The sequence below is a fragment of the Aptenodytes patagonicus genome, chromosome 3, assembly GCF_965638725.1.
Source record: "Aptenodytes patagonicus chromosome 3, bAptPat1.pri.cur, whole genome shotgun sequence".
Taxonomy (NCBI): Eukaryota; Metazoa; Chordata; class Aves; order Sphenisciformes; family Spheniscidae; genus Aptenodytes; species Aptenodytes patagonicus.
In genome coordinates this window covers 124976646-125048070 of record NC_134951.1, presented here as the reverse complement: position 1 = coordinate 125048070, position 71425 = coordinate 124976646, and the positions used below count along the sequence as shown (strand labels likewise).

The following is a 71425-nucleotide window of genomic DNA, read 5'->3' as shown; positions in this document are numbered from 1 at the left end:
ATCAGAAGACACTTCCTTGCAGCAAAGCGGAGAAACTGAAGTCTGCTGCTTAGCAGGCGATGTGCAATCCTCCGATGTCAGTCTGCCTTCCTACCAGCGGTGAGGTGCCCCAAGAGGTGCAATGCCCTTGCATATCTCGGTTTGCTCTACCTGCACCTGCTTCCAGGAGGGAAGGATCTGAGTCTGCTGCCGCTTCTGCAGCGAACAAATGGTGCTCTCCCTAGCTAATAATTTCCTTACTGCAGCTGATTATGTGTCTTGTGTCTTTGGTTTTTCATAAAATTAGGGTATCGGGCTTCTTCTGAATCATTTTTATGCTGTGTGTTTGCTGCCAACTCTTCTGGCTCATCAGGAAGCCAGCCCTCCTAACATTCATTAGTAACAGGGTAAAAATCTCTCTGTCCCCGCAGTCTTCTGTAGTTAACACAGTTGGACGAAAACACCACTTACTTGGTTTGGAGAAATCAGAAGTTCCTTTTGAGTAGCTGACAAGTTCCGTGGTTTATTGAGATGACAGAGTAAAGGTTGCTTTTGGGGTATAGGTAGCTTTGAAGCTGCAATGAGCCATGTCTGCAAACCTCAGTGTTTAAGAGACATCCTGTGCAGTCCTTTAATCCTCTCGGGTTTCAGATGTTGCCCATCCAAGAAGCATTAAAGGCTAGCGATGAGTTGTTGTGGTTCAATGCAGAAGAACCATGAGGTACTGGTTCTCCTGCTCTTGCCCATATGTTACTTGAGCATTTGTCATGTCAGAGGAAACCATGTAAAGCTGCAGCTCACCTCCCTGCTCAGTCTTAGAATAGCTGGAACCATGTTCAGTACTCCTCGAATCTGGACTCTTGCCATTTCCAGAGTAACTCAGGCTCATCTGGAACCTTTCTGACACGGAGCAGAGGTGCTCTCTTCTAGCTCCTGGGTACCAACAGTATAACTGTCCACATCGTTTGAAAGCATATGAAAACATATGGTTGCAAATATAGCTTGTCATGTCAGCTTTGAGGGACCTCCTCAAAGCCTCCTAGTTCTCAAAAGCTTTCTGGGTGAACTAAGTTGGTACTAGATGGGAAGGTGAGCATCTCCTAACAAATGTAGCTGGATGGCTGTGAATTTGCGTGCAAGTTCTCCATTAAAATAACTGTAGATAAGGTTGCATTGTCAATGGTACTCTTTCAATGTGGCTTGACAACTCAACTTTTCACTCCTATGGATTGGGATTCATAAATGGGACCTGTTTCTATAGGGGACCTGAGCGCAAAGTGGTGGAAGGAAAGTTAAACGGCATCGGTAAGTTAGGTCTCTGGATAAGTGGTTGGAACTGCTACTGCACCTATTCACGTTGACTCAAACATTAGAGGGGCTTCGTGGGGAGAGTGAGAAATGCAGGTGCACAGGCTGGACCTTATCTTTCAGTCATTCTCCTATAACTGCACATCTGAGGAGACTTTTTGGTCTCTCTTGTCCTACTCATGAGATGGAACATCCTCTTCCCAAATCCCAACATGTGTGCTATAAGCTGAAATGAGGAGGACAGACCTACTTGTGCTAATTTAGAGTTGTCTTATTTAGGGCTTCTGGACAGAAGAACAGTGGTTAACCTGTTTTCTGGGTGCAGGTATTGCAGGAACAAACCACACGCAGTAAGTGCAAGATGCCTGAGACTCAACCTGCACACAGAGCAACTGTGAAATGCCTCTGCAGCAAGTTTGACCGTTCTCAGAAGCAAAATACCTTGTTTGTTGGGGGCTACTGGTGAATCTTCACACAGATTTCTGTCAACAATGTATTCCAAAATGTTTTTCACTGGCTTGCGTATAATGTCTAGGTCCCCAGACCGGTATATATGGATTTGTAAGAATTTCTGGGTAAGGATTATCCTTATGAACCTGTGGGGTCCTTATATTTGAGCAACATTGCTTCCGTTGACTAAATGGTAATGCTTTGCGCTGTGGAGATGTGATTTGTGCAGAGGTGGGGATCTCATTTCTGAATCCATGTGGGCATAGAGGCTCTTGCTGGAGAGGACCTAATTGCTTAAAAGATCACCAGGGTTTACATTTGGAGCAGTGCCTCGGAAACTGATGGGGATCGGCAGAGCTTTACAGGAGAATCTGCCCAGTGCCCGTTCGCATTTGTCTGCCTTTAGCAAAAGCTATCAAGTTAATGCCAATTTCAATTCTCACTTAGGCATCTGTAGGTATCATTGCATAAAGCACTGTGCATTAAATGGGATCCAAATCCATGTTTGGATGTAGAGCCTTCAGAAAGGCTAACAGATGTAGTCTATTTCCAAAATACATTGGCCACTGAAGGTCCAATTACGGACCCCCTTTTTTGCTTGAAAACATCATGATCTAAATTTACCCCGGGTTAGTAATACCCTGGTACCAGTTCAGTTCCCACAGCTGTCCCATCAATGTCATTGGGAAGCAGAGCCCTTAATATTTTTATGAACCATTTTGCTGATGGTTCCCAAGCCCATGGATTACACAAGTTGATCATGCTGGATAAATAGGAGCTCAGAAATTCAAGAGAAGCTACTTAAGTCTCGGTTGTCACGTGCTGTAATTAATCACTACTGCTGTGTAACGCCTGGAACTGGGCAGGAGATGGAAGGCAAAGCAGGTCAGCCAAAGCCACCCTGAAACCTGTGCGGAAAGCAAAGCCGGAGCGCAGTTCTCACCTGCGTATACCTTGTTCTTATGGTGCCAGAGTTGGGGTTTTTTTTATTTTATTATGCAAAGTGCCATCTCAAAAGTGCAACTTCTAAGGAGAAACAATTCCTGTCACTTAGAGCTCCCAGGGAGGACCCAGTGTAAGCATGTCCCTTGATGGCACCGGCAGCTCTCCAGTCACCCTGCCAAGGGGGTGAGGAGCCCCGTCCTACAACACGGTTGCGTTGCAGGGGGACACAACCTGCGTCCGCTGGGCCAATTTGCAAGGGGGAGATTGTAGGTGTCATTGGAGACTTCACAACTTTGTCCTTGAAAAATTGTTAATACCCCGTTTTGTGTCTCACCACAACTTCAGTGGCATTCTGCAAATTTTGTTTTCCATTTAAAACCTTTTTTTTTTTTCCCCCCAAGGTTTTGTTGTTTTCCCCTCTCTAGCGATAGCCACGTCTGGGGTGCTGCTCTGCTGGAGAAAGCTGTCTCTAGCCAAGCAGCAACCAGAGAAGCTCAGCCTGCGCACTGCTGCTCTCAGTGCTGAGCTGTCTTAGCACTGTATTAATTTTATCTTCTTTGTGTGCGTGGGTATAATTTAAACTTCTCTTGGGGAGGAAGCTTATTACAAATAAGTTCCTGAATGATCCAACTGAAGAAAACCCTGAAATGTTCTTTCACTTGATTTAATAATCCCTACCAAATGCATATGTATGCCAGGTTTTTAACTCCGTATTGGAGCTGAGTCTTGAAGAAGGATCTGTCTATACACGCCTCCTGCTTCAGCTTTGGGGCCCAGTGCCGATTTCAACCAAGTCTAGCTAGAGAGCAGTAATCATAAATACACCGTGTTTCTGCGTGGGTCGTGGAAAATAAAGGGCAGGTTTGGCCCTGAGGAAGGTGCTGTGGTCCCAGTCAGATCCTGCCTGCTAGGCACAGGGGCATGTGCTTTTGGGCTCTCTGCGGACCCCCTCACCTGGGGCAGGAGAGGGTGTCGTCTTGTTTCCAAGTACCTGGGCCACTCCACAGCCCCCCAGGACACCTCTGTAGCTCAGTGGTGGACATATAGCGTGTCAGGGGTGCCCCTGGGCAGCTGAAGGAGACACAGGCAGACCCTGCAGAGGGTTTCTAAACACGACGTGCTTTCCTCTGGGTGACAGATGCACAGAGCTGTACCAAATGGGAGAGACTTCATGTCGCTGCTTGTCGCTTTTCCCTTCCCTTCGTCAGTGTCTCCTTTAGATTTATGTTGCTGCCCTTAAATCCCCAGCATCTCCTGCTGGGCTTCGCTCCCGGCTCCTCCATTGACTGATTTTGAGGCTTATCTGGCTTCACTGGTGAAAGAGCCTTCTTCTGAGACGCCTGATTCTTCTATTTCTTCCAGGTCCCACTGGGTTTCACAGCCTTATGTATTTTTAAATCCCTCCTTTGACTTTTGAAACTGTTCCCCCGCAAGGCCGCCTCCTAAATCGCAGCTCTTCAGAAAGCCCCGAGGGGACAGTTTTTGCAAAGGGTGAAGCTGTTCTGGGTTTGTGGGTGAGACCTCAGGTGTTGATGGCTTTTAGTGAACAGTGTGTTCAGAGACACGCTCTGCCTATCACTCTTGCAGGGGAGGAGTGAATCAGGATATGATAAATCACTAAATATCCACTTCCAGATGCTGCTTGGGATGCTAACGCTGTGCATAAATCCCTCCGAATGGAATTAGCTTTGTCCTTCTACGTCTTCCCTCCCACCGCACCACTGCTGCAGTATGATCTTTCTCTTAGTAGCTCAGTCTTGTTTTATTTGGCTATTTATGCTCACTTTTCCCATATCTTTGGGGGTTCTTTTTAACACTTTGATATTGAATTCTTTCTCCTGTGTTTAATTCTTGTTTAAAAAAAAAAAAAAGAGGCAGATGGCCACGTGTGGCTCAGCCCTGCGTGGTACAGAAGACCAATGGCTGGTGTCGGAGGAGGGCCTCTCCAAAGCTGAAAGGAGTATCCAGTCTCTGCAGACAGCTTTTTTTGATGGATTTTGGTACTGTGAGGATCTGGAAAGAGAGCCAGTCCCTTGTCCCAGGTTGGATCTCTTGTTCTTCTTAAAAATTGTTCTTTCAGCTCTTCAGGATATGGTTTTAGATTTATCCTCGTGTCCTCCAGTCTCAGTTCTTCCAGTGTTTCCTTATTAAACTCCCCTTTCTCCCCTCTTTTCCCCAGCCTTCCCCTGCTAACATTGCCCTGCTGGCGTGATGGCTGATAGCTGCAGGCAGTGCGATTCAGGTGCTCTTCACCGAGATACGACTCTGACATTACTGCATTAAAACCGGCCACGTCTTTTTCCCTTCTTTGATAATGATGATGCAGAGCAATGTGTGGGTGAAATGCACGGTGGGCAGAGGATTTTATCTGCTCGTCTAGTTTGATGTTTAATACATGAGGCAGAACCCCAAGCACTTGATCATGATGTCAGGGTAAGCCGCAACGGAGCATGTTGACGGCAGCACAGTAGCTACATGACAACCAGAATCAATCTGATATATGGAAGGGTTTAATACCTCTAGCAGCGACACTGCAACTGAGCTGAGCCCCAGCCTGGGCCTAACTTAATCCCTGATCTGTGTGAAACACTTGCGTATGCTTTCCAGAGGCTGGGGTGGTCAGCGAGGTTGCTCTCGGTGAGCACAGGATGGCAGCTGTGTGCTAAAACTTGCTGAGCTGCCTCCCTGGTAAGCGATGGGTTGATGAGGGATTTAAAAGAAAAACTATTACAATGTCTTTGTTAGCCTTAATTAAATAAATCAGAAGAGAGGCTCGCCTAAGCTGGCTGTTGGTGATTTGTTGTGGTTTTTTTAATAAAAGCAAAATGTTTTCACTTTATAAATATGCTATGAAGAGGGCTTCAAAGGAAAGACAAATGACTAGTTAATATTTGACTTTCTGTTGCTAAACTCATAGATGGAAGGGCCATATACTGCTTTGTTTAATGTCACTCATACTTGATATAGACCATTAACGAGTTATTTGGTAATCCTTTATCAGCCATCTGCATTAGGAGTGTATTTGATCAAATGACACCCCCAAAAGCAGGAATGAGAGAAAGGGGTTAAACTGTAGGCAGGAAAGGGAAGGCAGGAACCAAGCAGCAAACAATTGGCACCTGGGCTCCATTGAAGACTAAAAGAGGAAAAAAAAATGGCTTAATTGAAAAATCTGCCCATTGTGTGTGACTGCTAGCCTCCAAGGGAAACAAACAAACCCATTCAAAGGAGGGGGGGGGGGGCGAAGCAAAGAATTAGAAAATCCTGTGCTGCTGTGCAGACTTGGGGTGTTTAACTCTTCCCAGCCCAGGGCTACGGGTAGAAATATTTTTCATAATCAAAACACCATCTCCCTTGTTAAAACATTCAGTTGGATGAATAATTTCTTAACTCCTCCTGGCATCTTCCATCACCAGCTGGAGCTACCAGAGGCTCCCAGGGCGGCATCGGACCTATGGAAAACCCCGGTCATGGTGGGACGCGTAGGGAGGGACGGTCCCTGATTTCTTTTCCATCTCATGGGTGTCCTAAAGATACAGACTCGGTTATCCTGCTCAGTTCAGCGTGGTTTGAGAGGTCTCCACAAGTTGTCTAGAAGTGTTTTCAATACGTTTCTACTTCAGTAATAACTTTCTCTAGATTTTGCAGATTGCAGCAGGTTTCTGTTGCAGAGCAAGGCAATGGGGGCTTGGTTTGCTTCTCTGCTGTCAAGCCCAACCTTCCTCAGCAGTGAGTTGCTGAGACCCCCTTGAAGACAGTTTGGGAACCCTCATATATTATTCCTGAACCTGATCCATAGTGAGGATGGCTCACAGCGACAAGCCTGGTGCTCTCTGGTATGTGGCACACTTCACTTTTTTGGATTATCAGCTAGGAATAATGTTTTATTTACACACTGCTTGCCAGAATTGCTGCTCTGATAAATAATGGATAAGCTAGGCCAGTCCCAGCTTCTTTGGACAAGCAGCTTTTGTGCAAAAGCTCTTAACAGTGCTGGGTGGATGCAAGGTGTAATTTCATTGAATTAACATATCCAGTTGTATTTTGCAGAGCACATAGATGCTTCAACCCAGTTACCTGCTGTATAAAATGCCACGGCCCTAATGGCATTGGCTAGCGTTGCCTCCAGCTTGAAGTGCCCTGGGCTTCAGTAGGCAAAAAGCTATTTGCCACAAGATATAAGCCTTGAGTCCTCAAAGAGGTCCGTTCTTCCCATAACACTACGGATGTCCCTTGTGCTGCTTATTCTGCCTCTTAACTTTTCACTTATCCCATTGCTGAACTGTTCCTTGTGCATTTTTATAAAGTTATGTTTGAATATGACTGATTTGCAGGCTTTTTAAATGTGACTCTTTGGGGTGTCTCCCCCTGTTTAACCTTGCCGTTGAAAAAAGTCTAATGTGGATGGTGTCAAAGGCTAAGGATGGAGCTAATTTTAGACTACTCATAGCTGAAAACACAAGACTTTCCCTTCCAAATTTGGCAAAATGAACATGTGAGGCAATTGGGTTTGTGTGCTGTAAGATATCTCCAGCAATTACTTCATTAGGCAGTGAACTTCATTGTCCTTTATTTTCTGTAACTCTTTTGAGGGCACAGTATTTTTTAAAATGCTTTAATATGCACTTTGGTAGCATGACTTACTGTTTCAGAGACTTTTTATGATGCAAACTAAAAAAGACTATTTTATTTTGCTTTTTTCTCTTTAATTTGTCCTTGGCACTGCTAAAACAGTTGTGCTGATTCTGAGGTTTTCTATGCATGAAACCATGGTGGTGGCTGGGGGGGTGGGGGGTGGTGTCCTATTATACCAGATTTCTCTAGTTGTGTTTGGAGCTGCTGCAGCATCGTCGTGATGTTCAGGTACTTGTCTTAATTCTGTTCTATTAAGCTTGCAAGCAGTGGCGTAATTTCAGAGGATCAGAAATCTCTGTGCATATGCCCCGAAGGGCTGCTGCCCTCGAGGCACTAAAAAGGGTCCATCCCATGTCGAAGCCCCAACAATATCTCCACATTTCTGTGCCAGGGCGCTGCTGCTATGTCCTTTTTTAACTGGAGGTCTCCCGTGTTTTGAGCACACCCCAGAAACTCAGAAGCCCTGGGTCTCAGGCTTGCTCCATGGAAAGTACCTCCATTTTACATTGTATCATTGTATTTTAGACCTATCTCTGGTGCCCCAAAGCCACAACATCTTGTGCGTATTTTCCCTCTCTTTCTGGTCTAACAAACCCTTAATTATGCTATAAAGAGTGCCAAAGTTCTAACAGGAGAGTCTTCTCCTATCCCAAATGTTCTGCAACTTGGGGCGGTGGATGCGAGTCCCCTGAGGGGTTTCTGCTGGGGTCTCTCCCGCTCTGGTCAATGCCCTGATGGCTGGGCTGGGTTGCTGGAGCTTTCTGTCCTCTAAACAGGCTTCCAAAGGTGTCCTGCTTATTGAGGGAACCACCTTGGTGGTGCCTTTGCCTGGAGATCTCCATGCTGTTGAGATGCAGGTGTGGGAGCGGGGAACGAGCGCAAAGGAGGTCTGTAGAGAGAAAAAAGACTTTTCCATGGAGAGGAGCTTGGCTAACTAGATGACTGCCCATTCAGAGAGCTAGTTGCTGGCAGTTCTACTCTGAGGGCCCTTTTTCTCATCTATCTTTAATAGAAAGCACGTACGCCAGAAGTTCGACTCGCCACATTACAGAGATAAGTCACCTGCAAGTGTTTGTAGTGCTCTTTGCAGACTAGCCCCAGGCCCTGCTCTAACATTATCATCTTTCATATTGTTAACAAGAATAATAGTGCCAGCATGTCGGGAGCTCAACCGTCTGGCTAAAAGCAGCCCACAGAGCCATGTTATATGCCTGCCTTTTTACTCTAATCCAAGACTTTTAGCAGCGTTGAATTATGAAAGTCCTGCTGGCAGAGGCGGCAACGCAAGGCTGTCACGGAGCCCTGCTCTAGTTTCCTGAGCTGTGGATTTAGTGCCTGTTCATGTCCCATGTAAATCAGGTTCAAAATCAGGTCCGTAACTACGTATCTCCATCACAGAGTCGCTCTGTGTTGGGGAAAGCATGGAAGAAGCCCGGGCATGGGAGAGCAGGAGTGGCGCGGGCTGCGGTGCTTGGGCACAGCTGGGAAGGGGAGAGGGGTTTAGTCGTTTGCTGTAGCATCTGCCCACGCTATGCTTTCCTCTAGTTGGTACCATCAGTCCCTTATCAGCCAAGGTTTTACCTTGAACTTCCAGAAAGGCTGCGCTCCAGCACCCCATTGGGAGGATAATGTTATTAGAAAGGATTTTAAGTAATTATATTCGAGCTTTAAGATTCCACAAGAAAAAAAGGCCATAAATTCACATCTGCTTCGGCGTCAGACACGGCTCACCCCTGGTGCCACTTTTGGAAATTGCTCCGTCGGTGCTTGCAGGGCATCGCCACCTCCTCGAGGAGGAGGTCGAGGCAGGACTGAGCTCGGCGTGGAGGCAGTGATGGCACTGCCAGCACAGCAGCCGATTAATATTTCAGAGGGCATGAGTGAGCGGTGACTTTGTGGCAGATTAAACCAGCCAATGTCCCACGTGCTCCCGTAAATGCTCCTGCATTCCTTCGCATGCTGAAAAGGCAGCTCTAATCCATAATTCCTCTCAAAACCGAAACAAATGGGAAAATGTATCGGTTTGATATACTTATTTGCATTGAAAGTAAAGGATTCTCTGTTAGGACAGAGTGGTGGCGCGCAGCATGCAGCCCGAACATGTATTATTAACGCCATCTATTCGGCTACAGCCCTAGAAAACCACATGAAGAGGGAGTTAGGGTTGAGCTTACGGGTAAAGCACACCACGGGGATGCTCCAGCCCCAAGAAAACACACACTGAAATTTAAATTCAAACCTAAATTTAAGTTGCTAACATTTTAAAGAGAAGCACAAAGATGTTAAGACATAGAAATGCAAAAATAAGCACCCAAGCCACCTTAACTCTGCACTGAAGTAATGTTAGGAGTGGAAATGTTAATTTGGGATTATTCCCTTTCATTATTTAGTCTCCAACTAAACTGACTTAGTCATGGTTACTTGTCTAATTTGTGATGAAGGAAGAATTAAGGCTGTTGGCTTCAATCACAAAATTAAAACAAAAGTTGTTTCCAACCTCAAATACCTGAAAGCAAGTTCATTTTCCAGATCATGGGGCTTGCTTGCTATCGCTTATTCCTCTCCCCAACATTACGTTACCCCTCACGCTCTCTTTCTCTTTTACGATACACTCTGGTGTGCCAGTACTTATTAAAGAAAAAATGAAAAATTCGAACACAGAGGACTCCGAGACATAAAAATGTTATGGATAATGGTGCAATAGTTGTCTCTTCTTTTTTCTGCTTTTGGCATTTTTATAACATCGAAAGGTTTAGGGAGCTGTAGCGCATACAGTAGATGGTCAGAAGACTTATGTTGCCTGCGTTGCTTCGCAGAGCCTTTCAGTTTGCTCTTTTGTCCTCTCAGTGTGAAATGAAGGTCTGCTTGCTCTGCAAGGCCACTGTCTGAAGCGTGTCATGGCAAGGTGACCGGCCGTAACCCTTCCCAAGCAGTCTGCCAGGCGGCCGCTGCCGTGCTCTCTGCAGAGGAATCGGAGCTGAGGGCAAAAGATATTCATTTGGTGGGGCTTAGGAAGCAGACACGAGTCTGCTGTTGCTCCTCACCCGCTGGTGCAGTCCTGGAGCAAGACAATCAAACTTCAAGAGCCTTTTTCTTCCCATATTGGTATAAGCTGTTGCGTAAGAAGAAAAGCCCCTTGATAGGCACCTGATCAGGGAACGGATGCGACTGGCTTTCAGGCCAGGCAGTGTCAATAACACAAAGTGGGTATTCAAAATTTGCCTGGCACAAGGAGGTAGGAGTCTCCTCCCACCTTGCAGTTCATCCCTGCACTGGAGCCTGTGGGCAGGAACGGAGCTCTCTTCCCCTTGTCCTTAAGAGGTTTATAGCCTGAAGTGTTTTGCCTGTCCATTAACCTTCACGGGATTTCCAAGTGCTTGTGCGGTCCAAGTGCTGCTCCTGAATCTACGCAAGCACCTGCATCTCAGCATCCTTGGGCAGGATGGCCCCAGATCTTCTACCCACCGTGTGAAGAACCATCTCTTCTCGCCTCTCTTTGAATTTGGCTCTTACTGGCGTCATTCAAAGGCACCTCCTTGTGTTGGAAGAGAGATTGAACAACCGATGTCTCTTCACCTGCTCTGTGCCACTCGGGGTTGTGCTCTCGTACTGTAGTTGATGAGGGTTGGAGAAAGCCTTAGACCTTGGTGCAGGAAAACGGGCTGCCATCGCCTTTGACCTTTCATTGTTCTCCTCGAGGAGCTACAGCTGTGGAAAGGGAGAACAAGTACAGCTATAGCATTTCAACAGCTGCTGTTGACAGGGCTAATAAACATGATGGTTTTTAACTGCTTCCTTGGAAAAGTAAAAATGTGTTTCATACAGGATGTGATGCACAAAATGTGGTTTCCCTGAAAAACCCATGGCCGTAATCTGGAAGTTGAACTTACCAATGTGATTATGAAATAGCACAGTTTTACTCACGGTTCAAGTGCAAAACTTGAAATTATATTACGGAATTTGTTATTTATATTATGTAATTTATATATATATGGCTTACAAAATTTATGTAATTTATATTACAGAATAAATACAGAATTAAGCAGGGCGCTATTATAGTATTTCCCTGCAACCGGTTACTAAAATAAAGAAGACATCCCAGAGCAAATTGTGAAATTGATTTTTTAGATATTTAGTAACTTCTGAGCAAGAGTATAGCGTTTTAATTCTGAAATAAGGAGTCTAGTGTCAGTTCACACCTTCCTTAAAGTACAAGCTGCTGGAACTATAGGTTTCATAAGAATCTCAGTTTGCCTTTTCTTTTTCCCTTTTTTTTTTTTTTAAAGAAACACAAGTTTCAGGACTTGTAGAAAAAAGCTGAAAATGTGACCTAAATGTACGCTTGGAAGGCTGACACATGTCTGAAAAGATAAAAGGCACCTCAGTTGGTTATTTCTATTTAAGTCGCGGCATTTTTAGAGACCTGTTTTGGCACAATCAATTAGTTCCTCTGTGCTTTTTCACCTTCCACAGAAGCAGTGGGAGCTTTACAAGTACGTTTTATAATCCTCAAACAACCTACTAATGCTTTCGTTTCCCATCAATTTGTTGCCAGGCACAAAGGGGTTTAATCACAAAATGATTGATAACTCTATTTAAACAGAACATTAGCCTAATGACGTATGAAACTGTAGCAGAGTTGTTAGCTTATGTACAAATGTATTCCTTAAAGAGTGACTGCAGTTGCCTTGTCTGGCGTCCGAATCAGTCTGCTAATCTCTCTGCAAATTTCTCCTTCGCATTAATCTTCTGCTGATGAACGCTCATTAGGCGCATTGCAAGCGCTCGCTCGGTGCCCACGGCCGTTCCCAGCGTCTTGGGAGAGAGTCGGCGGTGTAAGAAGAGATCTAGATGGCAGGTGACAACAGGACGCCCATGTTCGAGGCTATGAAAAACTGCACGTGGCCCACAACGTCACTGCAGCCCGCGCTGCTCCATACTTTCTCTCCATGCGAGGCTGCTCCATCTCAGAGGTCACGAGGCCACGTTTTTGATTTCTTCCTGAACGCTGCTATTATCGGAATTGTATTATGATTTTTTTTTTCGGAAGAGGTGAATCTTTTAGCTACCTTATCCAGCAGTTTTCTTCAAAACACCAGTAATTAAGAGCCAAAAGCACAGTGCAAGCATTTAGGAATCTGGCGAGCAGCACGCTCTCCTGGATGCCATAGCAGCTCTGTATGACCCCTGTGTTTCCAGTCAAACCAGCTCCCTGGGGACTGGGCTGAACTGGCTTGCTGTAGCTGGTCTCTGCTTGAGCCCTGCAGAGCACCCGTGTTACATCTAGCACTCATGTCCTAGATTATTTTTTTCCTCCCAAAGGCTCAAGCTGACAAAACTCATGGCTGGTGAGCAATACATGGAAATAATAATGAGACAGCAAGAATCTAATACCGGCCGTACAATGATCACAGTGTTTTGCAGTATGACATCCTCTACTTAAGAGCACGACTTAATCATGTTGTAGTTGTGTTCTGCATAGTCGGGGCTAGGCGATACAATGGATATCTGGCTCTCGTAACTATAACCAGTCAGCTGTTATTGGCATATGCCTTAAACCTTCATGAAGCTTTGTTTTTTCTAGCGGTCCCAGACATGCAGCTACTGCCTGAGAAGCAGCAGGATCTTGGTGCCACCTTTCACCCTTCCCAGAACTCCGCCAGCGGCAAGTTTTTTAACAAAGGACTTGGCCCAACAGGACCATGCAATTGCTGCAGATGTATTAAGGGTTGTCTAAGGGAAACCAGGCTTTGCGTTGTACGCCTGGGCTCATGTCCGAAGCAGCCGGGATGGTGAAGCTTCTGCTGAGCCCTGCGTTTGCCATCTTTAATGGGAGATGTTTCATGAAAGACTCCCAGCTGTAATGGAGTTAATCTTTGCGTGAACCAGAACTCACCTGACCTCCATCTGAAACCTCTGGTACTTTTCCATTATCACACACTTAGAGCAAATCAGGTTTTTTTAGCCAGGGCATTTGTAAAGATTATGCAGGCTACATCACCATTTTAGAAAGGCTTTTCACTGCACATCTATTTTTCTTCACTCCTTCTAATCAGTATTTGGCCAAGGAAAGCTCCAGCTCCACTTCTAATGCTACTTGTCCCTGGGTGACCAGCTAATCATAGAATCATAGAATCATTGAGGTTGGAAAAGACCTCTAAGATCATCGAGTCCAACCATTGACCCAACACCACCACATCCACTAAACCATGTCCCTAAGTGCCTCATCTACTCGTCTTTTAAATACCTCCAGGGATGGGGACTCCACCACTGCCCTGGGCAGCCTGTTCCAATGTTTCACCACTCTTTCAGTAAAGACATTTTTCCTCACATCCAATCTAAACCTCCCCTGGCGCAACTTGAGGCCATAAGAAATACTTCACGTCATTATATGGTTATCTTCTATCTTTACCCTAAATGTCTCTCTTATGGATGAAGGGGTCCCTCCTGGTAACTGATCCCCACGCATCCTGACACGTCCGTCAATCCTGCTCTGCAGAGCACGTGTCCACCCCAGATACCTGATGACAAACGGACTATGATTGATATTCCCTTCATACCCTGCAACAGCAGCCATTAACCCTGCTGGAGTTGTTCTGTCACACTGAAGGCTACCGGGAGGGTGGTTTGCAAGTCTTTTATACCTAAAACACAGCTATTTATATCCTGAATACTGTACAGGAATGATGGGAAGTGAATCATCAAAGATGTTTTGATTACATGAATAAGATTCAATTTCAAGTTTATCCTAATGATGGAAATACCCTTCCCTGGAGACGCACGCGTAGTCTCCTGCCACGCTGGCAGCTGTACACAGGAGGGCTTTGCCCCTTTCAGATCTGGCTAATTAAAGAGAAGGACCTGGTCAGTAATTTGATGGGAGACCTCCAAGCCAAATTTGGCGTAAGGGAGAGAGTGGTCACTTTTACTCATTACGTCACAGATTTTTCTATCTGAATTCATACCAAACCTGCAGACCACACTGTCCAGGAAAGAAGTCGCGCCTCAGACAGCTGGAGCTGTCACCCATGGGCAGAGGTGGCTTATGTTGGCAAGGCTTTAGTGCTTCTTTCCGCTCTGCTTTCTGCCCTGCTCCTTCTGTCTTTTATCATCTTATACCTCAGTTTCCCACTTGCAAAACACCAGCTGAGCGGCCGTAGCCCAGCCTGGGAAGGAAAACCCATGGCGAGGAGCTGTGGACGGGGAGCCCTGGGGCACCCCAAGGTGCACCACGCTGCCTCCTGACTCGGGAACTGGAGATCTGGGTGGGTTTTCTGTGCGACGAGGCTTCCCAGCACTGATGCCCCATTTTAAGTGTTACTTTAGACGGGTACGTGCTGCCTCCCTCCAGTCCTGCTTGCAAAGGGGAAAAGATTTTTCTCCTCCTATTGCAGTGTTGCAGTAGCTGATGAGAAGCTGAGACGTTTCAATCTGGAGCTGGTGACTGCAGGCATGGTTCTTGTACAGCAGATGCTAGCTGATGGCATTCGTTACCATTATTTATTACACTCTTTGCGATAAATTAATAAGACCCCACTATCAGAAGAGATCAAAAATAGGCTACTTCAACATGCGGTAGGATGAATACTTGTGGGGAAATCTTGTGGAAAGCGAGGGAGATGCACAAGATTGCTAGAGGAGCTTCTCCTTCCCCCACCATCTATAAATAGCCTCACGCTGGGAGCTTGAGGAGAGGTCTTTAAACAGAATGGTTTATAATATCATCAAAAACATAAGTCTGGAGATGCTGATGCCCTCATCTGGTACTTCCTGCCATTGTCCTGGATCTCAGTCATCTTTAACCCTTAAAATATTTAAGGTACTTCTGACAGAAACAAGGAATGGCAGGTAACTCTCATTTTCCATGTGTTCCCAGGTGGGGCGCACCTGTATCATGCATATATAGTGGGAAACTAGCTTGAAATGCAGCCTCTTTCACGCAAGCAAAACATCTGTGATGAACCATTTCCTACCAGGCCCATGCTAGGTCCAAGATACAAACCAACGGCATTTCTACATATGAGGAAACATTTCCATCGAACGTGGGTTTTTTTCCTCTTAATAGTTTCACTCCTTTTGTCAGCATGCTTGCCTATAGCAAATGCTTAATTTTGCTCTTATAAATAGTCTCCATTGTTTTCAAGAGGAATGGATGGTTCCTACAGCACAGCCATCTGCTGCTTGTTGCAGGCTGGTAGCGACCCACTGTTTTTAAACACAACTACAGCTACGAGTACATAACACCCGAAAGCGCGTTGACTAGAACCCCATCCCTTTTCCCCCTCTTTTCCTCTAGCAATTTTTGACATGCTTTTCAAATCCATGCTTTTCCCCACACACACACACATCAGTTTTTCCAATTTATGTCTCTTTGTAGACTAAGAAGCATCGTCTCAAAATCTGTGCTGTGCTCGTGTGGAGGTGACCTGGCAGCAAGCAGAGATGCAGGTGTGATGCTGGGGGGGGGACAAAAACAAGAGCCCCCTGATTTGGGAGGAGAACTCCCAAACTGCCAGGGGTGGTTTTATACCTATTTAGGACATTTGTTGTCCTTCGTTTGGGTGTTTTTCTGGTTTGTCTCTGATTGCAAATAATAAGTTATTAAAGAACTATATAATTTATTATTACTTTTTATTTTATTTTCTATAAAACAAAGCAAAACAAATACTCATTTCTGTGGGAGAGTGTTCTTTACCATGCAGGCTGCCGCAGGTTGATTAGCCCAATTTCATGCTAAGAAAAGCTGTGCTGGTGGTAACGTTCTTCCACCTGCCTGCAGGAAAAAAAAAAAAAAGCCTTTTTTCTTTTTTTTTTACTTGGAGAATTGAAAATCAATGTTAGTTTTACCGGCTGGAGCTCAGCTACAGCAAAACTTGGGCCAAAATCTCTGCAGGTGTAAAGCGGTACAGCTGCTCTGGCTGGAGGGCATCGCACCAGCTGAGCCAGCCGGGTTTTATTGCTTATTTGATCAAATTAAAGGATGTTCACGTCTCGCATCAATTCTGACAAAGAGATTTGCAAGCAGGAGCATTAAAGATGGCAAAAAGTCATGCATACGACCACTTTATTATTTGGTACAGTAAAAAAAATAAATCAGGCTTGCATTGTCAGCAACAGCATCCCCAGGCTGTTACTGACCCTAAGACCTGTCCCGCTCCCAGTGAGGTCAAACTGGGCTGTTATTCACATGGTGTCAGCAGTGATCACCCTAAAAACTCAGAGGGACCCCACTGTTTGCACCAGCAAAGAGCCTGCCCCATCACCTCCAGCAGTTACCAGTCCTGTAAAATCCTGGGAGCACATCGCTCATGGGGGCCAGGTAGCGTAAGATGGGATACGGTCCTGACCGAGGAGGGATGTCCCCTGTGGGTATCAGTCCAGTCAAAGGCTGTGGAGATCTTTATTAATACAGTTTCTCATGCCTCTGCAGAAAACCAGCTCAATTTCTTCCACTAAACCCAGATGAGCAAACGAGACTTTTCATTGTATCCTTGAAAAAACAAATAAAAATTGCAATATATCTGCCTCCAGGTGATGAGCACAATTACATCCGCCGCCCTCTTTTCTTTTTCCCCCAAAGAAAAAAGCATCTTTCACTACAGAAAAATCTGTCCTTCATTTAGGAAAGCCGGCAGCTGTCGGGAGAGGAAAAACGCAGATTGACAGGGGAAAGAAACAGCAAAAGAGCTCCCAGAACATTGTACAAGAAAAATAATCTTAAGATGTTGACCTCGCACAGAAGTGTGTATAATCAAAGAAAAACCAGCGATATAATGGCCTGGTTATTTCCTAAATGGGAATACTGTATACGCTGCGAGGTATCCTGCTCTGAGAGCCTGCAGTTATATTTTTCTTGTGATTTTTCCTCCAGAACAGGCAATCTGGCATGTTTAGAGGTTGGTCCCCTTATTTCTGAAACCCCTGCGCTTTTTTTTTTCCCCCATCTCCTTTCTTGATCAGATTATGGTCTGGTTTTATCAAATTACTTCGGGGTTGGTAATTTGCAAAGGCACCGGCACAGTTGCGTTAAATTTCTGACCTGTGTGAGAAATCACATACTGTATCATTAAAACCCAAATCATTTAAAAAATAATAATAATTTCTTCCCTCTCCTCTCCTTGAGTTCATGTAGTCTTTGAATTTTTCCTCCAATTTAATATTCTTTCTGTCTATAATCCAGTTCACTTCCAGACCCTGCTGTTCAGCTGTTACTGAAACGTCGTCTTCAGAAACACCGAGCGGGGAAATGCTGATTTGTTTTGATCTCAGGGGAAATAATGTAACTCGGCGACAAGCCCACCAACAGCAACTCTTAACACACAGCTAGACAACTTGCAGAGAAATCACCTTGCTGTTAGTCTGCGTACACATATTTAATTGCATTTAATTCTTGAACGTTGATACAACTTGTTTCAGCTGTATGAATAATGGGGGGTTTTTTTGGTTCACTGGCTGAACCAAAGGAGACTAGCGATAAAAAAAACCCATAAACTGTTTGGTTTCATTTGCAGGTTCTTTAATCCTCTTTGCTATGGGGCCTTTTAAAACTCTTTTTGTAGCTTTTATTATGAAATGGACAGAAAAACGTAGTTTCCAAATGAAAAGCTGAAACGTTTCATGCAGATATTTCCTAAAGATGATTTGGAGGGGGGGGGGGGGGGGGAAGGTTAAAACACAGCATTTGGGCATACCTCCAATTAGGCTTTTGGGTAACTTCTGCCCAAACCTGCACCACTTTGGCTGTGAATGTGCATTTTGCCAGGCAGAACTGGGGCAGGCACAAATGCGAGGCCAACACGCACCAAAATGACCTTTTTCCCCCGTAATGGCATTGCACTTCTCCCACTGGTTTTCTTACAAATGCTGAATTTTTGGACTCTGTGGCCTCTCGGGGTACTAATGTGACCATGCTGGGAAGAGCTTTCCTACGAGCGAGAACTTCCTCACAAAATGGGATTATTCTTTCCAGTCATGACTCCTATAAAAGGCGCAGGGTTTGGCCGGGACTGATGTGCGCTTTACCAGTTTACCAGGCTACCTGCTGGCCAGCCAGCTTTCCTAAAGCAAAGTATTTATTCAGAACAAAAGCATTCCAGAGGAAAAACTATTAAAGCAGCGACACTATGCCTGCCTCGCTCCGGAGGTGGTCACCCCTTTCCCCCCCACCCCGAGACCCAGCAGGCTGGTGGCACCATCATCCGCCAGGCACCGATGGTGCTGCGATGGGACCATCACGTCCAAAGCATTTGCCATCCAGTGGCTTCTGAAATCAGGTCAAAGCATCCCCTGCCATCAGGGAATAAATCGTGGATGGATTTGTTGCTGGCATTATTTCTGCATTTGGGGAATTGCAGTCATTATCCTGCAGTATATTTAGTTCCCATTTGAAACTTCTAGACCACCTATTGAGCTTGAAAGTGAAGTCGCTAACCCAGACATCTCCAATGCCAGTTAAGGTCAAGGGCTGAATGCCTCCTGCTGCCACAACACTTGTAGTTGAAACGTTGGCACTTCAGTGTAACACTCCTGAAATACCCCGCGGTGGCAGGGTCTTCCCTGTACCTTACCGTCCCCACACTGTTCCCGCTGTAGGCAACCACCCACCTTCTGGTGAGGGGCTGTGGGCTGCCAGGGAGGAGATGCGGGAGCAGAGATGAGTGGAGGGATGGAGGAGAGGAGCCGGGGGGGAATCCAGCGTGAAGGATTTCAAGGGCCATGGTACAAAGACATGAGCTGTCAGCCACGTTCAGGGACCTTGGAGCAGCTTGCTACAAAACGAGACTAACAAATAAATAAACCCTGGATTTTAATTAACGTGTTCTTTCATTCATGCACAAAATTAAAAACCCATCCATCCTCAATCACCATCATCTTTTTCCTTTTTTTTTTCATTAGGAGTTTTTGCTATACTAATTGTTACATTCGTCCATTTCCATCAAATCAAATCAAGCTAATGACAGCCAGATGGTCGTAGCTCTCAAGATGCCTCACTCAGGGCTAATCCATGCCCTCTGCTGTGCAGAAGCAAGGAGCAGAGAGAGCCTGTCCTCTTCCTCCAGGCACCGAAAGGACAGGATTAAAAAATACATACTTAGTCAGCAGGAGGCAAAGCTGGTGAATATCGCTGCGACCAGCTCTCCCCACGGAGCTGAGGTTGGATTATCCACCCCGTTCTCACACTGTTGTCAAAAAACATGCAAAGGGATGGATGAGGAAGGGTAAGCTAATGTCTCTGGAGCAGAAACAAGGTGTGTTTGATCTCTTCAGTCACTCTGAAGGATGTAAAGATTCGTACATGCCCCCTGCCCGCACGCTCCCGGCGTGCTGCGTAGATGCTGTGTGCATCGCCTTGCACACCCTCTACCTCCTGCTTGGTGCATAACCCACGCACACCAAATTACCAAGGGTGAGATTTGTACCCACGTCTTTTGCTCCGCAATAACAGACTCGAGATGTTGCTCCCGGCAGCTCCTGATAATACACGCATATTAATAATTACAGCAGTTTATTTAAGACGCAGTGGGTCAAACCTGTTGTGATCACTTGAATGATACTTGAAAAGCATTACAGGGTGCACCCATTGTAACTTAGGATAATTAAGGCTCTTGTTATTAACACTCTGCCCTTCCCTATTGCCGGTTTAATTTCCTCAAACATTTTTACATCCTACTCCTCCTCCTGCCTTGGGGTTTTGTAGTAAAATTCAACAACCATTTTCCTTTCTAATTTTTCTATTAAAGCACCATCTTATTTCGCTGTCAGAGCTCAGAAGCGAGTTAAGCCCCCGTGCAAACTCGTCTGCTCTTAGCGCTTCCCCCTGCACGGGGCTGACAGCCCAGCCAGAAACCGGGGGAGCTTGTGCAGCTCTTTCATCAGGTCCCGCAAGCAGCTGCTTTCAGAGACCCTCCCAGTTAATAAGAGTCTCTCCAAGGACTTTGAGACAGGCTTTAACACCCACGTATTTTGGGAGGCTTGACTAGTCGAGCACCGGAGCAGACTTTGCGGAGTCATCTGTTTTGCTGGATATTTTTTTCCTAACTTCACGCTGGTAGGTGCACCGGGCATGAGCATCCAGAAGATATACCGCCCATCCTATATGTCGCCTCTATACAAAGCCAAGAGTCCTGGCTGAGGAGCCCTCGCCTCCCCAGTGCGCGGGGCAGAGGCGTGCAGCCTCTCGGCGCGCCACCAGCACGGCTTACTGGGATGCGGGCACCCACGTACTGGGCAGGGCTCTGCCCGCAGCTGCGTTGCATCCGTGTCCAGCCCGGTGCCAGCGCACGGGTGCGCAGAGCCAAAATCCTGGGCAACACCTCCCTGATGGAGGAGGTTTTTTAATTCTCTGTGTTCCCAAGGTCAGGAGGAAAACCACCGGTCTGCTACAGCCGTAGCCACCACCAGCTGCAGTCCGCCTTTAACGGGAAAACCTCAGCTTTCCATCTTTCGCTTTTTTGATGGACAACCCTCTTAGGAAGAAAAAAACCACAACCATGGACTGCGGTTCCTCGATCTTGGCTAAAAGAAAAAAAAGTGGCTCATTTTTTTATTTATATTTTTTACCAACGCAAGCAGAAGCTTGTTCACCTGGCGTTCAGGCAATGCTGTCTCTCTGTAATTTGAATGGTTGAGCCAAAGTTTCAAGTTAAGGGAAGCTTTCCTCCATACCTTTCAGTGTCTGGGAACATCAAGGTTCCTTCTTGGATAACCCTTGAGCTCTGTCTCCAAAAGGCAATGCTGAAGAGCAGCTTTTTGGGGTTTTGGATCCCTTGGCTTGCATCAAATGCCTTATTCTGGCGTGTTTCAGAAGAGCAGATGCTCCTGCGGATACCGCAGGGGCTTCAGTTCTTTCTCAATCTCTTAAGCTACGGCTAAAGGCAGCAGGAATCAATCTTCAGGCTGTTTAAAGGCAGGTATTGCTAGCAAGGTTGTAATGGGATTTTCTCTGCGTTCAGGCTAGGCTGACTGCCTCAGTTAGCAGCCGGCATTGGGAAGGCTCCCGTCATGCTTTTTTCCGTGTCCTTTACTGTTTTACAAATCACAGTGGCCAACACTTTCACATCCACACACCTAAACAAGTGGCACTGCACTCACAAAATAGAGAGGCAGCACCTGTGGCTGCCACTGGTATCACTGGCCCTCCTGAGGCAGGCGAGGAAGGGTTAAAAGGCACCTGGGACTGTTGCACCTGAGGCCTAATGATGACAAGCTCCAGCTATAAAAGGCTGCAGGAGGAACACAAGCTCTTGAAATGAAGACTGGGAGCTGGGTCCTGGTGTAGCCTTGATACATAAAATGCATGTGTCTGGTGGGTAAAGGAGATGTGAGACAACTGACTGTGCTGCTGAAAGTAAGTGATTGGAGGGGGGGGGGGGCAAAGAGCTGAGATGCTGCTGCTAGAGTGTAGTGCCTTTGTAGTGGAGAGGTGCTGGTGCATGTGGTGAGAGAGGCTGGACGGTCCTTGATAGGAGATGTTGGCTCTCAGATAGGAGTCAAAGATTCCTCTGCTAATATAACATTTTCCTCCCTTGTGATGGACACTAGTATCCACTTGTCCTGTATTTTTATTTTGGAAAGGTTAACAGCCATTTGGTTAAGCCTGAAGGGGATTCTGCCCCAACTCTTGGCAGGAGGGCAGAACTGGGAGAGATGAGGAAAAACTGTCTGTGCCAATACACTAGCCTGGAAATCACAGTCTTCTAGCTGCAGTTTCATAGTGTGTGTGACCTGCCCTTATGGGTCAAGGGGCAGACAAAATTCAACACCATCTGCTATTAGTTAGTTAATACTTAACCCAAAAGTTGGGGTCGGCAGCCTCAATGAGCTACAGCTGTGCTGGAGATAGTGGGTTTAGCTTTGGGAGGCATCCAATGCCTAAATAAACCCAGGGGATGTGGTAACCCCCTGGGGACATTTGGGATGGTGCTGAGCTGATCCCCCCAGCTCTGCTTCACGCAAACCTCCCGTGGCCTTGGGATGCCGATGCGTCTCCCTCTGGCTGGTCCCAGTTTGGGTGCCCGGTTTCCAGCCTGTATAGCTGCAAAACACCTGGGTGTTTAACCGTGTGTTGCAAGGATCTTGCCCCGCCTGCCAAAAGCTCGCAGCAGCTGCCCAGGCTAATTTTACAAGTCAGGTGTTTGCCTCTGACAGGCAACTCTTCATATCTTTATGACTAGACATTATTATATTGTTCTTTCATTTGATAACTGCTCCAGTAATGGCTTCCATTTGCAGTAAATCTCTTGCGCTGTCTTCTTCCCCCTATTAAACATAAGATGATAACCTTTGCGGGAGGCTGTGCACAGAAATTCAGCGAAGCTTTTAGAGGTTGGGGAGGAGGGGAGATGTGGAGGGGAAACGTGGTCAGCGCTAGCAAAGTGCCTGGTGGGAAGACGCTTTTGGAGAAGCTAATTATACCCTGGAGCTCTTGGAAGAACCAACCCAGCATGCAAGCTGAACTGGAAAATGAATCTTTAAATGGCTCTTCAAGTTAAGTAAGTCTTTGGGAAGCGCTGCTCAATACCTGGAAAATATGCCTGTGACACAAGAACAGATGAGTCTGAATGTGACTCAACACAAATATTTGGCTTTATTTTACCACCACCATGGAGCAGAACTATCCCAGTTAAATGGCTTTGCAGACTCCAACTAAAATACTTTGATCAGCTCTCCCCAACACACGGCCGGTTCAGCTTTACCCTCCCCAGTAGTGCAGCCCTCGGTTTGCAATAGGCAATGCCGGAACTTGCCCAGAAATCTGGGCTGGGAGCAGGCAAGACTCCAAAGCCGTGAAGGTGCACCCCAAAGACCTTCTCTGCAGCTGCTCTTGGGCTATGGCTTCTCTCCCTCATGAGCTTTTTTTATACATATTTTATATATATAGTCACCCTGGAGGGTGGCAGTGCAAGGAGAGGGGACATCAACACCCAGCAGCACCAGGAGCTTTGCACTTTTCGTCCTCTGTTGCAAGACGGTTTTGGTGGCCCAGTACTGCAGCTCTGGCCAGGTCTGGCTTATCTGGCGGCTCGTTTGCTCTGGAGTTGAGCTGAAACTTGTCAGCAAACTGCAGTGCTAGGTAACGAAACGCATCCCTGAGAAATGCAGCGAGCTGCACAGAGGTCTGCTTAACTCAGACAGGTAACCACACGTTTGCGTGCTTCAAAGCAGGTAACTAATACTGGGTGAGCAATTGCAGGAGGAGGAGAGGCTGCAGCTCTGAACGTCAGCGCTTTGGTGCCAAGCAGCAGTGCTGTGAGCACGTGTTTGGGCTGGGCCGTGCAGACGAGGTGCAACCCGTCAACCCGTGCCTGCAAGTCCCCACGAGTGAAGAGGGCTGAGGATGGGGTGGGACTGGTGTTGTGTCCTGCACCACTGGCTGTAGCGGAGCGACTTCAGCTGGGTGCGCAAAGCCTGCTGCAGGGTGGTGGTGACCGCTGCAGTTTAATTCAGCGTTGATACCGGTACTAAACCAGAGCCTGGAGCTCTTTGGGGGATGCTTTTCCCACCACGGGATTCCAAATTCAGGTTGCAATATAACCTCCTCTAAACTGGAGGGAAGGGTTTCTCCCCACCACTTGCCCATCTAAATTACCCCAGTTGCAAAAGGGCCTTTTACCTTCAGCCTGAAAATAGGATGGAAAATTACAGTGGTTATCTACAGCACGTTTAAGTTCACTTCAGACAATGAATATTTTGTTGGCTTCCCAAGTCCCAAGTAAATCATCATGTACGCACTATAATTTAAAGCATGTACTCTGCCGGTAAAATCCGTAAGAGCTATAAAGCGTGTGTGTGTGTGTATACAGTCATTATTGTTGCTATTTCGTTTCTTATCTATTTTAATAGCTAAAATATTAAAATGGGAAAAGCGAAGTACTGATTATCCGCAGATATGCCTAATTTCACATTGCGACGGTATCTGCTAAAATAACATGTATATAATATAGGTAAATGAATGTTCATGGGAGGCTAAAGCTGGAACGCAGCAGTGATTCCAGAAATAACTGCTGCTTTGGGGAGGGGGGGGGAACCCACCCTAAAGCTTCAAATAAAGCCTTTTGCTACGCTTTTTAAAAATAAATGCTAGCAACGCATTTTAATTTCCCACGTGGTTAGATACACCGGCGTTATGAGAAATCCCTTATTTATGAAGCTCCTGGATAAACCCAGGCGCTGATCCTGGCAATGCCTCTATCCCTGTCAATTATTTCTTCAGCGGCTCAAAAATAAAAAGCATTTTGCTGCCCCCCCCCCCCTTTTTTTTTTTTTTTTAAACCCAGCAACCCTACAAGCAGCAGGATGGGAACAGCTCATGCAAGGAAGGATGTATGACATCAATCTCGTATTGTGTGATTGGGTTTATTTAGAAGAAAACTAAAAAGTATGAGGGGGAAGGGTGGTTCAGCCCTCAGGCCGCCTGTTGCTGGCCCTGGGATGAAACATGGGCGCAGCAGCCGGAGGGGTTTCTGCTGTAGGGTTTATCCGTATTTTCTTTTTTTTTTTTTTGCTTCGAGGCGCGGAGAGCGACAGCGGACGCACAACCGCAATGTTGTCTGTGGAAAAATATTCCGTCATTGCAACTTTGCAAATCGAAAAACGCCGTTGTCTGAAGGGAAGGGCGAGCTCTTGTCCTCGCAGATACCAGTGCGCACACACACACAAAAAAACCCCGCATTTTCAGAGGGTGAATCCTCAAACAGGTTGGATGCGATAAGCCAAGAACACGCTTCTATTTCAGGCACCGATAGGATTTTTAATTTTTTAAAAAAAAAAAAAGGTGCTGTTAGTTTGTCTCTTGCCTCTTGTAAACTTCTTTTGGTGCTAAAGCCACCTTCTTAGTGGCTGAAACCTTTCGTTTTTGCTGCTGCCGGGACCCCGTGGGCCTTGGGTGCCCCCTGTACCCCCAGCACCTTGGCGGTGTGTGGGGCCAGGCCCTCACCGGCCTCGCGTGGGGTCAGGGCCGGCGGTGCCCTCTGGTACGGCGGGGCCTTATTTTTTTTTTGGGGGGGGGGGGGGGAAACCCCGCCAGACTGGAGAAACGCGGCTGGCGGGGCCCGCCGCCAGCGCCCCCGCGCACGACGGCCCCACGCGAGGCGGGAATTCGGCGCTGGGGGAGGGGGGGGAAAGCCCCGGCCCGCACCGACAGGTGCGGCCTCGCTGCCGGCCCCCGACCCGCCCCGGGCCGGGGTGAGGCTGTGGGCTGAGCCCACGCGCGCCCCCGCCGCCACGCCACGCCCGCCCGGGCTGCGCGCTCGCGCGGAGAAGGGGGTGGGGGGCCGTGCGCGGCGTGCGCGTGCGCGCGGGGCGAGCGGGCGCGTCCTCGAAGCGGGGCCGCGCGTGCCGCTGTGAGGGGCCGCGCCGCCCCGGGAGCGGGGGCGCCCACAGGTCAGTGCGGGGGGGGGGGGAGCGGGGGGGCGAGGCGACCGTTACGGCCGTTACCGGGCGGTCGCGCCGCGGTGGGGGGGGGTGGCGGCGGCGCGGGGAGCGGTGAGGGGGCCGGGGCGGCCCCGCTGGGCCCCGGGCGTTGCGGGGCCGGGGTCGTCCTGGGGCGGGGGTGAGGGAGCTGCCGCCCGCCGCGGCGTCGGGTGAAGGGGCACGGCGGGCGCTCGGTCCCGGGGGGCGGGCCGGGCTGTGGTGGTGGCGGCGGCGGGGGATCCGGGGCCGCGGCAGGCAGGCGGCCGTTGGTTCCCCAGCCGCCCTGCGGGGACGGGGCGGAGCGGCCGCACCTGAGCGCCGGCATCGTCGGGCGCTGCCCGCGCCCGCCGCGAAACTTGGGAGGAGAGAGCCGGGGGAGTTTGTGTGGGGAGCCGTTCCCCGAGCGCCCGGCCCGGCTGCCGCTGAAGCGGTCGGCTCATCCGGCACAAAGAGCCCCTTGGAAAACGGTCTTTGCCCCATCCAAGTCATTATTTGTGTCTGCAGCCGTTTCGAGAGGTTTCGTTCTTACTTTTTTTCCTTCTTTTTTTTTTCTTTTTTTTTTTTTTTTTTTTTTTTTTTTGTCTGAGTGTATGCAGCTGCCTTTTGTGCAGAAGCGGGTTGGCTTCGTCGCGGTACCGGGAGTGAACGGGCGGTGATAAACCGCTCTAACGATCGGGTGGTTTGGGATCAAACATGAAGTGCGAGGAGCACCGAACTCGGGACCTGCCTGGGCACGGAGCTCCTCCACGGGTGTGTGTGTAGGCTGGCACTTCCACTTGGAAAAATTCAAAGTTATGTAAACCTAAAAGTTGGGGGTTGGTTGGTTTTTCTTTTTTTCCCCTGCTTAAAGTAGCGCTTCTTTAAAAGAAGTATTTTAAGTATCAGTTAAATAAAACTTCTAGAGGAACAATTAATAATTTCGCCCGGTTTGACATAAATACCACCTCCTCTTCCTCACGTTGTTGGCTGAACTTCCCTATGTACGTATGTCTGAAGACTGAGTGGTTTCAGTTAAGGGCACGCACCTTTACAGTCTACTAGTTTCCTGTTTTGTTTTGTTTCAAGAAAGTCCATCGTGTGGTAACCTTCAAGTTAAGTTTATAAATTCATTTGCCTGTAGTTTTTCCTGAGTGGTGATGCATTGAAAAATAGGAGGGAGTAGTGGGTTATTCTCACTTGAAGTAAGAAAAAGTTTGCATTGAAGTTACGATACTTGTGTTCTTAAAATGATGATTGCTAATATACCTAATTAAAACAACAAAGACTGACTGTTTTATCTGAAGGGTGCTGGTGCAGGTTTTCTGTATTGTTGTTAGTCTTCACTATACGTTGTTTTCAGCATGTAGTCTATATGTCAAACTTTAATCCGTGTCCTGGCTTTTTGTTTGTTTTTTGTAGAGAGAGGCAAAATGTTGGGTTATAGGTATACCAGACTATACTTGATGCTACTTTAGCTGTTTTATGCTAGAGCCAGGCTTAAAATAGCGCTTCTTTTGGTGGGAAATGTCTGGTCTCATCATTTCCTATGGAAAGTAGGTGCAGTATGTCATAACACATAGTATCTTGGCTTCTTTGGATAATTTAACTTTGCAAATCGAATCTCTTGGGACCTTATTCGTTTGAAATAAGTTCTGCAGGATTGCCAAAGTTGGATGTAGAGTGCAGTACTTTTTTTTTTTAAATCCCCCACAGTAAGTACACCGCAGCTAACTGCACAATAACTTTCCTTGTGTTTCCCCTCCAGTGATCCTCAGCTCTGCCCTGGAGGAAACACCTTTCAGAAGCAATCTGGAATTCCTTTAGCTTGCCCTTTAAGGCTGAGAAAAAAGATGTAGGTTGCAACAGTAATTTGTATTATTTGGACACTTGCTTGTTAGAGCTTGTGAGCAAATATTTTTTCTAAAGTTACCAAACAGTTGTTATGCTTATGATGAAAGTATCAGTGCTAGGGTAGGCTCAATTAAAACAGAGGTCTGATGATGATAGGCCGTGCGTTATGCTGTCAGAAGAAATTTAGGTCTTCATCTGTTGTGTGAACTTGTGCAAATGACACTAGTTTTGCAGCAGAATGTCGTTCATGCCCAGCATTAGCTTTCCCTGATAATTCAAGATAGTTGTCCTGTGATAACTCTCTCTACTAACTCCTCAAAGCTTGCAGGCTATTGTTTTGTTTTACACGAGCAAATGTTCGGATACCTGAGCTGGCATGGAAGCACTGTTTTGTGAGGCGCTATATAAATGATAAGCAACAGTTCCTACCTCAAAGAGCCGATAGATAAGGCAAAAGAAGGAAATAAGAGATGGGGATCTTGGAAGAAAAAGATTAAAAGCTTTGTGTGGTGGAAGTTGTCTTCAGTTCTGTTTTCTGCCATGAAGCTGAATTCCAATCCTGTGCCTTAATTACAAAACCAAATTATATGTATGTAGGTCAGAAAACTGAGGGGAGGGAAGCTTAAGTAAAAGCTCACTTCATTTGAATTTGCAAACTTCCCATTTTCCAGGCCTGGCTTGTCTGGTTTTTTGATCGTGCTGCCCTATCTGAGTTTGATAACTCAGCAAGCTAGAGTAAAAGAAGACGAAGCGAGTCCACCATCTGGAAAGCGTTCACATTTTAAAACACTGGTGAACTGCTTGGTGATCTGTGAATGTCTGCTGGCTGTCCTGGGTGTATGTAGGGTGTAGAATCGCAGAAAAACAGATTTGGAAGGCGTCTTGAGACATCACCTTGTCCAGCCCTGTTACCTGTATCCTGAGGTTACCTGATACTCTGAATAAATATTTCACCAGAGGATCATAGAATAGTTTGGGTTGGAAGGGCCCTCTAAAGGTCATCTAGTCCAACCCCCCTGCCATGGGCAGGGACATCTTCAACTAGATCAGGTTGCTCAGAGCCCCGTCCAGCCTGACCTTGCATGTTTCCAGGGATGGGGCATCCACCACCTCTCTGGGCAACCTGTGCCAGTGATTCACCATCTCAGCATAAAAAATTTCTTCCTTATATCTAGTCTTCAATCTACCCCCCTTGAGTTTAAAGCCATTCCCCCTTGTCCTGTCACAACAGGCCCTGCTAAAAAGTTTGCCACCATCTTTTTTATAAGCCCCCTTTAAGTACTGATAGGCTGCAGAAAGGTCTCCCCGAAGCCTTCTCTTCTCTAGGCTGAACAACCCCAACTCTCTCAGCCTTTCTTCATAGGAGGGGTGTTCCAGCCCCCTGATCATTTTCGTGGCCCTCTTCTGGACCCGCTCCAACAGGTCCGTGTCTTTCCTGTGCTGAGGGCTCCAGAGCTGGAGGCAGTACTCCAGGTGGGGTCTCACCAGAGCAGAGGAGAGGGGCAGAATCACCTCCCTTGCCCTGCTGGCCACGCTGCTTTGGATGCAGCCCAGGATACGGTTGGCCGCCTGGGCTGCGAGCGCCCATTGCTGGCTCATGTCCAGCTTGTCATCTACCAGTACCCCCAAGTCCTTCTCGGCAGGGCTGCTCTCAGTCCCTTCATCCCCCAGCCTGTCTTGATACCAGGGGTTGCCCCGACCCAGGTGCAGGACCTTGCACTTGGCCTTGTTGAATCTCATGAGGTTCACACGGGCCCGCTTCTCGAGCTTGTCCAGGTCCCTCTGGATGGCATCCCGTCCCTCTGGCGTGTCGACCGCACCACTCAGCTTGGTGTCATCTGCAAACTTGCTGAGGGTGCACTTGATCCCACTGTCTGTGTCATTGATGAAGATATTAAACAGTACCAGTCCCAATCCGGACCCCTGTGGGATGCCACTCGTCACCGAGCTCCATCTGGACATTGAGCCGTTGACCACTACCCTCTGGATGCGACCATCCAACCAATTCCTCACCCACCAGACAGTCCACCCATCAAATCCATACCTCTCTGGTTTAGAGGGAAGGATGTTGTGAGGGACCCTGTCAAAGGCCTTACAGAGGTCCAGATAGATGACATCTGTAGCCCTTCCTATCTCCACTGATGTAGTCACTCCATCAGGGAAGGCCACTAGGTTAGTCAGGCAGGACTTGCCCTTGGTGAAGCCACGCTGGCTGTCTCGAATCACCTCCCTGTCCTCCATGTGCTTAGCATAGTTTCCAGGAGGATCTGTTCCATGATCTTCCCAGGCACAGAGGTGAGACTGACTGGCCTGTAGTTCCCCGGGTCTTCCTTTTTTCCCTTTTTAAAAATGGGGGTTATGGTTCCCCTTTTCCAGTTAGTGGGAACTTCACCAGACTGCCACGACTTCTCAAATACAATGGATAGTGGCTTAGCAACTTCATCCGCCAGTTCCTTCAGGACCTGCGGATGGATCTCGTCAGATCCCGTGGACTTGTGCACCTTCAGGTGCCTTAGATGGTCTCGAACCTGATGTTCTCCCACAGTGGGCGGTTCTTCATTCTCCCAGTACCTGCCTTTGCCTTCTGCAGCTTGGGTGGTGAGGCTCAAGCACTTGCCAGTGAAGACCAAGGCAAAAAAGGCATAGAGTACCTCCGCCTTCTCCATGTCCCAGGTAACCAGGTCTCCTGTTTCGTTCTGGAGAGGGCCCACATTTTCTCTAGTCTTCCTTTTATCCCCGATGTACCTGTAGAATCTTTTCTAATTGCCCTTGACGTCCCTGACCAGATTTCAGTCTATCAAGGCTTTAGGCTTTCCTAACCTGACCCATGGCTGCTCGGACAGTTTCTCTGTGTTCCTCCCAGGCTCCCTGTCCTTGCTTCCACCCTCTGTAGGCTTCCTTTTTGTGTCTGAGTTTGTCCAGGAGCTCCTTGTTCATCCATGCAGGCCTCCTGGCATTTTTGCCTGACTTCCTCTTTGTTGGGATGCATCGCTCCTGAACTTGAAGGAGGTGATCCTTGAATATTACCCAGCTTTCTTTGGCCCCTCTTCCCTCCAGGGCTTTGTCCCATGGCACTCTACCAAGCAGATCCCTGAAGAGGCCAAAGTCTGCTCTCCTGAAGTCCAGGGTAGTGAGCTTGCTGTGCGCCCTCCTCGGTGCCCTAAGAATCTTGAACTCCACCATTTCGTGGTCACTGCAGCCCAGGCTGCCCTTGAGCTTCACATTCCCCACCGGCCCCTCCTTGTTGGTGGGAACAAGGTCCAGCGTAGCACCTCTCCTTGTTGGCTCCTCTACCACTTGGAGAAGGAAGTTATCATCGACGCATTCCAGGAACCTCCTGGATTGCTTATGCCCTGCCGTGTTGTCCCTCCAACAGATATCAGGGTGGTTGAAGTCCCCCATGAGGACCAAGGCTTGTGAGCATGAGGCTGCTCCTATCTGTCTGTAGAGGGCCTCATCCATTTGCTCTTCCTGGTCGGGTGGCCTGTAGCAGACCCACACCGTAATGTCACCTGTCCCTGCCCTCCTTTTAATCCTGACCCATAAGCTCTCGGTCGGCTCCTCATCCATCCCCAGGCAGAGCTCCATGCATCCAGCTGGTCATTGACATAGCGGGCGACACCCCTTCCTCGTCTTCCCTGCCTGTCCTTCCTGAAGAGCCTGTATCCCTCCACCCCAACACTCCAGTCATAGGAGCCATCCCACCACGTCTCCGTGATGCCAATAAGGTTGTAGCCCTGCAGGTGTGCGCACGTCTCTTAACTCCTCTTGTTTATTCCCCATGCTACGTGTGTTTGCACAGAGGCATTTAAGTTGGCCCCCGATGAAGCTGTCTTACTGGCTGGAGTTCCTTTGTGCTGCTCTTCAGGCGCTCTCCTGCTGACCTGTGATCCTTCTCCAGGCTCTGGGCATCTAGTGCTCGCCCTGGCATCAGACTGGTAGGAGTGGGATGGATTGAGGTTCCCCTCCCTGGCATCATGTACCACTTCAGTACAGGGCTGTATGACTTGTTGATAACATCCTCCTGTGGCAGGATTTTTATGTACCAGGTTACACTCTGTATCCATCCTAGCTGCAGTTTCTCCTCTTCACATCCAAAGCGATTTAAAGGAGTGATTTTCTTCAGAAAAATACATTTGCTGGAATTACAGCTCTGCTGCCTCGCCGTTTGCTCAAAGCATGCTTGGTTGCAAGGGTTTTCTGAGAGTATGAAAAGAAAGCAACTCTTCAGTCAGGTAGCGTGTTTGCTTGTGCCTGATAGGTGTGAGATTTTATATGTAGGCTTGCAATAGTTGACGGAACAAAGTCCTTTTAAAATCTAATCCATAATATGCCACATGCTACTTAGCAGTGTGTCACCTTGCCCATTTAGCAGGGGGGGAAAGTGCAAGCCATCCTCTTTAACACTGTGGAGGAGCTGAAGCTAGCTGCGTATTATTTACAGCAGAAATGTATGCAGTGGCCTACGCTGTTCCTTTGTTGCAGTATTACACCTTCCTTTGGAGTCCTCAGCATACAGTTCAACTCGGAGATGAAAGAAATTGTTGTCCTATTAGGCAGCTTGCTCAGTTTCTGTCGAGGCACGTAGCTCAAAGGAGTACCATGTGATGTTAGGGCAGTATAATGCACTTAAACCTGTACAAAGTGCACCTAGGTGCATTTGATTTCTTAGTGCTGTTTGATTTTTGTCTTCAGTAGTACTCTCCTATCAGACCAAGGTGATACTACTCCACGTATACCAAGAAAAAGTAAAGGTTTTCTTACTATATAAAACTTTGTAATACATAAAACCCCTGTGTAGGTATGTTTACCTTGCACAGTCCCTTAATTATCTCTTACGTTTGATTACTTGCTCCTTCCTTGATTTTTTTCTTTCTCTCTACTAAAGTTCTGACATGTCCTAGGGTCTCTGAAACAGTTATTGTCAAGGAGAACAGGCATTTGGGATATCCTAGTATTGCTAGAAAAATACTTCTTAATGCTTGAAAGTATATTCTGAAACCAGAATTTGATGAGTATGTATATGGTCGTCTTGAAAATTGACTAGCTGCCATTCACTTGTAAAGAGGAGGAGAAACTAATAGAAATACTAAAGCGTCGCTGACTTAATAGGCAAGTGTGACTGAAATATATGCAGCAAAGGAAAGTAAATCTGATTTTCTGAAACAGTTAAGATAAAAATTTGGCAACATCTTTATCCCCTTGTGGAACGGCCGTTCAAACAGAAGCTGCATGTGCTGTGAGAGTCTGGAAAGAAGGGCAAGTAACAAGATCCACAGCTTCTAACGTGTGGCAAAGGAAGATTAATTCAGTACAGTGCAGTTTAATGGACGTAACGTTTGGTTCCATTCCCGGAACTATTTTGGATGCAGCTCAGGTTAGCAGCAATCCGTCTCTCATATCTAAAAAATGAGGTTATTAAACAATTGTCAAAAAATTGCAAGAGTTGTTGTTCATGGGTTTTGACTCTCGCTTTTGAGAAGTGAGAGCCACCATGTTTGAGAACGCATTTCTTATCAAATGTTTGTTTTGCCAATGGACTGACCTGTTCCTCTTTCGCTAACTGGGGTCATCTTCCTCTTTTGTCTTTTAAAATGCAGTAGAAACAAGAAGTTCCACTAATTTTTCCCCTTATTTAAGCTCATTTAAAATACTTTTACTGAATGGTTCCAGGTATGCTCTTCTACTGTAAACACAAATGTGCCAAATCACTGCTCTGCTTTGCATTTTTAAGCCACATGTTTTACCTCTAGGGAAGTTTAGGGAACTATGGATTGGCATGATGTAGTTTTCCCATGACAGACCCGAATGACATTTCCATTACAACACCCAACCAAGCTTTCTGAAAGTCCCCTCCGTTTTTCTTAACCTTGTTAAGAAGACATTTGGGAACCGCTGATGTAAAGGAGTAGGACCAGTCACCTTCCAACCCACCCTTTATCAGAGCCTATATTAATTTAACTATTCAGTTTAAAAAGAATAGTTTCTGAGCCAAGTTAAAATTAGTATAAAGGTTTGTCTACATAGGCAAGATCTGTCTGTTAGATAGGAAGTTCTGTCTGTAGTCATCCGATCCCGATCTCTCCCTTGAAATAGGCAGCATGTGAGTACTAATTGTAGTGGTGGTTTTTCTGAAGTGCACTAAGATCACTAGCTTCTTTCTCACGGGGCACTGAACGATCATTAAATGCTAATGACTTTTGATTACTGTTGACCTCGGTCAATTTAGAATTAGTGACCTAGAGACGAAAACCACTGTATCTCATTACCAATTTCCTGAGCTATCTGATCTTTCCTTTGTAAGTCAGTTTTGGTAAGAGGCAGAGTAGAATTAAAGTTGACCTCTGTCTTAGAAAAAGGGTTGAATGCTTTCAGGTTTGCAATATCATATTTAGAAATAAATAAAAAAAAAAAAAAGGCAGCCGCTAAGAAAGAACTTATTTTTGACCCCACAGATTGTCAAGAGCAAAACTCAACATGAAACGAAATGGACGAGCTAGAGTAGTAGTGATGGGGAAGGAATGCATAACTTGTCACTTTTAAATTAGTAGAAAAATAGTTTATCTCCTGTAACCTTGAATTGAATTCTCATTTCGTAGTTGCAGGTTTTCTCATCTCAGAGTTCATTTATGATTCTTGGTTTTACTTTGAACTATCGAGAAGCAAATTAATGTTTATAGAATAAATTGCAAATTCTGCTCTGGGATATTTTCTACCTGCAGTTCCCAAACTATGGCATGGGGGAATATGTCTCAGCAGGCTGGTAAAATCATATATTTCATGTTGTCATGAAGCATTTCACGTTCTTTCTTTCCATATGCACAGAAGAGAATGTTTGTGTGATAATTCATTGTAACGGGATCAAATACGTTGTTCACTGTAGGTTGTTTAAACATAAGCCTTTCTTTATACAGTTGTGGTTTATATGGACTGTCTTTTGTGCAGCAAGCGTGGTATTGAAATAATAATGAAAACACAAGAGAATTTTAAATATTTTTTTTCTTTCTCGCTCTAATACACTAGCTATATTTATTTTGACCCAGCTGGGAACAAAACCTTTAACTTCAAAAGCAAAACTCAACAGTGTAGAGAAGTCTTTTGCGTTACGTTGTGTTTGGGGTGTAAATATAAAGTTATCAAACCTCACTGGAGTTAAATTGCAAACTTTAAGCAGCTAAGCAAGAAAGTAACAGGAAAAAAAATGACAGCGGGAGATGTTGCACTTGGTGTAGGAACAGGTTCGTGGAGAGCCGATTGAAGTCCACACAGAAGGAAAGTGGATGTTTATTTGCAAGTAAATGTAGGGCTAAATGTTAAAGATAATGTTTTGTTTTGATTGCTTTGTCTCAAAAAGCATATTGCTGTAAAAAAACAAAATGAAGAAGATTGCAGATACTAAAAGGACACATTAAAAAGATTAAGGCTGCTTTGGTAGGGAGACCCATAAGACATGCTGTGCAGAGACATAGCCTATATGCTAGCAAATAATTCAAGAATGAAAGAGTAAAAAAAAATCTGAATACTCATTCTTTAAGCATCTATTTTATGTAAGTTTATACTTACCTGTTGACTGGGCTGCTCAGGGCTTTCTGCTTTTGTTTTCTTTAAAGCATTAAGGGCATTTAGGGAAAAAATGTAAAAACTATCTTAGTGGATAATATTATGCAAAGTGTTTAAATCCTCATACTTTAAACACTAAGCAGTTAAGAAGAATATTTGCCAACAAGTGTGTTGCTAGTGTAGCATAAGACCTATAGCAAAATGCAATTTAGCTGTTTTGGACTTTGGTTTAAAGCTCCTAGTGTTGGTTCAAGACGCAGTTCTACTCTGATACTATTCTACTCATTCCCAGCTCTTGGCTATTCTGGGAAAGAAATGCTGTCTGTTTTTTTAGCCTATATTCTGGCTTCTCTGAGAGTCGTTACAATTTTGCCCATCTTTCTCCCTGCTTTTAGTTGTCTGTTGTTTTTTTTTTTCCATAGAAGACCTTACTGAGTAAGACTTCAGGGCCAGCTTCTCCATGCGACAGGAGTGGATGCAAGCTTGGTTACTTTCAGCGCTGCCAATCAGAAACTTGTGAGAGAGGAGGTTGGAAGATTTTGTCAACTGTAACGCATTTTTTACTTGAGGAAATCGGGAGTAGAGCTATCAGTCCCCTTTCCAGATGAGCGTTTTTACAAACAGAAGGGTTGGAATGGTGATTGGGAAGGATTCTTCCAGGTGACTAAATAATTCATAGATAGGTAAACAGAACTAGGCTCCTCAGCTGTGTGGTTTGTTGAGTTTTTTGGTTTTGGTTTTTGAACTTGTACATTCCATTTCTAAATGAGTGCTTAAAGTCAACTTAAATTCAATGAAAATTAGCAGTGGACAGGTAGATTTGTTAAACAGTAACATTGTGTGTTTATTCTGGTTAATTGAGATGTATCATCTGAAATTTGTTTCCTTGTAAGGGGAAATCCAGAATTTAAACAAAGAATGTTAATAATGCATAGGCATAATAACTGCCAAGGGAGAGACTTGGCAAGTTTACAACAAAGAAATATATGCATTTTGTCACTGCCTACTTGGAATTTGTTCCTTTATTCATGATCTGGTTGTAACAGACAATTGGGAATTTTGATGAAAGCTTGTTTTTTATAGAATTGTCCAGTTCATGTTACTATGTGAAGAACGGACCTGTAAATGAGAGATACAGAAAAACACAACTTATTAGAAGAAGAAAAAGAAAAAATAGAAAAACTTAGGTATGCTTGCTGTTGTGGCAGGAGAGACTGAGGTAATATGAGGAAGAGTACTTCCATTGACCCTGGAAATTAAACGATTTCTCAATTGGAAGTTACCTTTAGAAAGGCGTAATTATAGTAGTACCATACTATTAAAAGTTGTACCAAGAGTTGGGATATAATATGGCTCCTGTGCCAACCCTCACAATGGTGTCAAGGTATATTATGGTCTTAAGGGAGAAATGAAACTGGGATTGCAGGTATATTGCACACATTTGGATTTGAACAGCAAAATTGACGCTTCAGTTGTTCACAATATTTAGTCAGGAGCTGATTTCCAAGGGTTTTTAACTTGCTCCTCATAATTTGAAAGGGGCATGTAACTTGATGCATAGTATCTCAGCCTCAGAATATAGTCCTTTGCTTAATTCTTCACCTCTGGCATTTTGGATTTTCATTAGGCCAGTGTTAAGATTTAAGCGTGGAATTTCCTGCACCCTTTAAGTTACAATATTTCTGGTTTGACTACTTTGCTTATAAAATAAAGATTAATGTGCCTTTGAAGAACTGTATTTCCCTTTTCCTAAGTTGTATATATCAAGTTTGGTTCTGTTAATATATAATTAATGAAGAAAAATGAGAATTGCTGAAGAAGATTAGGAACACATCATAATAAGCTTTCAGAAATGGATAGCTCTTTGGGTGAGAGAAGGTCAATTTCCTTGATCCTCTTGCCGGAGACAGGCTGATTTGAACTTGGGATTTTGACTAGTCTTTCAACAGGGAGTAGTTCATAGGTTGCTTTTACTGACTGCTAACGTACTGATTTGTAAATTGATTAACAGTATGTGTATAGTAAAAGAAGAAAACAATGTTGTAGGAAAATAAATGGAAGTTGCTGCCAAAATGGAAAGAATAGTGAGTGCTGCTAGCACTAATTCTTTGAGTTTTTTTCCCGTTTCACATGCATCTAGTGATTGGTTTAGGAGACTTAGTTTCTGAGCTGAAGAAGTGCAGTGGAAGGTGGTATAAAGCCTGTAACAGGTTTGTGGTTTTTCATAGGAACTTTTGGAGTCTGTGTGGAATCGGCACTATTATCCAGTTAGAGCAGACCAGGTTTTGGTGGGTGGCTTAAGAACAGGCAGTTAGGGTTTTTATTTACCAGGGTGGATTTTTATCCTGTCATGCAGATACTTCTTGTCTACTGGGGGTCTGTTTGACTTCTGGATTCAGGCAGAACATGCTTCAGCTGCAGCTTCTCCCTCCCATCCTTTCCCAAGAAAGCACAACATGCTATACATGCGTTGTGTTTTACAGAAGTTAAAGGTATGGTGGACTCCTACGGGTTCGTGTTTACCATCTTTCCCAGACTGAGTTGACTGGGCAGTCCGTCTGTCATTCTCTTTCTCTTTCTCTTCTGTAGCCTCCCAATGACCTTATCTGGTGTATGTATAATCTTTGGATTTGTGCTGGTCAAATGGTTTGAAAAAATGTGTGAGAACCTTGATTTTTATATACTTTGGTAGTCTATAAAATGGATTTATGGAAAGAAAATCAAATCTCTTGTTTGAATCTCCTAACCCCTGCTATTTTTTGCCTTCTGCCAACTGCAATGCTGAGAACCAGATTTTCTGAAGAGTGCATGGTTTCTCTGTACTTTAAGGTTTTTTTTTTAAACATCTTCCTTTTGCAATGTCTGTCCTGTGCAGTGGCAAGAGGGCTATTTTTGTAACTAGATGGGCTGGAAATTTACATAAGAAGGGGAAAAAAAAACCCTTATGCAAACTCAGCAAACTCAAATTTTGTGCTGAGAATACCTGCTGTGTCCCTGTTATAAACTCTCAGCTGTGAGCAGTCATAAACATCCCATCTGTGGGATGAGTTTCTTCTGCTTTACCCCTTCTTTTACCTCTTTACAGTTCAATATGGCTTAGGTTGTTAGTTTCCCTTCCAAATCAATCTGTTGCAGATAAAAAAGGAAAACAAAGAGAAAGGAGGGAAGGAAAGAAAGAAAAGCTTGCTAGAAAATATTTCTTTGGAAATTGCATAACCTGCCTCTCAATGTATTTAGGAACATACCTGATTTTCAGCCACACCAGGTATAATCTACCATCTTATTTTAAATTACTGGTGAGGGTGATTTTGCATTAAGATGCTGGGTTGTGAAATGTAGCAGCTGAGGCATGGACGCATGTACTTGTGTTTCCCCCTTCCATGAGCAGTGACTTCAGACAGAGGGGACAGACACGTGTCTGGAAATGGTATCATCTCAAGCCACTGCAGCAAAGTCTCTAGATGGCCGACTGCCAGGGTGTTTAGTTAGTGCTTAATGTGGAGTGTCTCCCAAGGAGACCTGATAATCTTTGAAATATCTGCACTTAGGTTCTACAGTTTGGGGTTTAAAGACATTCAGAGATTATGTGTTACAAAGCCATAGCTGTGATTCAAGCAATTGTGATGGTGTTTCAATAAATAGCCTAGGTAACATTTCTGTGCTTCAGTTTAAGTCAGTGGCAGATTTCTGTCAGGGATTTCAGCAAGGTCAGCCATTTCTCCACTAACCTTTGATCACTTTAATTTCACTGTTGTACTCTTGTCCAGCAAAACTAATTAAGGCTAAAGTGGCTAAATTTGCTTTGAAATCAAAGAGGATTTTTTTCTTTAAAACTTGAAAATAATTATGAAATCGTATTTTAGTTATACCCCCGCAATATTTTAATATGTGAAATGTTGACATCTAATACCTAATATTTTTTATTTCCCTGCTTTTGTTTTTAAGTGGCTATGCTTGCTTTTTTTTTTTATACACTTGACCTACTATTAAGGAAATCTGATCTAAATTTAAGTTCTAAGTAAACTAATGACTGAGAATTAGTCGTCTTTCCTATTTAAATGATTTGGTTGGCATAGCTTATATCCTGTTTATTTCAGAAAGTATTTGTGAATAAAACCGGAGTGTTTGCATCTCAAGGAGTGGTTTCTGCCTGAGACTCTCTAAATCATTCGGACTTTTTCATTTAATGCTTTGAAATATTGATTAAATATATTCGCTCTGGTTTCCTTTAATCTGACTGCACATCTAGAAGTTTTCTTCCGATGTTGTGCAACCATGTCTGGTGTAAGCTGGCTTAATTAGCACTGCTTAGTGATTTGGGACCCCTGTCAAAGGCTATTATGTTATCTGGAAACATAAGGAGTTAAAGCTAAAGCTGTGACCTCATCTCTATTCATGTTACACTGGGGTAGAAGCTGCGCTGAAAGGAATTGTTTAACTGCGTCGCTGTCTTTGCTGCTGCTAGTTGATTGCTTTAATTTGGTTCTGATAGCTATAGCGTGCTTTTGCTGAACAACTGTTATGGTGGGGATTTGTGGGAATACATAGAGGCATATGAAGTCATGCTAATACTGACTGCATGTGGAAATTGCTCCCGTGGAAATATTTAGACTCAAATATGTCTTTCTACCTGATTTCAACTTTTTATTGCTTCTCCCGTGAAAACTCAAGCAGCGTCAAGGAGAGCTAAAACACACATGCTTCCGGCCAGTCATGCACTTACGCAACTGTGCATGCCATTTATTACTTTATTACTTAGCACTACGTATTAACTGAAGAGTGCAACTGCTGTCGCTTTAATGTCAGAGCGACGTCTGTTACAATAGGTGTCACTGTGCGGCTGGGTCCAATCGTTGTCGGTGACTTCAGCTATTGGCTCCGAATGCTGGCTGACTCCATCTGCAGGGCTGCAATACCTACTCCGTTCCGATCCGTTCAACGCACAAGTTCAGCTTGCCGAGCAGACTAGCAGTGCTATCGCGCGTCTTGCTAGCCCCCTTCAGAAAGCCGGTGCTACAGCCGCACGCGTACCCTCCTCATAGGGTGTAGCGCTTTCAGGCGATTCCTGATCAGGAGATCTGGAAAGAAAGAAAACTGGCAGGAATGATGGGGATGTATTTAACAATTCAAGTACTGGATCAAACTTAAAGCCAGTTTCTTACTCAGTGCACTGGAAAGGTCACCTTGTCTTGCTGGAAAAGAAGCAAACTCTCAGCTCTGCTGCTCTCTATTTAACAGCTTCCACGTGCATTTCTTAATGTTCCTGGCTAGTTAGGCTATCTAGCTTTACAGACAAGTATACTCATGGTAGATGAGAAAGGAAAGAACATGAAATGTCTCACCTTCTTCTTGATGCTTCCAGAGACAGTCAAGAACAGGTCCAAGAAGAGCTCTAAGAAGGGAAATAGCAGCAGCAGTAGCAGCAGCAAATTGCCTCCAGTTTGCTATGAAATCATTACCTTGAAGACCAAAAAGAAGAAGAAGATGGCTGCTGATATTTTTCCCCGAAAGAAGCCAGCCAACACTAATACAACTGCTGTCCAGCAGTACCACCAGCAAAATCTCAATAACAACAACACTATTCCGACACCTAATTGGCAAGGACTTTATCCAACCATCAGAGAGAGGTAAGTTCAGGGCAGTTTATTTTTGCTGTTTGAATGGAGTGGTGAAAAGTAGCAAAATGTTCGTAATGCATATGTTTAGTTATTCATTTATTTGCTGAAGAAAAGACAGTTCTCTCTTTTTTTTCTCTGTGTGTGTGAAACAAGTATTTTGGTAATGGAAAATATTTTAATATCTCTTTTCCAGACAGTGCAGCTGTTTGTTTTGAGTAAATAAAAATGTTGCTGGAAGCTACAGCGTACCCGTAAAGATTTGCTTTTAGACCTTAGTGGGGATTTTCAGTGATACATGCTCTTGACTTTGATTTCCACTTTTTGAAAAGTTCTCATAAGTTTGGGGTTTTTTTTTATTGCATGTGCACCACCCCCGTCCCCCACACGCACACACATCTCCCCCTTACTTTTTTCTCTGGTATATTTGTGTGATGATGTGTAAAGTATCTTAAACCAAAGCGTGACCTGCTTCTCTTTACTAACATGCAACTTTAAGTTGTTGAGAAATTAAATTTCTTGGGTCTGGGGCAAGCACAGTGTTACTGGGCACCATAAATTAACACGCTGCCTCTGTTCGTAGAAATGCAGTTATGTTCAACAATGACTTGATGGCAGATGTTCATTTTGTGGTCGGGCCACCAGGTGGGACCCAGCGGCTGCCAGGACACAAAGTAAGCAACAGCTGCATTATCGGCTCGGGCGGGGATAGCCAGAGAGAGCTCCCACGGTTACGCCAGGACATAGCGTGGGAGACTCGGCTCTTCTGGGACAGGCATAGTTCTTTATTTTAAAAGGCTACACGCAGTGGAATAGTTTGTCCCTTGCTTTTCTTTGTGTTTTCGGTTAAACAGTACACTTGTGCTAAGGCAGTCATTGTAAAGTTAAGAGCACTGCTTTGTGCTGCTGATTAATATTACTCCTGAGATTTTTCTAGAAATAGTTAACTTCTGTAGTGCATCTGGGCATTTTCCAGTAGCCAATGCATATATATGCCCATGAGAGTAAAATGCAGGGAAAATGTGTGATTTTGTTCTTAACTTTGACTTCATTTCTTACTGAAGTGTGTCTATAGAGCCTGTCAGTGAAGCCCGGTATACTCAGAGTGGCTCTCCCACATTGTTTTTGTTGGCAGTGCTTTCAGTTTAAAGCATGAAATAAGATTTCCCTTTCTCAACAGTATGTCCTGGCTGTTGGGAGCTCTGTATTCCATGCGATGTTTTACGGAGAGCTTGCTGAGGACAAAGATGAAATCCGTATACCAGATGTTGAGCCTGCTGCTTTTCTCGCAATGCTGAAGTAAGCATCATTCATCTGCTGGATATGTTCTCCTTTATGATGTATACATACACTGGTCATGTCATAGTTAAAGTATTAGACTTGTGTATAAACAGAAAGAAAGCAGTTGCTTAAAATATTCCTCTTTTTGTGTTTCAAGTGTTTTAAACTTTTACCTCATGTTGCTCTTCCCCTCTACTTCCAGGCATGCATGTATTAGACTAATGTCGGCAGTTATAAATAATGACTTTGACAGGGGCTCTTTGGACATATTGTATACTGTAATGCCTATTGATCTGATTTGTCACTACACATGTTACAGCTGACAATTCTTTTTAGTAACTCCATTCCTTTGTGTAACAAAACAAACCTGTTCTACTTTGCAAGCATAGTGAAAAGTTAAAAACACACAACCCACCCCCTCCCCCCCAAAACCCCAGAATTGCTGGGTTTGTATACTGACATCATTCCAGCTCTTTTATAAACTTGATGTATGCAGGTCTTGTCTTAGAAAAACGACCCTAAGGTATTGAATGTAGCCTCTGAAAATTAAATTTCTCCTCATCTCTCATACTGATGCATTTGGAAAGTGATAAAAAGGCTGTTTACATGAATAGTGTTTTTTTATTCTAACGGGAAAAACAGTCAGTTTACACGATCATTGTTTTTCTTCTTGCAAACTGCATAAGAAATGCTATCTTTTCCTAAATGAGCATAATGAAGCAGCTTCCCTGCTGAATTGTCCTTGGATGTATCTATAAATTCTGATTATTAAAGAGAAATGCCCTATCACAGAAATGCTATGGCTTTGAGGGTTTAGTAACTGCCATTGCTTTCTGATAAAGAGTATACATTAGTATCTGATAGCGATCCTTTTAGTATGCTGCAGATTTTCTTGCGTGTAATGATGTAATCACTAGCTAGCAACTTACTGTATTTCATAGATTGTTTTGACTAGCTTGTGATTACAGAATGGTTCCTTTTTTCTTTTACATTTCAGTGGCACTGTAGATGAACATTCAAAGTTGCATATAGAGTTTGTTGCGTAGAGTTTTTATAGGTTATCATGAACATCAGAAATGTTCTGCGCAAATACCAATAACTGCCAGGAAAAGCTGAAGTCACACAGACGTTCTATAGACCTGGAATATAAAGTTAAGATTTGACATTATGTAAGTAGGTGTGTTATGGATCCCTGCTTTGGGCCTTTCTGGTTTTGCGGGTATTTTCTGCAGAGCTCAAACTTGTGCTTTACTTTCATGCAGAATTTTACAAGGCACAAATACAAGATACTTGGATTCCCCCGGTCCCCCTTCCTTTTTGAACAGCAAATCTATTTCGCTGTGGCTAAATGTGATTTGCCATATCAAAACTGAATGCTTTCTGAATTTATCATTAAGAAATGGGTTCAGAGAGCAAACCTAGAAAACAGAGTATCAATACTGACATCTAGGTCTTGGCATATTATTTAGCCCATGGCAATTTAGGACACTATCTTTGAGAGAGTGGCCAGAACCGTGGAATTCTTCACCTTCTCAGCTTTTATTTAAAAAAACCAAAAGACTACAAAAAGTTTGTGGTCTGTGTGGATGTTGACATTGCTAGTGCTAACTTCCACTGATGCAGTGTACCTGAACCTGCAGAGTGCTCCTGTGTCTGCAAACGCCACGGGTGTCTGCAGCTGTGACGGTGCAGGGAAGGGAAAGGGATGTTGCTCAGCAGTGCAGCATTCCCCTCATCGCAGGATCCAGTGCATGTGCTGCACTGGGTGGAGCTTGGGGGGAGCCACAGTCCCCTTCACTCCTCTCCCCTGGGAAATCATCCCATGAGTGTTGCTTGCAACTGCTGCGAGCAGTGGATGGCAGAAGGTTCATGATACTGTTGCTACAGAAGGAAAAGACTTTTTACCTATCCCAAAGCAGCCCTCCCCTTCCTACGCTCCTTTCCGCAGTCCGGAGGAATGCACCATAATCTTTGTCAGAAAATACATTGAGTTTGTTTTTGTGGATTTTTGGGGTTGGGGGTTTTTTGAGGGGTGTTTTGGTGGTTTTGGGGGTTTTTTTCCCCCGGACAGCAAATTCTTACAGCGTAAATATTTTTTGTCTTTTACTATATAGTGGGCATTCTGACAACAAACACCAGACAAGGTATTGCCGGATGTAACATAGGAAATAATACCTCGACTGGTAGATACTAATTATTCTCCCAGTAAAATTGCTTTGGCTGTTCTCTACGGTTTTAAAAATAGGGTTAAATTCATAGTCTAGCTGACGCACTGAATTTGTGTCTAACGTATTATATCTTATCTTAAACTTGACTGTTCAAGTTAGAATCATGGTCTCATCTTATCCTAGGATGAATGTGTTACTAAACCATCAAACCCTGTGGTCTAGCAGAATCCTCTGCTTAAGAACAGGGTGAAATTGGAATATCAGTAATTGCAAACCAGAGTCGAGGTGCATTGGCAGAGTAAGGAGTGTGGAATATTGCCGACAGCCGAGCTGTGCTGTGTCTGTTGTAAATAAGTGATATTAGTTCTTCACTTTCATGAATATTAAACTAGCAATTTTTGTACTATTTCAATTTAAAACAGATGTCATCATTCTCTGCTCTCCTAGCAGGCAAAGAGAAGTAATAGAAGGGAGAAAAGAGTTGGAGAGCAATGAGGAGAATCATAAAGACGAATTAATTGATAGAATGAAAATTTTTTGGACAGTAAAGGAGCTAAGCCTGTAAGCAGTGATATACAGATGTGCTCTTTGTTGTTACAGATAGTCCAGCTGAAACCAAGTAATAAAGGTTTAAAAAAAAAAGTTTGGGTCTGTGTAAGTATTCTTTTTCTCTGTAACCTCTTAGATTTTATTATATTGCTTGAGCAGTATCTGCTCTGAGCATGTTTTCTAAGTGTGGCTTGGAGGATAGTACCCTACACCTGCAAAAATACAAATAAAGATATTTACAACTATAATCAGATCAGTGTAGATACTAATTCCACTTCATAAGCACATCTGTTCTGCAAAAAATTCATTGTGTTGGGAAACCTGCTAACTAGAAAATTTTAATTAGTACAGGGTCGCATACAACTTCAGCTTTACTAGAGGAAGACACTTTTATCAACCATAACCATCAAGATTTGCTTATCCCTATGAAGACTAAAATTGTATTTGGCATGGTTTTAGCACATTGCATTCACCAGCTGCAAATGGGGCCCTGAAGCATGAGATATTAAAAAGAACAAACTGTACAATGCTTCATTTCTCTGAGCAATGAATCCCAGCAGTTTAGTCACATAAATAGAATTTCACCTTCAGCTCTCCCACCACACTAGCGTAGCAGTAAAGCTTTTTTTCCTTCCTTATGCAATGAGACTGAGAGAAAACACTGTGGTAGTGGAGCTAGGATGCTGTAAGCATTAATAAACCTGAAAATTAGAATGCTGTGCCTTTTCCTATATGTTTCATGACCCTGTTAAAAAAACAAACCAAAAAAAACCAAACCAACCTCTCTCTCCCTGCCCCCCCCCCCCCCCCAAAAAAAAAAAACCACCTCCCCAGTAGTTATGAAGATGGGTAGCACCTGGTATACTTTGATAGTATTTCTATTCTTAGACTAGCTAGTTATTCTCAATAAACTTGTTTCCGTTCCTATATTTATGTATACACCTCAATAAATCATCATTCACCATCATGGGACATCCCGTCCAAGTACTCTTTGTAACGTGTTCCAGATGGTTGTATTAGCCAAGGAAGGTAGCCCTTGAGGAGCTGCTGCCTGGGGCAGATAATCTCTCATTAGTCAAAGCATGTATGGAAGGAAGACAGAGCTGGAGGGACCATAGTTTGTAAACATAACCATTGTCTACATAGCACGTACCCCAGGTGTGAAGGTTTATTCACCTTCGATTTAAGCCTGTTCTCTTCCATGGTCTTACATGAGTGATGAATTTGGTTTGTACTTTCTTTCGGGATGTAACCAATGTTCCCCAAAAGCACTGCTTAGTTTTAATGTGGAGCCATTTAAATATTCTTTGTTTATAATTTTCAGATGATGTTGACAAATTACGTTTTTGCATTAAGTGGCAGTGTTACATGCATGTGTTTTATTTCAGATACATATATTGTGATGAAATTGATTTGGCTGCAGATACCGTACTGGCCACTCTTTATGCTGCCAAGAAGTATATTGTCCCTCATCTTGCCCGCGCCTGCGTCAACTTTCTGGAGACAAGTCTAAGTGCAAAGAATGCCTGTGTGCTGCTTTCCCAGAGCTGCTTATTCGAGGAACCTGACCTGACCCAGCGCTGTTGGGAAGTGATTGATGCCCAAGCTGAGCTAGCTTTGAAGTCTGAGGGGTTCTGTGACATTGATTTTCAGACACTTGAAAGCATTCTCCGAAGGGAGACTCTGAATGCCAAAGAAATTGTTGTTTTCGAAGCAGCTCTGAACTGGGCTGAAGTGGAGTGTCAGCGGCAAGAGCTAACAGCTACCATAGAGAACAAGCGTAAAGTCCTCGGGAAGGCTCTGTACTTGATACGCATCCCTACCATGGCACTCGATGACTTCGCGAATGGCGCTGCTCAGTCTGGGATTCTGACTCTCAACGAAACCAATGATATCTTCCTCTGGTATACGGCTGCCAAAAAGCCAGAGTTACAGTTTGTAAGCAAGCCCCGGAAAGGCCTCGTTCCTCAGCGATGCCACCGTTTCCAGTCCTGCGCTTACCGCAGCAATCAGTGGCGCTACAGGGGCCGGTGTGACAGCATCCAGTTTGCTGTTGATAAGAGAGTGTTTATTGCTGGCTTTGGGCTGTACGGCTCCAGCTGTGGATCAGCAGAGTACAGTGCCAAGATTGAACTCAAACGACAAGGAGTTATCCTAGGCCAGAACTTGAGTAAATACTTCTCGGATGGTTCTAGTAACACTTTTCCCGTGTGGTTTGAATACCCAGTGCAGATTGAGCCTGACACGTTTTACACAGCTAGTGTGATTCTGGATGGTAATGAACTCAGCTATTTTGGACAAGAAGGAATGACAGAAGTTCAGTGTGGGAAGGTGACTGTTCAGTTTCAGTGCTCCTCGGACAGTACAAATGGCACTGGGGTACAGGGAGGGCAAATTCCCGAACTCATATTTTATGCTTGAATGAAAGTGTGTGGAGACGAAGCATTTTGCTATGAAGAACCTGTCTGGTTCAGGCCTACTGACGCTTAGCTTTTTATCTGCAAATACGTGATCAGTACAGGTAATATGTAACTAAACGCTGCGGGCAAGTTACCGGCTTGCTAGATTTGTAGCATCGTTGGTGATAAAGTTTAAGTGTAATATTTAAACTGGAAGCTCTTAGGAACAAGCAAGTTTTAAAGGCTTTGTTAAGAGAGGTGCCTGTTTGCTGGTGAAGCTGACCCTTTCTTGGATGCACCTGTGAATCACCAGAGGATGTCCCCTTCCTGTATCTCACTAAACGCGGTCTTCATTGATCCACTTTCTTTTTCTCCATTTCCTGCTTTCTGCTTGTAATTATTTGGGGAGGTAGGGGTAGAAAATGAAGAGCCTTGTTTCATAGCTCTCTCCTGTGGGCTCTTCAGACTTAAGAGATTCCAATAATGAGCTGCTTTTGATCATGGGAGCTGGAAGAAGTGCTTCAGTTGTAAGCAGAAAAAGCACAGGTTTCAACCTTCATCCTGTTAGATTCTCCTGCGGCCAACTGTTCGGGATGGCTGCAGGGGAAGATGGAGAGAAGGAAGCAGCTTTCAGGAAGCTGCTCAGCATGCTGACCATGTCCACAGTGCATGGACATGTTTACGGTGAGGGAGGGATGTGGGCTTGGCAAGTTACCCTCAGAGTTCATTTTCTAGGAATCCCACCTCGAAGGCAAGGAAGTACTTGCACGTGTTCCAATTGTATATGCAGCTCTCGAAACTCTACTCCCATGACCTAGTTTTTGCTACACTGAAGTTGATTTGCTATTTAAATGGCTTTTCTTTGAACCCTTGCTAAATAAACGGTAATTATTATCTAGCATCCAATGCAGGATAATTTTTTGTTTGTTTTGGGTGGGTTTTTATTCTTCCTCCTAAACAAGGTAGAGGCAGATTATAGAAGAACAAAAGAATGTACCAGTCCTGACTTGGACTTTTTTCTGTAATATGAGATTTCTTCTTTTTATTACCATAAATTATCAGTGGAAATTTAGACAAAGACAAGAAGATTCCCAACTGTGGTCATATTACACTTAGTGCATACCACCAGATAACAGTGAGGAGGAGGAAGTCTTCTCTAATGTTGGATCTCTTGCAACTGCCATGGTTACACATCAGTCAGAGGATTATGTGGTGCAGAACATTTTCTTCTCTGATTTTTTTCTTTTTTTTTTTTCCCCCCCCAAATGTCCTGTCATATGTCTGTATCGTTTTTGGAAAAGGATTAGGGATCATGACTCCTTTATCGGGAAAGGAAACCAGTATAAATAAGAAATACAGGTACTATTTAAACATAAGAAAATCCTTCACCATTGCATTGGGACAGTTGCTCCTCAGAGGGACGCTACCTATTGTAAAGCATCTCATTCTTATTTCATCTCTGAAGTGGATTCTGTTGGTTGGTTATGTTTTAACGAAATGAGAGGACCAAATGATTCTTTAGACAGAGTGAAGATTAATGTTATCGTATATCAACACATTAATGCAGCATAACCCTAAATTCACTTGTCAGTTTTGTAATAAAAATGTTTTTCTCATATGATTTCTTACCAGTTTAATACTATTACTCTAAGTGTTTCTTGACGGTTGGAATCCTGGCCCCTGGCCATCGTAAAGTGCCAGTACATCTTTGCAGTGTCCAAAATACCATCTGAAGTAAGGAAAATGAGCGTAGACGTCAAACACTTTATGGCCAAAGCCCAGGTCTTCTCTGTAGGTAATAAATGGAGAGCCAGGTAAAAAACTGCCCTGCAAGATCTATGCTTTTCACCCATCTTAGTGTTTTATGTTTGACATACATACATACATACGTGTGTGTGTATAAAACGTTTTTTTCCGAAACGTAAATACCCTCAAAATATATAGAAAAATGTTTTGTTTTTTTGTAACAGATGTACATAATCCAGACTGCTAGTGAAATCTAAACAGAATGCTCCATGGAAAACTCCCAGAGAGAGGTTTAAAAAACCTCCAGCTAATTATATTTACATCTGCAGCCTAAAATAAGCAAGAGTATAATTGTATGGACTGGAGGAAGAGTTACTGAAGAGACTGCAAAAAGGAATCTAAAATTGTGATGAGGTAATGGTCATCTACTTTTAGGCAACATCTGAGCAGCAGTTCCATTTATTTAAATACATTTGAAAGCAGAGAAAGACGCTAATCAGCTGATTTAAGTTTTCTTACAGCAAGCGGTTGATGTAGATGTAATTACTCTGAGTGATGATCAGATTGACAAGTTGCTTGCAGTAGCAAGCTGCATTCTGAGTTGTTTGGAAAAAAATCAGGTGCTTCGGCAAGTGGGACAAATCAGAAGGTACTGTACTGGTATAACTAGACTCGGGTTCTCACTTTTAATTTATTTTTTGGTTTTTACTTACCTGCAAATAAAGGTGAGGTATCTACTACGTTGACTGGCTGGAACAGAAGTTAGGAGATCAGAATACCGTGTAGCTGTAATATGTACAAAATGAGCTGTTATTTAATTATTATTTTTATTTGCTACTGTTATGAAATCTTTTTGACGAAGTAGGATGAAAGCTACCTCTAGCTTAATTCCTCTGAGTCCGTTCCAGGTTTTAGGAGCTGGTGCATGTAAAGTTTTTCAATGTGGATGAATAAACATAAGCACCCCAAAACACCTTTTGATGCTCAGGCACGACTTGATTCTGAGCACTGCTTGATGCTAACAAATACTGGTATATAAGAAGGTGGCTAGTGCCAGTCACTGTAGGACATCAGGGCACTTAAACAGGTGCCTGAATGTGGATTTGGTTGGTTTAGCAGTAACATCCAAGCTTGAATACATTGAGTGACATTTTGCAAGCATCAGCCATATCAACCTGAAATGTAAGCATAATGTCGATAGATGATCCTTTCGTAGATTCTGTCTTAAACTGTACCTGGCCATCTTTGCTACTTGTATGTTTGATTTTCCTGGTGAGGGGAATCTGTGATAAGAGAGTATAATGTAATATACTTTCTGCATATCTAAAATAGTATTTAAGTAAACATTTTAATTTCTACATACTTATTGCACTGAACTGTTCGGGTTTTTTTTTTATTTGTTGTGATAAACTCAGCTAACTTCAGGTCCCAGCACCCATTTGTGCGGGAGCAGTGTTTGACCTTAGCAGGCTTACAGCATTATTTATAAAGGACAGATATATATAAATATGAAGTACCTCATGTTGAATGTTATTGTACTGTATCTCTAATGTCACAGTGCAGATCTTGTTGGACTCATGAATGTGTATAATCGCGTTAAACATACAAATAAAAATGGTTCTTAAATGGTTGTTTCCTGCAGTATCTTTGAAGCATGAGCTGTGAAAGCCTTTACTTAGTAATCTCTTTTAGCGATTTCTATTGTTGTACAGTTGTGCACAGATATTTGTTGAGCTTATTTATTCAGAGATCTTTTGATCCCCAAAGAAGTAAAAGTCTAAAGAAAAAACAAGGAAGAACAATGAAAATGTTAATCAGTTACATTGTAAAAAGGTTGACGATTAAGCTAATGAGCTAGAGTGAATGAATTCATTTATGTGCTTTATGAAAGGCCTTGTCTACTAGCATTAATATTTTAACGTTCTATTAATATTATTAAGCATGTGGAGATGAAGGGGGAGGGTCTCATGTTTATTCTAAAAGACAGTTGGCACGGGAAAGGCCGTGGTTTTCAGTTTCTGATATATCAGAATAAAGGACATGGTTAGTGCCAAGAGGCTGTTCTCTGCTGGAAAGTTAATTATGTAATACTATTCAGAATTCTGACTATTTTCTTACTTACCAATTTTCTTCCAGGAGATTTGAAACTTCATTTTAAATACTTTTATGGTCAGTGAAGCTGAAGCCCCATTTCCATGATACCATCTCCAAGACCCTTCAGGTATTATTAGTTAATGATAAGAAATACTCCACAGTGTGACATAGAGACATGGAAATTTAATTGAGGAAGTCTTCCCCAGTAAAAACAGCACCTTCAGACTTCATCCAAAATTCTGATTAAAGCATGTTTACAGGCATCAAGCTTGTCACTTTTGGTAAGTTGCTTCTCTAGAATTCTTACTTGGTACTGCACTGCTACATTCTTGATCCAAATTCTCTTGTGAGTCCAGTGCTTCTCATTAGTTTGGAACTGGCTTCAGACAGGAACTGTCCTATGCCTTGTCCTGTAGTAATAATACCAGCTCTTAAATGTGTGGTAGATACCAGTGTGATTTGGTGCAGGAAGGACCACATTGGCAGCAGCAGTCTAGCTAGGTATGTTAGAGGACATCAGTGCTGCTAGCAGCCTCAGTTTCTGTGATTAACAGGTAAGAACTAAGTGGACAATATGAATAAAGGATGGCCTGTCTCATCCGAAGGGACATTCTCCTCTATTTCTGGCTGAAATCTGACAGAAGCGCTAGCGCACTTGCTTTGGAAATTGATGTTAGGTAGAGCTGTGTCAGTCTCTTGCACTGCGTTCAGTGATGCAGAGAAGCATGTGTGTATTCACACCAGAAAAAAAAGGAGCTTGAAGTGGAAGGAAAAAAGTGATAGGATGTTTCTGGGTTTGGGAGGAAGAAGACTGCAAGAGCTGAATTCAGTTGTTTGTCTCACAGGTAAAATCCTGCTTGGTGGAGAAGGACTCTGTTCCCACTTGGTTGGAAACTCCTCAGGAGCTGACAGCTACTGCCTCTCACGAAGGCAAGGTCCCATCTAAAACGGGCTCCTTGAGAGCGCTCAGCTCTCAGGAGTAGGAACCCAAGATTTCTTGGCCTCTGATAGGCAAGACTACTTATCCAACAGCCCAGGACAAGCCTGTACCTCCTTAAAGAAGCCGACTGGGACTGCTGTAAACAGGAGGGTCTTTTTGGACCTCCCAAGCTCAGCACTCAGTGGAAGCTGAGATCCTGGCACAGGGGTGAGATGGGGACTTCAGCGCATCAGCAGTATTTGGCCTCTGTGAAAAGCAGCAGCTTTTAAGCCAGCCTATTCTACCATGCTTGCAAGCAATCAGTGAGAGCAGGAATGCCTGCTGATTTCCTGAAGGCAATGAAAGGAGCTGCTTTCTCACATGGCAGTATGACCATGTTCAAAATAAAATTAAAAAAAGACTTTTTGCCATGCTGCTCCATTTCCAGAAGTCTGAATTCGTTTTCTCCCCAAGAGGTCCCCATAAAGTGAGGCTCTGGCCCAATTGGAATCAGCAGGAGTTGCCCTAGTGACCTCAATAAACCCAGGATTTTTATCTGCAGTGTTCAATTCATGTGATTATTCCCAAATCACAACATAAAACTGCCCAAGAAAGGGAAATTAGTTTTGAAATCCCGCTGTAATCTGATTATCTAAAATATAGGTAGAAACCTTTCTATTAAATCTTACAAAACTCCTGCTCATCAGATTTTATATGCCTGCCCCCGAGCTTTCCTACTAGTATGCTTTACCTTCAGCCATGAATCTATAGGCAGAATAGTAAATCTGTATGAGGCTTTATGTAGATTTTTACAATCTGTGTATGGAATTCATAGCACATCAGATATATAGTATGGATAAAGTATTTTTAAGATTAGAAAGTGTGTAAATTGCCCATAGTCTCTTCAGCATGAAGGAGAAACAAACACAGCTATTTTGCTTGAAGACACTGGTATTTTGAAAGAGCTTCTTGAAGTCTGCCGAGCTTGTTGATAGCATCAGAAATGCATTTATATTAAGCCTTTAATTGTAGCATTTTAAAATTAGCTTTCTAATTGTTTTCTATAGACAAAGATAACATAGTTGGCCTTCAGGGATCCTCCATCCTGGTCCAATAGGGTTTACATTTGAACAGATACTAGCAATTGCAATTTTCTAGATCTCATTTTAAAGCTTCGCAGTAATGTTAAGTGCTGCTTGGGGAGCATCAGTGTTTCAAAAATAGCCATGGCCGGTTTTAGCCTAACAACAAACAAGGGCTTGCGTGGGGAGATATCTTCGGTGGTGATGCTGTGGGTAAGGATAGAGGAAGGGTTTCCATTTCCCTGAGGGGGGGAAACGCCTTGTGTTGCCTTATGCTGACAGCAACCACGTGCTTAACATCATGTCTAACAATTCAGCAGCCACGTAGAATTGGAAGGCATAAAATGCAATGGGGGACCACTGCATGAAGGCAGCAGTGGAAGCTCCAGGATGCAGGGCTGTTGCGAGTAAGCTGATTTCATGAGCTGAAGAACTGGGATCCTGTATCACAATGCTCTCAGTGATGGAAGGTTATAACTGGGCTGCTGAATGGCATGTGATTGTGATTTTTCACAACTGTGAATCCCATTTTGCATTTCATTGTTATTCTGGGAGGGTCTCCAGCTCTCCGCTACCCTGACCTGCCTATCCCTGCTCTGTGCCAGAGGCTTCCGTGTGATCAAAGCCCAGCAATTCCCTGTGTGCCGAGACTGAGGGGACTGGGAACACCTGGTGGAAAGGACTGGCTGAGTGAGCGTGGGGCAACCCAATGCTTTGGTGAGCTGCTTGCAAGCTCTTCTGGATGTGCTGAACGCTGACCTAGCATAGCAGGAGAGGGCAGGATAATTCTTATGTATGTGTGTGTATGTATGTGTTTCAGTGTTCCCTAGCCTCACTTTCTCCAGTCAATTGCTGGTTGTGCTTAAAAGGGAAAATGAGCATTAATTAACTTTTTTTGTAGGGTATAAGAATTGTGATTCTGCAAAGACTAATTCATGCTTCTGTCTTTACAAAGGCCACAGTCCCAGTGGGCTCAGGGGAGGTAGTGGGGGACAAGACTCACGTCTACCTTAAAAGCATATGTGGAAACATCTGCTTTCTTCTCTAATGCCTTGTTCTTAGGAAGTTGTGATGCAATAAAATAAATTCATAGAGAGCTGGAGCTTGGCATATCTGGCTTGTTTCTGAGGCGGGACTTTTTATGAATAAAAACCAAGAAACTGTATTTAGCTTAGAAATACTAAATCCTGCAGAACTTCCAGAGCGTGGGGGTAGCACAATAAAAAGGCACTTCCAGATGTGAGGATATCGCCCTTTGGTTGCAGTCTTAAGCTAAGGTGTGACATGTTCTTGCTTTCCTTCCTACCCACCAGGGCATGCTAGTAGTCGTATTCGCATCAGACATCATTAGTGCTTAGGGAGAAGTGATGCTGAGGGAGAGAAATGAAGGTGAGAGATCTGGAATACAGAGGAAAAGTATCTAATCAGAAATAGCAGCTCTCATGAGGCACAGACAATAGACAGTAAACTGGCTTCAGGAGAACTATTCAGTCATCACAGGAGCCGACTCAATAGACGTAAGGTAAGAATACAGTCATGACAACTATTTAAATGATTTTTAAAAGTTGCTTATGCTTGAGACTGTCCTAGACCCTACAAAGGGAGAAGATGTTTTGCTGCCTTAGAATAAAGCCCATACGCGTTTTTGCCTTTGTCCTCCATGCTTCATATAGTAGTTTCTTTATAATATATGCTACATAAGCTGTTTTTCCTCCTCAGTGCCAGGGCATGAGCAGGCTGGCTGACCCTGCTTAGGAAAATAATTCTCAAATATAACCTGTAGTTGTCATATCAAACACTCTCCTTCACCCCTCTACGCACAGTCTTTATTGGCTCGTAATAAGATGGCAAAGAGCTGGTAGAGAGTAGGAGTCCCAAGGCACAGTTGGGAGAGGAACCTTTCCCTGCACCCCACTGTGTTTCCAAGGACAGCAGTAGCAGGGTGCTGTATTCGCTTATCAAATACTCGTACCGATTTGATGTGAATCAGGCATCGGCTCAACATGATGTCTTTCTGGTGAATTAGCTGGGGCACGCTGGACAGCCTTTGCGAATTCTGTGATTTCTGTGTCACCTTTCTGCCAGCTGTGGGGGGGGATGGATGATCCCAGATCTGGCGTAAAGCCTGCCAATGTTTTGAACAGATATGAACTGACAGAGTGAGTTCATACTGGGTCAGCATTTCACGGCGTTTCTGAGCTGGTATTAGGAGCTTTAAAAATCACTGAAGTGCAACATGAGGTATTTAAAAGTTGGGGTTCCTGCCAGCCCATGGCAGTTATTTTTGTTCCCGTTTTACAAGCAGAACTCCCTAACAGAGCAGCCACCGTGATCATGGATATCACTAGCTCTGGGGTACTGAGAAAAGGCAGAGGCTTAAAACTGAAAACTGGAGCTCTAAAGGTGACTTGTGGAATGGTCAGTAAAATCAGCTGAAAGGTACTGTGTTGTTCTGATTCCTTCCTAGTATTTTCCAGTAATGCAGTCTGCGCTGGCAGGCTTGGCGTTACTGATTGAAGGTGGATTTTCATGTAATGAAATACGACTCCCACGGGCTGAGAACAAACACCGACTGTTTCCCACCTAGGAAAGCTGGCATTCAGCGCTCCATGTCTGCCTTTGTAAGAAGAAGGAGAGTTTCTTTTTAGCACTGCCAAAAAAGTGAAATTAATTGAACTAAAACTTGGAATGAAATGTGAGTGTGACTTGATCTGGGAGGCAAATGTAAAAATATGCAACACAGGAAGGAACTAGCGCATTAGGTTGCAGTAGGACTGATGAATTAGTAAGAATAGTTTATTCATAATTTCAATGAGCTGGGACAGAGAGGTAGGAGAGAGGAAGATGCGCATAGAAAAAGCAATACCCGTGTAGTCAGGCTGAGATCAGGACCCTTCAGAGGGAAAAAAGTCAGTCAGGTTAAGGGAAAAGAAATCTCCTACCTTTTGGTTTCTGCCATTTATCATGCTGCTCAAGTGATTGTGTAGATGACATGCTTTTGCTGAGCTCCTGTTAGGAAACCATAGAGAAATGAATTACCCCAGAAGGCCAGAATGAGGTCTTTCAAAGGTCATTATCAGAACTGGTTTCTCATCAATACACTACTTGATTGGAGGAAAAGACTCAAAATTGCAGGGCTTTGATTGCTGAGGGGGAAGCTTTTAACCGCTTCCTGCTGTTCTGTCATTTTGTGCTAACCCCAAATGGCCCTGTTAAATTGATGTCCTGTTTCCCATTCACTGCCCACAAATCACTCTTCTCCTGTTAATATAGGAAACTTTTGCACATGATAGGAATTGGAGTGGCTAAACAGTAAATCTTAAAGCCAGTAAAGAACTCAAAAGCATTTACCTACTGATCAAGGTGTTGATTTTTTTTCCCCCCCAGCACTTCATAATATTCAGTTGTGAACTTTATTAAAAAATACAGAACCTCGTGTCTGCCTTAAGAGAATCTTTGCACAAATACTGTTCCCAAACAATGCAATGTGAGTCAATCTGATTTCTGTGTGAGAGCAAATTTCTTGCAGCTAATCAGAAGATAAAACAAAGGCTAGGAGTGATGCGGCTGTTCAGGCAATGGGGTGTCATCGCTGACACCGTGTGACACCGCTGACTGCTGCTGCTGTGGGTTAGGTCAGCAATGGAAACAGGGCAACAGCTCTGTTTTCTCAGGCCAGCAATCCTATGAGAGCGTGCCTGGAGCCTGGAAGCTCTTTGGCCTGAAGAGGAGCTGGCGGCTGAGCCCCAGAAAGGTTTTTCTTCACTTTGACGGGTGTCTGAACTTAGACAATCTTACAGATTTGCGCATACATACACTCTTCTATCCAGAATCGACTCATGCCTCAGGTCCTTCCATTGACAGCATTTTACTAAAGTCCACTTTTACTGTCAGATGAAACTAAAAGATGCTGACTGTGTAGTGGGGTGATACGTGGTCCCCTTTTATACCTGCTCTGCTGCAGAGTTCCCCCAGCAGTAGGGGGAGGTGTGGGTAACTGGACAGTGAATCCTAAAACAAGACTAGGTGGCACAGGAATACTCTAATAATGGTCTCAAAGTACTTTGACATAACTGGAGAGGGCAGAGTGAGCAAGCATCTTGTAATCTATGGTGTTTGTTGTGAGCAAACAAGAAAAAAATCAGCCCTTCTTCTGCTGGCCTTCAAACAATAGTTCCCTTCACTCCTCCATATCTCTGTTTCCCCCACTGCAAAAATGGGAGGATGAAATCAAGTGCCTCTGCAAAGTGCTTTGATATCTGCTGATCAAAACCGCTCTATGGGCAGCAGGTATCAGGACAAGCATGGTAAAGCCCTGCTTTCCTCAGGCAGCCGAGATCGCTGGTGCGCTCTGTCACTGAAAGATTTCCAATATCCTTAAATGTCACTAAACTGAGAAAAGCAGCATTACTGAAAATCAGGATGAAAGTGGCCTGAGATGTAAATCAACTGCTTTAGTTCCAACACATCTTCCCATAAAATGAACTGCCAGGCAAAAGGTAAATATAAAAGCAAAATATCCCCAAAGCAAACATGTTACTGGCTTTTAAAACAAGTCCATTTAAATAATGTGAAAAAATATTAAAGAAACGGAATCTATTCCGCTTTATGTTTAAAGATGAATTAATGCAAATATCACAGGTTTGTCTTGCGTTACTCCCTTGAGAGGAGTCACTGGGGAAGCAATTTGCTTCTTGTTACTTAAGACAGGGAGCTTTGAAGTTGGTGAGTTGTCTGTCTCTGCGAGTAGCCCATTTAATCTTGAGGAAAAGTGTCAAATCTAAGTTGGAGCGAGTTGTGTGTCTGTGCATTATTTAAAGCTCCGGCAAGGAGAGGTCTTCAGCATGCCACCAACCAGCGGTATGAGAGACATTGAAAATGGCACAAAGAATTTATGGAAGAAATTTTTTATTGGCTATTAACAACGGACATGCAGCCCTGAAGAGTGAGTGTCATGAGGAGGGCCTCTATTATGCCTTCCCCCCCCCCCCCCCCTTTTAAATTGATTAGTACTAGGCTAAGGCCTCTCATCAATTGTTTTTTTGTGGTAGCAGGTGAGGGTGATTTCAGTAGGGACTGGTTGCTGGGAAAGCCACCAAAAGTGGCTTTTTTCCCCAAAGACAGTGTCCATAGTTTTAGGGATGTTCACACACTCCTGCTCCCTTGGCTGTGCTCATTAAATTGTTTCTGGAGCTGTGCTGTAACTGCATTAGGTAAATGACCTAGAATTAATTTCTTTTAATTTCAGCTTGGAATATTTTACCGATTTCTTGTATAGGATCACCCTATGATCAGTTTGTTGGCACAACTGTGTAGGCAATGAGTTGTGACTGGTTAGGTGATGAAAGCAGGTACCTCTTACAGGCTGTTTCCCTGCACAGAAAACTTTAAAAGCTTTGTCTGAAACTCCAGAGCCATCGAGTTCATAGCAGACTCCACCTTCATCCCAGAACTGTTTTTCAGAAGCCAATTTTTCTACCCTTTAATTACCAATCAGACCCTCAGCTATCAACTAGCACAGCTCCCCTGAACTGGTATACCTGAGCTCTACACGGTGTCAGCTTTTAGCCTGAAGATACCAGCCTTGGGGTATCAGCTGCAAAGAAAATCTCTGCAATGTGAACAGCCTATAAAGCAATTCAGGGAGGTCAATGTGCATCTGAAGATAGCGCAAAACAATAGCTAGAGGGGGAATATAAACTGGTTGCTACAACTGGATTTGCACTGAAATCTACTGATGCAAAATTCATAGCCAACATGAATTAATTTGCTCCTGATCATTTCTTACAAAAACTCCAGCTTCTCCCCCCTTCCCCTAATGACTTCTATCAACAGCTGTGGGTTTGCAAAGCAAACTGCAGTAGCAGAGTAGATATTAACATTTTGAAACAGCACTAAAAAACTGAATTTAATTGCCTTTGAAACTTTAAAGTTGCTGCCAGTTTATACCGAATTAAACTCGTCATGTTTTTATGGACTATACTTAATCTTTGAGCATCTTTCATCTCATTAACACTGTGTTGAGGGAGAAGTATTAGCCCTATTTTATAGATGGAGAAATGAGGCACAGGACATCTGAGACAGTCCTGGAAATGACTCTGCTATGTAGCACAGTCTTATTCACAAGAAGGCACTCTCTCACCTTTTCATGTTAGTTGGATCAGCTGCAAGATCTCAAATTGGTTTTCCTGGTGTGCCACAGAATTTAGGTCAAGTTCTCACTGGGGACCAAGCAGTGAGTGAGATATGCAATGTTTCTCCTGGTTTGTACCAGCACCTCTGGAGGAGAGTAGGGCGTTGCTGTTTCAGAAGATGTCATCCCTGTTCCTCCTCTGAAGGGTGAGCAGAGGGCTGTAGCTGAGTTAATGGCCTCTACAAATGCACTATGAAGTCAGTTTATGTAATGACCCGGAATTTATATCTTTGCTCATGAAGCAGGAGCTGGTGGCTGTTTTAATGACTAGCATTTAGTGTAAATAGTATATTGAGCTAAATCCTTTCCTCAGATAGTCCACACGTGTTAGTGAAGTCAAGGAGACCTGGGCTGGTATCCAAGGACAGAAGCTGGTCGCTTGTCTACTTAGGATACATTGAAAGCATTAGGAATGAGATGTGAGAAGAGTAAATAAGCCTATTTACCATGTGGAAGAGAGCTGCCTTACAGAGAGTTAGCTACAAAATGACTAGTTAAGGGCTGCAGTCAGTTGCCTCTCCCAAAATTGCAGACTTACCTGCCTTCTCTTCCCTCATCAATCAAGGAGTGAGCCCTAGGAAATATCTTAAAAGGATAACTCTGCAGTAAGAAGATCTAGTCCAATGTGAGCTGTTGAAAAGGTCCCTTTTGTCTGAGGAGGTGAAGGTATGAATGGTGATATTTGTGTAAAGAAAAAAAATGCTGTGAAAATATTCTGTAGCTGAAAAGAATCAGGATTAAATAGTTCATAACGTTTCGTGGAGAAACCTCTAAAATAAGTCAGAAGGAAATGAGGTAAAAAGATGTTTAACTGATATGGATTTTTTCTTTTTTTTTTTCTTTAAAGCCTGCGTTGCTGTATAAGCTTCTGTAAGCAGTTGGTGTAGTAGAGCAATCCTGGCTCTAAACTCTGACTTTGGTTTGACTTCTCTGGTAGCGTTAGCTTTCAGTGCTACCGCAAGAGGACCAGCTGGATTCACTATCGAATTCTGGTAAGCTAAAAGGAAATCTCACACCTGGCTGTGAAGCCTGCAAGGATGGGGATGGGAAAGCAGGGAATTCCAATGGTTCCACGCTTGTGTGCAGAATATGAGCAAAAGTGAGGGCTGGCTCTTCGCAGGCTAATTGCGATGAATCAATGCAGAGGAAGATCGCCTGCAAACAGGATTAGAGTTGAGGAGGATACATAATATCATACAGAATCTTATACTCCAGAAATAGGGTATCAGATGTGAAGTAAGTTACGGGGCTGGTTCAGAACTGAAAATTGTCAACAAAGCCTTGAACCATGGGATCTAATACGAATTGTCACTATAGACTGACGGCTAATTCAGGTTTAGAAATCTGTGAAGCATGAGTTTTGTAGCTGCAGTTTACCCTTTAATAGAGAGCTGTTATATTAATAGTATCAACCAGGCACTGTGCAAACTGGGTGGGAAAAGAGAGCTCATATCTCTTGGCTAAAAGAGATCCCTCAAAAAGTGAGATTACGGTAGCTGTGAGGGGAAGAAAAGAGAGCGGTATAGGGCCACAGCTGGGTGGAAGGCCTTATTAGCCAAAGCAGCACCTTCTGTAAGTAAGGCCTTCACAGCAGAATTAAAAATTCATCAGGTCTAAGACCTTAATAAGTGGTTTCCAAAGAAGATACGTGGTAAAAAGAGCTCAACAGAGCAGGCCGATCCTGCTGGCCCAAGTGGCTGCAAGCCAGGAGCAGGGGGAGTGTGGGTCTGCACTTCTGCTGGAAAGTCATAAATAAAGGAACAGTGGGAAAGGGAAGGTATAAGTCATGAAACAGCCAGAATTTGTTTAATGTTTCTCAGGATTTAAAGCTAATAACAAGCTAAGTTTACCCTCATGATTCCTCCTCCCACCCCACACCTCCAGGATCTTCTAATTTATAGTCTACCAGATTCCCGTGCTTTTCATGAGCATGACGTACGTGAATGGAGCAGTCTCAGTGGCTCCAGAAGCCTGACAGCGTTTCCACATTGCTTCTCACTCCAATAAATCAAAGTGTTCAGAACTACGGACTGCATACCCAATGAAAGTCCTATGGTAGGGAATGGTGGCTGTTTATGCATTTTCACGGCTGTGAATCTCCTGGATGGCATTCCTGCTGACTGCAGTGCCTTGCAGCGGTTACATAATCGCAAGCAAAAATTTCACTGGTTCGCCAAATTACTGAACCAGAAGGGTTTGCTTACTAAAGGACTAGAGGGAAGAAACTGGAAGGGAGACATAAAGGCAAGAGGCTGTATAAACTGTTGGGCTGTTATCAGCATTTTGGTCATTTTAGGAATTTGTCAAAGGGGAGAGGGGGAAAGTTGTGTGGTGAAAGATGGGTGAATAATTAACCATGTATAATTTAGAATCATAGAATCATATCATAGAATGGTTTGGGTTGGAAGGGACCTTAAAGATCATCTAGTTCCAACCCCCTGCCATGGGCAGGGACACCTTCCACTAGACCACGTTGCTCAAAGCCTCGTCCAACCTGGCCTTGAACACTTCCAGGGATGGGGCATCCACAACTTCTCTGGGCAACCTGTTCCAGTGCCTCACCACCCTCAGAGTGAAGAATTTCTTCCTTATACCTAATCTAAATCTACCCTCTTTCAGTTTAAAGCCATTACCCCTTGTCCTATCACTACAGGCCCTAGTAAAAAGTCCCTCTCCAGCTTTCTTGGAGGTCCCCTTCAGGTACTGGAAGGCTGCTAGAAGGTCTTCCCGGAGCCTTCTCTTCTCTAGACTGAACAACCCCAACTCTCTCAGCCTGTCTTCATAGGAGAGGTGCTCCAGCCCTCTGATCATCTCCGTGGCCCTCCTCTGGACCCACTCTAACAGGTCCATGTCCTTCTTATGTTGGGGGCCCCAGAGCTGAACGCAGTACTCCAGGTGGGGTCTCACGAGAGTGGAGTAGAGGGGGAGAATCACCTCCCTCAACCTGCTGGCCACACTTCTTTTGACGCAGCCCAGGATATGGTTGGCTGCCTGGGCTGCAAGTGCACATTGCCAGGTCGTGTTGAGCTTCTCATCAACCAGCACCCCCAAGTCCTTCTCCTCAGGGCTGCTCACAATCCATTCTCCGCCCAGTCTGTATTTGTGCGTGGGATTGCCCTGACCCATGTGCAGGATCTTGCACTTGGGCTTGTTGAAGTCCATGAGGTTCACATGGGCCCGCCTGTCAAGGTCCCTCTGGATGGCATCCCTTCCCTCCAGCGTGTCGAACACACCACACAGCTTGGTGTCGTCAGCAAACTTGCTGAGGGTGCACTCAATCCCACTGTCCATGTACCGACAAAGATGTTAAACAGCGCCGGTCCCAATACTGACCCTTGAGGAATGCCACTCATCACTGGTCTCCACCCGGACATCGAGCCGTTGACGGCAACTCTTTGAGTGCAACCATCCAGCCAATTCCTTATCCACTGAGTGGTCCATCCATCAAATCCATGTCTCTCCAATTTAGAGACAAGGATGTTGTGCAGGACAATGTCACATGCTTTGCACAGGTCCAGGTAGATGACGTCAGTTGCTCTTCCCTTATCCACCAACGCTGTAACCCCATCGTAGAAGGCCACCAAATTTGTCAGGCACGATTTGCCCTTAGTGAAGCCATGTTGGCTGTCTCGAATCACCTCATTTTCCATGTGCCTTAGTAGAGTTTCCAGGAGGATCTTCTCCATGATCTTGCCGGGCACAGAGGTGAGACTGACTGGCCTGTAGATCCCCGGGTCTTCCTTTTTTCCCTTTTTAAAAATGGGGGTTATGGTTCCCCTTTTCCAGTTAGTGGGAACTTCACCAGACTGCCACGACTTCTCAAATACAATGGATAGTGGCTTAGCAACTTCATCCGCCAGTTCCTTCAGGACCTGCAGATGGATCTCATCGGGTCCCATGGACTTTTAGATGGTCTTGAAACTGATGTTCTCCCACAGTGGGCGGCTCTTCATTCTCCCAGTACCTGCCTTTGCCTTCTGCGGCTTGGGCAGCGTGGCTTGAGCACTTGCCGGTGAAGACTGAGGCAAAAAAGTCATTGAGTACCTCCGCCTTCTCCATATCCCGGGTAACCAGGTCTCCCATTTCCTTCCGGAGAGGGCCCACATTTTCCTTCATCTTCCTTTCATCCCTGACGTACCTATAGAAGCTTTTCTAGTTGCCCTTGACATCCCTGGCCAGATTTAAGTCTATCAGGGCTTTAGCTTTCCTAACCTGATCCGTGGCTGCTCAGACAGTTTCTCTGTGTTTCTCCCAGGCTCCCTGTCCTTGCTTCCACCCTCTGTAGGCTTCCTTTTTGTGTCTGAGTTTGTCCAGGAGCTCCTTGTTCATCCATGCAGGCCTCCTGGCATTTTTGCCTGACTTCCTCTTTGTTGGGATGCATCGCTCCTGAACTTGAAGGAGGTGATCCTTGAATATTACCCAGCTTTCTTGGGCCCCTCTTCCCTCCAGGGTTTTGTCCCATGGTAGTCAATGAATTTTGCTGACTGGGGATTATCTACAAATGGATTCGTGTGCGTGTCAAATGTTATTCAACAGCTCTTTTCAATGAATAATTTTTGAGTTGTAGCTTTATCCTGAGGAGTTCGTTTGGGTATTTGACAATTAAATACTGAGAAAGAAGTGAGAGTACTAGCACACCAAAAAATAATCACATAAATAGTGCGTGTATAGTCTCATTGACTTCTTAAGGTGTAAGACAGGGAAAGTTTGTTTGATTTGATCTTTCATCACTGTCTAGTCTCTGAAAAGGTCACTTTAAATCTTGAGAGCAATGAAATTTGAGGCATTTGGAGTGAATTACCCATATTCATCATTGGATAAACCCAGTTTTTGAGGATCTGAATACCTATCTGCCTGCACATGATTATGTGTATGAAACACTCATCTGCAAATCTTGTACAGACAACTAAGCCTATTTCTTTGACTTATTACTACTGTTACTCTTACTTCCCTCCCATCCTTTCGTTAAACTGCTGTGCTCCTGCTAGATTGCATTAGAGCTTATTCAAAAAGGGCAGTTTCCTGTAAAATATTTGCAATAGAGCCTAAGCATCATTCTCAAATTTAAAGATCTTAATAATGATCTTTAGTATTAATTTCCAAGGCTCTAAGGAAGATGCTGATATTCTTTAACCTCCCTTCCTTGTGTAACCTTGGGCAGATCAATTGCTTAGAGCAGTTTTGTTACCCCCATCTTGCAGCTAAAGCCTGTTTGGATGATAAAAATCACTTGTAGTCATGAAGCAAAAATCTCAGAGACCTGCATCCCAAAAACTGCAATAGTAGTTTGGGCACTACATGCTCCAAGGGTCTACAGTACCTCCATCCGCAGATCCAGTGTCATAGCAAAATACAGAACGCAGTGATCTGCAGATCCTGTTGATGAAGTAAAATTGCAAGTAAAAAAAAAAAAAAAAAAAAGTAAGAGTACACATTGTTTAGGTGAAAGACTTTACTGGGCAAGATGTGGATTTTTAAGCACCAACTTTTGTGGTGACAGGTCAGTTGCATTTTACCTGTTTAATTTAAATTAGCGTCCACAAGAAACTTCTAGACAGCCCCATGGAGCTCAAGCCAGAGCAAAAAATTGTCCTGAATTCAGAGTACTTAGCTTGCTTTGTTTTATTAATAGTGAAATAGATGGTACATCCATTCATGAAGGTGGAAGTTTAAAATAAAATAGAATTCTGTATTCTAATTCTATATTGCCATGTAGCTTTCTCCTGTGGAGTTCACACTCCAAGGAGCACAACTGGCCCTTCAGAAAAACCTGTGCTCTGCTCTGCTTCTGTGCATGTGTTTGCAGCTCACAAGCAGTTTGCTAATGTTCTTTTTTGGTTTGTTTCAGTGCTTTCTCTTAGTAGGCGATGCTCATGACAGTTTGATTACTCGGAATTTGAGGTGAAAATGCCCAGCCAAAGAGATCAAGTTGAGAGAGAGAAAAATCAGCAGCACATTAAAATAAGAAAATCAGGTTTTTTGTGAAGAACACAATTGCTTGTTTGCATGTTGCTGAAATGCAAAGGTACTTTTAATAACTCTTTAAACCTCAGCTTTTCTAATAATCTTCATAATCCTCACCTAGGATTGCCGGGGAGTAATTTGTGGCTGCAGTGTGTATGACAGGGAGAAAAACAAAGCTGCTTGACAGAACATCAAAGGCTTATGCCACTGAAGTTTTATGCAGCCATTGCTAAATCTGTCATGCTTGAAACAATAATGAAAAATGATTGTCAGCTATGAAACCAAAATTATATCCATCTACTGCAGGGTTGTGGTTTTTTTCTTCATTTGAAAACATGACCCAGCCTAGCACAGTTCACTTACCAACCTCAAGTGTTCTGTCAGGATTGAAAAAGAATAGAACTGAGTCAGGAAGGGTGAATGTATTTCATGCTTCACAAATGTGTGTTGGGGGTGGGAAGGAGAGAATGTCGAAAAATAAAATCAAGCAGGTCAGTGCCCAAATACCTTATTCTGGTTGTCTTTATGTAACACATATAACAGACAATGTAGGTGCTCTCTGAATTTCCAAGGGGAATATTCAATGTAGAGTAGCTGAAATGGAAGCTAAATGTTACTGTAGGCTTTAGTTCCCCAGCAATACCACTGCAGGTAATTTTTCTAGCTGTAAATAAAGCGATCCTTAAAGCTGGGTGCTGAGAAACAGAAGTTTGGTGGTGATTTGGCTTGTTATCTCTATCAAAATCTGGTCTTAATGAATATCTTGTTAGCTACTTCCACACCTGCTCTTTCCTACGCAGAGGCCTCCGGGATGTACCAAAGAAAGGGACCAAGTGGAGAACAAGAAGAAATGTGAGGTTTAAATTATCATCATCAACTCTGTGTCATGTAAGGGATGCGTATGTGAGAGAGGCTGCATGTAGCTGCTGCTACAAACAGAGCCCAGACAGCGTGCAGAGTGCGTGCACTCGATCTTTGCGGTTGCGCGCCTGTGGCACGATGGGCTGCGCTACTGGGGTTGCTGGAGGAGTCCTGTGAAAGAGAAATCCTCGGGCCTAGAGGGGGAGAAGACAGATCGATGCCAGCCTGTTAGGACTGAAGCACATTGACCTACTGTTGCTGTGCAGAAAGACTGACTCACTCAGCACCTTGCCGCTCTGTGAAGCTGCTTGTATGGTTCATTTTGGGGGCTCACAAGAAAAAAAAACAATCCTCTCACCAGTCGTGGCAAGGGGACTTTACCTAGACAACATCCATTCTGCGTTGCAGGTAATTTTTTGCGGTTGTTGATGTTGGAGGGAAACAGGAGAGACGCAGCCTGGCTACTACACTTTTCGGACATGAGGGAGAGGTCCCATTGGCCTAGTGCCCTCAGTGGTCCCTCTGCAAGGGCTCTTTCCCTCCCCAGGCGGCACACTGATCAGCCAGAAACTGATGGGAATCAGATTCTCCCCTCCAAAGCTCTGTTTTCTTCTCACTGACGAATATTTGCTGATCTTCTCAGCCGTTTGCTTGGCAAAGTTGTGTTCTAATATCCTGATTATAATTTGAAGCTGATTATCATACAGGCACACAGTCAGCCTCAAACATATGGGAACCTTTCAGAGATTATGTTAATTCTGAAGAGATGCTACTCAGCGATTAGTCACAAAGTCTGCGGTATAAATTGATACTTCTCTCTGCCTCTGCTCTCCTTCCCATTGCTGCTGCATATTTTCTGTACCACCTCTGGCAGAGGAGCTGGAGGTCAGACAAAAAGAAATGAAATACAGTCTATCAAGAAAAGGTTATAAAGATAAATGGTACCATTCAAATGCCATGCACTTGCGAGTGTGCTGCATAGTAGGAAGTGCTGCATATTGATAAGCTGTGTCACCTTATTTGTTTGCAATGCTTCTTCATCTTCCATTGTTTTGCTGTAGAGCCAACGGCAAAGATGACATTGAGCCATTTTATCCTGAAAATCCAAATGCTTAATTTAGACAAGGCTTGTTCTGCTCTTTGGCTAGAGAGGGCAGCCCTGTGCCAGAGCCTTGCAGAATTCTTTGAGAAAGAGAATCATTTCAAGCAGTTAGATGGGTGGGTATTGTCCTCTCAGTATTAACTTGTTTGTTCACAAAAAAAAAAACCCAGACAACTCTACATTATCAGGCAATCTCTTTGCTCAGGAGGCTCCCTTGGTAAGATCTGGGCCTATGAAGCCCTGCGTCTCTACTGCTCCTTCAGGGACTGTGCATCTTGGATGTTAGGCAGAAAAAAAAATCAGCTTGTTCCTGCAGATAGCATCCTTCAGAGGCGATCCCTGTGCAGTGGGGGTGTGCTGTGTGGCACGGGGAGAAGTAAAGGGGTAAAGCAGCGTGACAAGACCAGAAGCCAGCAGCTGGTATTGTTTTACTTGTGCATCTGTATTATAAGATTTTATATGATTAAATTGTTCCACACGGTAGCTGTAACGAAGTTATAAAAAGTCTCATCAGTGTTCCAGCTGGTAGGTAGCAGAATGTGAGATGCAGCTGATGGTCAAATGTACACTCTAATCAGTCATGAAAAATTATATTTAATTCACTTAGGTTTACTTGAGAGAGACTTTAAACTAAAGGTTCGGTCAAAATACCCTCTAATTTTGAAACTTTTTTTGGCCTAATTCCTAAAATCTGAATACTCAAGAGCTTCACTTTTGACATTTCAAGCCAGAATATGGCTGATCCTCATGGCTTAAACCTCTAATTATACAAATGAACTAACAAAATTATCTGTTCTACAGTGATACTCCTTTTATCTCCATAGCTTTCCTTGGAAAGCACCATAACTTTAACTAAGAAAGGCCTTATTATAAGCTTCTGTTTTAAGTTTCAGGGGATTATTTTTTTTCTTTAGTAAGCTTTTATTGAAGATGTGAGTCTGACTTCTTTTTTTTTTTTTTTTTTTTTTTTTTAATCTTCCTTACAAGAAGGCTTAGTTTTAGAGATGTCCTACTTCTGTATCACCGAAGATTGGTGCTTTGGACAGCATAGCCTGCTGAATTGACTCTTACTGAGAAACAGGTTTTCTCTATCAGCACCATCTTGTGTATGTTGTATGTGAATCAACAGTGCCTAAAAAGAGGCACCATGTTTCAATGAATAAAAGGTAGGGGGTTTTCGGGTTTTTTTGGTAGGGGGAAGCATCCATAGGAATAGTTGCCCTTCAGAATACAAGTTTCCTGTGTTGTAATTTGTTTGTGCTTCTCTCCTGATGTTTTTTAAGGATCTTACATCCTCCCCTCCCTGAGTACATTGCATCCCCCTGATTGCTACCCCTCATCCCGCAGTTCAGGTCCTGGTGTTCACAGCTGCTTTTATGCCAAATATATAAAGGTGGTGGAGCATCTGTCATGCATGTGGGGAAGAACTGGTCTCCACCTCATTCTCGGTGGAAGTAATAAACCATGGAGAGGGTGTGCTTCTCACTGGGTTTGGTTTTGCTGCGGTGGAAATAATAAACCATGGAGAGGGTGTGCTTCTCACTGGGTTTGGTTTTGCTGCGGTGGAAATCAGGGTGAGGGCAGAAAAGCGCACCTAGAGATTTGATCCAATTTAATTTTGAGTCAAGATGTTGCTCTAAATCGTAGCATCATAGAATAGTTTGGGTTGGAAGGGACGTTTAAAGGTCTTCTAGTCCAATCCGCAATAAAAAAAAATAAAATATACTAACATTACCTGGATAACAATGATACAAGCCCTATAATACTGTGAATTTCAAGCCATTCAGCAGTGATGAAGGAAGGGAGCAGGGGGAAAAAAACCAACAAACCCACACCTAAAGAATAAGCACAGGCTTGCTTTGTGGATTTTCTGATCGTATTAAATTTTGTGGGGTTGGGCTGGGATGTCCCATCTTCAGCTTTCTGTCCTGTTTGCCCCTATCATGGAAACTCCTTACTCACCTGTGGCCGTGCCCACGTTAGCAAGTCCTGAGACACAGCAGAAGTAGTTGGGTGGAGTGAGACTGCCAGTGCTGGGAACCCCATGTCCGTGATGTTGGGATTTTAAGTGGGTTACTGTAGACTGGCTCGTGTCTTGTATTGAATGTCTGTTCACCATTGGGGCACATTAGCCACTCTACTGGAGTGTGTCAGGAAAAACTCGCATTGATTTATTCTTCGCCAAAAATTGTTTTCTTTATAATGCTTTTTATTTTTGGAAAGAGCTACATTTAAAAAACGTTCAAGTTTGCAGAGAAAATCAAATCTATTTTCCGTTTTCTCCCTTTTTTCATCACTCTCATGCAAAAAGTACTTAATTTTCTGTCCTAACAAAAATACAAAAGCAGAATGACATAATAGAATATGTGCATGGTACAGTATCTGCTGACACTGTCAATATCCAGAGTCATCAGGATGGTCAGATGCTTTTCCACATTTAGAAGTGTATTTTCTCTGTTATTTTCACAGGAATAAACTTCCAGATCTTAGGTCTTCTCATACCACCAGACAGTACAACATGCCTGAAGCGATTGTGCAGAACACTTCATAAAAAGAAAAAAATGAGGTAATCTGTCCTAATCAGGTCTTGTCCTGAAGGCAGTTATGTTAAATCCTTACACGAAACAAGTTTTCTTTCCCTTCCATTATACTTCTTTTTATCATTAGCTATTGTAACTGAATGTTGTTGCTTCTATAAGATCAAGTCCTCCTTCAAACCTGGCTGAGTCTTTGGCCACAATTACATTGCAGCAATGAGTTCCACTTAGAGTTTCTCCCTCCAGGTTTTTCTAATCACCAAAAATACCTTCTTTTTAAAAAAAAGAAAAATTAGTCTTTTAAAACAGTTTTTTCATTTAAGAAAAATTAATTGAAAAACCCAGGATGGACTCTTCCTGTCCTACAAATAAACTTTTCAAATAAACTCACATTCGGGAAAAGGCTTAATTTGGAAGATGTCATATAGAAAGATAAAAGCTTTGAAAAGCTATTGGAGTTTTTATTAGAAACTGTTTTTTATGCTTAGAGAACCAAACAAAAATAAATTATCAAAGACAGAGCTTCCTTCTTGGAGACCTCATCATCTAAGTTGCAAAACTGGGGTAGGAAGAAGTTTTGCCCCATCACTGTTGCATCAAAATCAAGGTTTACGTTCTGCAAAGGAATTACAGTAATAAGGAAAACTATCTCAAAGCAAGGAAATTAGGCAACAAAGGATACAGAAAGACTGGAAGCTCCGTATCAGATAAACCTATGGATTTTCTAATTCAGCATCTTCTCTTTTAGCAGGGCCCATTCCAGCCGTGTCAGAAGATGGTTCAAGAAACTTCACAGCGGGGCAATTTATAGGAAAGATGTGCCTGCACAGAGTTTCTGGACCTTATTGTGTAGAGCTTGCTTTCTGCTGTTCCACCTGTTATATTAAATACATACGCGTGTGCGCACACATACAAAAGCCCCTCCAGGCATTTTGGTTTGCAATACATTATGTTTTTTTTCATGCTTTTTTGGAAGCCAGCTAAACTGCTGACCTGTTTGCTACTTTGTGGCACAAAATCCTCAGGCTAATAATACACTGTTGAAAAGAGCCTCTCCTTCAGTCATCTCTAAATCAGTTGCCTTTCATTTTATTGAGCGCTTTCTAGTTATTGTAGTAGAGGATGACCAGACATGCTCATGTGACCTTCATGAAATTTTCATATTTGCTTCTATTTCCAAGCCATTTTAAGAAACCTTTTTTAACTGTAAGTTTTTCACTTTAAATTTTTCTGTCTTGAGTACTTCAACAACGGATTGAAATTTTATTGAGAGGCAGGGAGGGAATAAAACAAAACTAATTTAATCGTATCAGGGGGAAGCAAGTTCATTTTCTCAACCCAGAGATCTGTCTTCAAGCTCACCCCTGGTGGAAGGTCCATGAGTTTCAGCGCTGCAGGTGAATGATCCTGGCCCAGAATGATTTCATCTATCTGAAAAGGGAGTTAAGTGTTTGTCAGTTTTGTCTAAACTGCCAGGTTTTCCTAGAAATAGTGTTCCAGGTTTTCATAAGCCTGGAGACATTTTTGTCATTTCAACCTCGTTTAGCTTATTATATCCTGCCAGCCATGTCTAGATAAACTGCAATGAAGGCTGCTGCCTCCGTTATAAGCCCACATCTACTCTATCAACAAGCCTTCAGTACCATGACCATTATAAAAGCCCTAAAATTTGATCTGCCACTGATGATAGGCAAGTTTCAATTTGTGGTTGCTAGCCTGCAAAAATGATCTACAAATGGCATGTTGCAGGCTGTTATTTTGTATCCTGCAGGATGGTGTTCAAGTCCTCTCTCTTCC

At 44.0% G+C, this 71425-nt stretch overlaps 1 protein-coding gene across 4 annotated transcripts; it reads left to right on the top strand.

The window, feature by feature from the left end:
- Window positions 1–25638: 25638 nt before the first annotated feature.
- BTBD3 (BTB domain containing 3) lies at window positions 25639–50502 on the top strand. 4 transcript variants are annotated; one of them, XM_076335081.1, is made up of 5 exons: window positions 25639–25698; window positions 40481–40745; window positions 41317–41407; window positions 41914–42032; window positions 46120–50502. In XM_076335081.1, the coding sequence occupies exons 2-5, from the start codon at window positions 40603–40605 to the stop codon at window positions 47150–47152; spliced, it is 1386 nt and encodes a 461-aa protein (XP_076191196.1). In that variant the 5' UTR covers window positions 25639–25698; window positions 40481–40602; the 3' UTR covers window positions 47153–50502. The 4 variants fall into 4 exon arrangements, with proteins under 4 accessions (XP_076191196.1, XP_076191195.1, XP_076191197.1 ...); XM_076335080.1 differs by lacking the exon at window positions 25639–25698 and adding an exon at window positions 26395–26478; XM_076335082.1 differs by lacking the exon at window positions 25639–25698 and adding an exon at window positions 37588–37610.
- The last annotated feature ends 20923 nt before the right edge of the window (window positions 50503–71425 follow it).

What these genes read in the sequence shown, in the direction of transcription:
- BTBD3 (XM_076335079.1), top strand. Translation starts at nt 40,423, where the DNA reads ATGGTAGATGAGAAAGGAAAGAACATGAAATGTCTCACCTTCTTCTTG. An exon ending in AGCGGCTGCCAGGACACAAA is followed by an intron (nt 41,408 to 41,913) that starts GTAAGCAACAGC and finishes CTTTCTCAACAG; the next exon opens with TATGTCCTGGCTGTTGGGAG. An exon ending in GCTTTTCTCGCAATGCTGAA is followed by an intron (nt 42,033 to 46,119) that starts GTAAGCATCATT and finishes GTTTTATTTCAG; the next exon opens with ATACATATATTGTGATGAAA.